Source organism: Sturnira hondurensis, unplaced genomic scaffold (assembly GCF_014824575.4).
Source record: "Sturnira hondurensis isolate 20B ecotype Veracruz unplaced genomic scaffold, ASM1482457v3 Scaffold0005329, whole genome shotgun sequence".
NCBI classification, from domain to species: Eukaryota; Metazoa; Chordata; class Mammalia; order Chiroptera; family Phyllostomidae; genus Sturnira; species Sturnira hondurensis.
Genome location: NW_028077960.1, coordinates 2,248,512 through 2,309,459, shown reverse-complemented (window position 1 = coordinate 2,309,459; position 60,948 = coordinate 2,248,512). Strand labels below are relative to the sequence as shown.

Below are 60,948 nucleotides of genomic sequence, written 5' to 3'. Positions count from 1 at the left end.
GCCCCTCCTTGGCTCACTCCTTTCTTATAACATCTCTCGGGAGCCAAAGCAGAGCACCTCCTAGGTTTGCTCCATTACTTCTTCTACCCTATCCTAAGGTCTTCCTTTTTTCATTCTTCCCAGCTTTAATGAACGTACTCTCAAAATCACCTGGACTCATGTTGTAAAATCTTTCTTACATGAATTCAAGAACCCACACCCTACAGGCTGGCCTGAGGCAGACCCTCTCTGGGCCATTCCCTGTCAGGTAACACTGCCAGCACAAAGATTTTTTTGATCAATTACGTTGAGTGTGAAAGTGTTTTTGGTATTTCATGTGATGTGGCCCAATCAGCAAGATTTTATATTACATAGCTTTACAAAAACCTATGAACGTTTCTAACAGGTATTTATGTCATATTTATAAGAGATACCTTAACACAAGCTATATATCTAAAATATTTTTGAACTACCAGAACTAGATTATTCCTCAATATAATCAACCCATATGATATATCTTTTTCTTTACTACAATTACTAATTGTGGACCAATCATAAACAAATTAATTTCCATAAATGAGCCTTATCACAATTGTAGCTGGTGGTATTTTCAATAAAATACTTTAATAGAAGAGATCACATCAGTATTCTTGGAGATAAATGATAAATCCAACAAATTAAGTTTCCTGTGGTAGTTACTGAATCTAAAACATGAGCAATGTCTATCTATATAAAGAATCAGTCCTAAAATTAGGATGGTCAGAAAAACTTCAAAAAAAATTTTAAAGTATATTTTATTGATTATGCTATTACAGTTGTCCCAATTTTTTCTCCTTATCATCCTCTTCTGCACCCCTCATCCTCCAGCATACCTCCACTGTAGTTCATGTCCATAGGTTATACATGTAAGTTCTTTGGCTTCTGTATTTCCCATACTATTCCTAACCTAACCCTGTCTATATTATGTCTACCAATTATGCTTCTTGTTCCCTGTACCTTGCACCCCCATTTTCCCCCTCTCCCTCCCCATACCTAACCCTTCATGGGATCTTTATTTCTGTGATTCTGTTTCTGTTCTACTTATTTGTTTACTTTTTGTTTTTGTTTTTTAGGTTCAGTTGTTGATAGTTATGAGTTTGTTATCATTTTATTATTTGTAGTTTTTGACCATCTTCTATTTCTCAGATGAGTCCCTTTAACATTTCATATAGTAAGGGCTTGGTGATGATGAACTCCTTGAACTTGACCTTATCTGAGAAGCAGTTTATCTGTCCTTCCATTCTAAATGAAAGCTTTGCTGGATAGAGCAATCTTGGATGTAGGTCCTTGCCTTTCATGACTTTGAATACTTCTTTCTAACCCCTTCTTGCCTGCAAGGTTTCTTTTGAGAAATCAGCTGAGAGCCTGATGGGAACTCCTTTGTAGGTAACGGTCTTCTTTCCTCTTGCTACTTTTAAATTCTCTCCTTATCTTTAATCTTAGGTAATGTAATTATGATGTGTCCTTGGGTCCAATTTCTTTGGGACTCTTGGGGCTTCCTGGACTTCCTGCAAGTCTATTCCCTTTGCCAGATGGGGGAAGTTTCCTTCATTATTTGTTCAAATAAGTTTTCAGTATCTTGCTCTTCCTCTTCTCCTTCCAGCACTCCCATGATTCGGATGTTGGAATATTTAAAGTTGTTCCAGAGGCTTCTAAACATCTCCTCTTTTTTTTTTTAATTCTTGTTTCTTTATTCTGTTCTAGTCGGATGCTTATTTCTTCCTTTTGTTCCAAATCACTGATTTGAGTCAGTTTCCTTCCTGTCACTGTTGGTTCCCTGTATATTTTATTTTATTTCATTTTGTGTAGCCTTCATTTCTTCCTTCATTTTGTGACCGAGCTCAATCAATTGTGTGAGCATCCTGATTATCCTGAGTACCAGTGTTTTGAACTCTGTATCAGATAAGTTGTCCACTTCCTCATCACTTAGCTCTTTTTCTGGAGTGTTGATTTGTTCTTTCATTTGGGCCATATTTCTTTGTCTCGGCACACTGGTCTTGATGAATGTTTCTTTGACTCCTTGGTTGTTGCAGTTCCATGCAGTTTGCTATTCTGGAAATTCTGTTTGTTTATTGTTTTTTAATTGGTTGTTATCCTTCTTTTGGTTGTATAAGGAAATGAAGAAGCATTTCTACATACACCTCCATCTTGGCCAGAACTTGAATTCTCCAAAATTTAATGATTAAAAATAGTTAAAACAATTTAGAAGGTAAATTAGTAGCCCTATTTACAGGCATGATCTTTTTTTATTTTTCTTTTTTAGAGAGAGAGATGATGGGAGAGAGAAACTTTGATTTGTTGTTCCGCTTATTCATGTATTCATTGGTTGACTCCTGTATGTGCCCTGACTGGGGATCTAACCCACAACCTTGGAGTATCAGACAATGCTCTAATCATGATCTTGATTTTAAAAGTTTTGGGTCTGAGCTGTCTACTTCCATGAAGTCCCTGCCTCTGCACTAAAAACGTCCTGGAGAGCCTGATTTGGTCACTGGGTATAGTGTGGGTATAGTCTATGTGAGTTATTGAGTCTTTTTGAGGTTCCTTCTGGAAGACTCAGTTTGTGATCTATAACTTGCAGCAGGAACCTTTAGGCAAGTGTAAGGAAACAACAGATTACTTGAGCCTGATAAGACCAACTGGCTCTGGTTAATTTAATTTAGTAATCAACAGTACTAGACTTAGGAAAGTGGAATCCTCTGTTGAGAATAATACACACTAATCTATAAAGATTTAGTCACTCATTTATACCACAAAACGTTATAATAACTGTTCCCAATTGAAAATGGTAAAATTTTAAATTTTAAACCTTGAAACAAAAATTGTTCATCAATCTGTGTGTGGCTATTATTTTGGTAGTTGCAGGTCAACATGACAATGTCTAGTCTCAAACACAAATGTACTTAGTCCCTGAAACATACTTATATTAATAACAAAACAACTTCCCTTGATATGTCAGATGTATTTTCATCTGTGTTTGGGAAACAAAAAAAAATCTTAATAGTTTAAGTCAAATAAAATCTGGAAATAAATTATACAAATCCCTATTATTTTACCTCTCATAAGAAGCAAATTTTTCAGCCGAGATGGAGGAGTAGGTAGATATGCTTCACTTCCTCACACAACCAAAAATAGTACAACCAATTTAAAAACAAAAATTAACCAGGACAACCAGAAAAATCAAACAGAATGGAAGTCAAACAACCAAGGAGTTAAAGAAGGAACATTCTTCCAGACTGATAGGAGGGGTGGAGACAGGCAGCCGGCGTAGAGAGTACCCACGGCAAGGCAGCAGCTGGAGGACCAGGCAGACAAGGCTGTGGCTGGCAGTCTCACATTTGCATGCAGATAAACTGAGAGGAACAACCGGGGAGCAAGACAGACTACATAACGAAGGGTTACAGCATGGGGAAAGAGCCTCAAATCCTCTGGCTGTAAAAACCTGTGGGGGTTTCAGGGGCAGGGGACACTCCCATCCTCATAAGAGAGTTCTTTGGAGAGACCCACAGGGTCCTAGAATTTCTATTGAGTACATTCTCAAGCCCACCCACCCAGGAATCAACAACAAAAGGGCCCAATCACTTGTGGGAAGTGGGGACAGTGACTGAAAATCAGCCAAGAGCCTAGCAAATTGCATTGTTCCCTCTCAGATCCCTCACCCACAAACAAAGCACCACAGTGGGACATGGGTTGGCCAGCTCTGGTGAACACCTAAGGCTCTGCCCCTCATAACAGGTGAGCCAAGACAAAGCAATGTGGCCCAAATGAAAGAACAGATCAACACTCCAGAAAAACAACTAAGCCATGAAGAGATAGCCAGCCTATCAGATGAAGAGTTCAAAACACTGGTAATCAGGATGCTCACAGAAATGGTTGAGAATGGTCACAAAATAGAGGAAGACATGAAGCCTATGAAAAGTGAAATAAAGGAAAATGAACAGGGAACCAACAGTGACGGGATGGAAACTGGGACTCAGATTAGTGATTTGAAACAGAAGGAAGAAATAAGCATACAACTGGAACAGAATTAAGAAGCAAGAATTCAAAAAAAATGAGGAGGTGCTTGGAAGCCTCTGGAACAACTTTAATGTTCCAACATCCAAATCATAGAGGTGCCAGAAGAAGAGAAAGAACAAGAAATTGAAAACTTATTTGAAAACACAATGAAGGATAATTTCCCCAATCTGACAAAGGAAGTAGACTTCCAGGAGGGCCAGGAAGCTCAGAAAGTCCCAAAGAAGTTGGACCCAAGGAGGAATGCACCAAAGCACATCGTAATTACATAACCCAAGATGAACACTAAGGAGAGAATCTTTTTTTGCAGCTTTTAAAAAATTTATTATATATATATATATATTTTATTGATTATACCATTGTAGTTGTTCTATTCCCCTCTTCATTCCCCTCCACCCTGAACACCCCCTCCCCCACCATTCCCCCCTTTAGTTTATGACCATGTGTCTCAACTTCTTTAGATTCTATATTTCCCCTACTATTCTTGCCCTCTCCCCTATTTTATACCTACCGTCTATGCTATTTTCTGTACCTTCTCCCCCCTTCTCCTCCTCCCACTCCCCTGTTGCTAACACTCCATCTGTTCTTCATTTCTATGGTTCCACCCCTGATCTAGCTGTCCTCTTGGTTTACTTTTGTTTTAGGTGTGGTTGTTAATAACTGTGAGTTTGCTGTCCTTTCACTGTTCATATTTTTCATCTTCTTTTTTTATCTAAGCCTTTAACATTTCATATAATAAGGACTTGGTGATGATGAACTCCTTGAACTTGACCTTATCTGAGAAGCCCTCTATCTGTCCTTCCATTCTACATGAAAGCTTTGCTGGATAAAGCAATCTTGGCTGTAGGTCTTTGGATTTCATGACTTGGAATACTTCTTTCCATCCCCTTCTTGCCTGTAAGGTCTCTTTTGAGAAATCAGCTGACAGTCTGATGGATACTCTTTTGTAGGTGACTGTCTTCTTATCTCTTGCTGCCTGTAGGATTCTCTCCTTCATTTTCATCTTGGCTAATGTAATGATGATGTGCCTTGGTGTGTTCCTTCTTGGGTCCAACTTCTTTGGGACTCTCTGAGCTTCCTGGGTTTCTTTGAAGTCTATTTCCTTTGCCAGACTGGGGAAGTTCTCCTTTATTATTTGTTCAAATAAGTGTTCCACTCGTGGCTGTCTCTCTTCCCCTTCTGGTACCCCTATAATTCGGATGTTGGAACATTTAAAGATGTCCTGGAGGTTCCTAAGCTTCTCCTCATTTTTTTGAATTCTTGTTTCTTCATTCTTTTCTGGTTGGATGTTTCGTTCTTCCTTCTGGTCCATTGCATTGATCTGAGTCCTAGTTTCCTTTCCATCGCTATTGGTTTCCTGGACATCTCCCTTCATTTCAATGAGTTTAGCCTTCATATGGCCCTCTAATTTGTGACTATAATCAACCAGTTCTGTGAGCATCCTGATCACCAGTATTTTGAACTGTGCATCTGATAGGCTGGCTATTTCTTTTTCGCTTAGAGTTACTGGCTCTGGGGCTTTGAGTTCTTCTTGAGCCATATTTTGGACTGTTCGTGCCTGTTGCATATGAGGAACGGAGCCCTAGGTGTTCACTAGAACAGGGCAACTAAGTCGCTGGGTTGTGACGCTGTACATGGGGGCGGGGTCAAAGAGGAGCAATGGCAGTCTCATCTGCCGCCTCCCACTGCCAGTGTCACCAGGTCCCGTGTGTTCCATCCCACTGCACGTGAATGTGTGACTGTGCTCAGCCCTCTGTCGCTGGGTTCGTCCGCTGGGGCCTGCGCAGTCCGTCTCACTGCTCACTCTGCTGGTCTATCTGCGCGTGCACAAATGTGTGACAATGGTCAGTCTGCCCTGCACCCTCACTGGGTCCATGCTGCTACCCCAGCTGCCTGTGTGCCTGGGTTGGGGGATCTTTCCTTCCTGACCCTGCTCCCCTGCTGGCTCCGCCCCTCTTACCAGTCCCAGTTGAAAGGTTCGTTGTTGTCGGACTTCTGTATAGTTCAGTTTTTCTGTTCTTTGGCTGTGTCTTTGTTTACTAAACCTTTGTTGTATTCAAACTTGGTTGTGGAAGAAGGCACAGTGTTTCCACCTACGCCTCCATCTTGGCAGAAGTCCCTATAAGGAGAGAATCTTAAAAGCAGCAAGAGAAAAGGAGACAGTTACCTACAAAAGAGTTCCCATCAGGCTCTCAGCTGATTTCTCAAAAGAAACCTTGCAGGCAAGAAGGGGCTGGAAAGAAGTATTCAAAGTCATGAAAGGCAAGGACCTACATCCAAGATTACTCTATCAGCAAAGATATCATTTAGAATGGAAGGGCAGATAAAGTGCTTCCCAGATAAGGTGGTGTTCCATTTCGTGTCCCATTTCCACAAAATGTACCCATTCTCCAGACTCTTATTGTAATAATTTACTTGTTCTTTATAGATTTATCACTAAATGTGTGTTGTTCATTTTCTAAATTGTGATATATCTTTTAAGTCTGTCCTCTATGTACAGGGTTTCCCCCCCTTTATTTTTCTTACAGTTATCTGTTGAAGAACACAGGCCTTAGACTAGAGTCTCCCAAAGTCTGAATTTACTGCTTGCACACTTATGTTTCCAATCAACATGTTTCTTCATTCTCTGAATATATTGCAAATTGGCAGCTGGATCCAGAGACTTGGTTGGACTGTGGTTTAGTCCCTTGCAATACTGCAGGTAGTGCTGGATTCTTTCATCAGAAACCACGTCTGGCTCTCTCTGTTTTTATGTTAGCAGTTGGGTGCAGTGCCCAGATCCATTAATTCATTGGTGGCTGCAAAATAGGGGCATTCTAAATCTATTGTTTGTTTTTAATTTATTAATTGTAATACTTTTACTAAGAGATACTTTTTGCCCACTATTAATTTTCTATAGTTCTTGTAGAAAAGGTAGAACAAATGCTTGATTTTAATTTTGTTTTTTTTTTTTTGCTTTTCAAGATAGTTCCTTTGACAGTAACCTTTGATAGTTCCTTTGACAGTTAATTTTTTAATATCTTTATGAACTCATGGATTCAGACATATTGGATGGATTTCAATCAATGGAAATATTATTACAATGCTCAAATTGTTCTATTTTTGACCATTTGGAGCCTTTTTAGTAGACTCCCAAATAGCTTAATCTACTCCTGGTCATTGTGGCGTCTTTGCTCTGTGATATAAGTCACTGTTTCAGGCTCATCCTTTACATTTCTTCCCCAAATCTGATAACCAGTGTTTTCCCAAGGAGCCCTGTATGGCAGTTGAGGTATTAGGAGTGCTCGTTGTTATGAGTTGGTCATTGTTTCTAACTCTTAGAAATATACTTAATATATGTATATGACATATATACTTTTTAACTTTTTTTATTATATCTGTATCTCTTTTTTCCCATACCCAAAATCCTAGCTCTTAAGGATACAGGGGATTATGAATTAGAATATTCTCATTATTAATTATTCATTTGTTTTATCCCATATTATACTATAGTCTCAAAATAGAAATACTAATTATGATTACCAACGTGATTACTGAGAACACTGAAAGTGTTGTGCATGTTACCCCCATTCCTCCCTCACTTACTTTTTAAGAAAAAAGGTTGACACACTTTGTCATTTTTTGTCTTAATTAGTTTAAACTGAATAATTCAGTGGGTTTTAGTATATTAAAGAAGTTATATAGGCTGTACACCTGAAACTAAAACAAAATTATATTGAGTGTAAACTCTAATTGAAAAATAAAATTTTTAAAAAAGAAGTGACACAATCATCACATTATTTAATTCCAGAATATATTCTGTCACCCTTGTACCTTCCCCTCCCCGATCCTCTCCCCCCGGCAGCCACTACGGGGCCTTCTGTCCCTATGGATTTGCACGGTTTGGACATTTCATGTAACTGAAATCATACAATATGTGGCCTTTCATGTCTGGCTTCTTTCAGCAAGATATTATCAGGCTCATCTATGTTACAGCATATGAGACAAGTTATTATTTTTTCTTAAGATTTTATTTATTTATCTTAAGAGGGGAAGGGAAGGAGAGAGAGAGAGAGAGAGAGAAATATCAATGTATGGTTGCCTCTCGTGAGTCCCCTGCTGGGAACTGGCCTGCAACCCAGGCATGTGCCCTGACTGGGAATCGAACCGCGATCGTGTGGTTCGCAGGCCCGCGCTCAATCCACTGAGCCACACCAGCCAGGGCTGACAAGTTATTATTTTTTAATCCTCACTCAAGGATATTTTAATTGATCTTAGGAAGGGGGAGAGCGAAAGAGAGAAACGTTAATGTGAAAGAGAAACATCAATGCCGCGTCCAGTGCTAACCAGGTTGGCTGACAACTTGGAGATGACAGCTTCACAGAAACGTTTTCCAGCAGGACGGACGTGGCATTAGTGGATATATGGTGTTGCTTTTATTCTTACTGTTTCTTAGTATTCTAACCTTTGCACTTCTGGTAATTTGGAATCTCCTAGAATTAATGACCACTCTCAGAGAAAAAAACAACAGTTGGCTCAAGTCCTGAGCAATATCACCCTGGCTGAATTAAGGCATCGTACTGTACTTATTTGTTCCTGTGAAAGCCACCCAAGAAAGGACAGTTCAGGGAAAAATATGTATTCCCACAGAACTGCCTCATAGAATAGCAAAAACCCCTTTAGAAAATAGCCCCTGATTGTCAAAGAGTTGTTAGAGTAACAGCCCCTCCTTTACCTTGAATAGGAATATATATCAGTTAGAATTAGACAGGCATAAAAATAGAAGAAGCTGGTTAACTATTACAAACTAAGCACTTAGAAACAACTACCAAGGAGTTAGAGTCCTCAGTATACAAGAAACATTTTAGACAGCAAGATAGATAGCTAAGTTAGATATTACAAAGGCTTATAATGAATTTCCTAACCTCTGCTCAGTCTAAGCATACCTGTTGCCCACGACAATTTCTGAGAATTTTAATAAACAGTAAGACATTCGAATTGTGTACATAGAACTATTTCAAATGGTCCGATTAATGGTTCTCCTGGTCAAAATAACTTTTGTTTAACATAACTGAAACTATGGGAACTTTCGTACTTTTCCTGGTTACCTTTGTATTGATTTTTTCTGCTTAACTGATCATGCTGTACACCTGTAAATGTTAATCTATGCCAAAAATGAAAATATAAAAAATCAGCTTGTACTTGCAATAAAAGGAACAGTGCTTCACCTGCCTTTGAGCTGTGTAGTCGCCTGTTACCCAGCGCCGACGCCTACTCTCACCTGAGGGACCCTTAGATAAGCTGCTGCCGGACCGCAGCTCATCAACTGGTTGCCTCCCGTACACACTTGGACCAGGGATCGAACCTACAACCCAGATATGTGCCCCCCACCTAGAATCATACCCAAAAACTTTTGGTATATGGGACAATGCTCCAATCAACTGAACCACCCAGCCAGGGCAAGTTATTGTTTAAGTAAAAAAGATCGATCAGTACAAAAATGATTGGGCATCAAATTCCTTGTCCCCTACATAAAGAGGCCTGCTACAGCTGACTTCGCTTGTTTCCTGCAGGGGCCTGAATGCATTGGTGAGTGGGAGCTGTCTACCCCTGCCAGAAGGCCGCACCTGAACAACACCTGCTGGCCTCTGCACAGTTCTGGAAGACAGCTGGGCTGGGACTCACATCCAAGATACATCTCCCCTCAACCCCTCAAACCAGAACAGCTCCTGGCTACATAAATCTAGCATCTGCCCTTATTTGCCACCACTCTCTGCCATCCCAGGTGAACAGGGGCTTTCAGTGTTGAAATCTGGGCCACATGCTGCTCGAAGGCCTTCTTCTCCATCTGTGACTAGCCTTAGGTTCTAAGATGGCTGCAGAAACTGAGCCAGGCATGACTAGTGAGGAATAGACCACAACTTCTGAACTGAGACCCTCTCTCTCTCCACACTGACCAGAGCCTACCCTGTTGGACCCATGACAGACTATCTCTCTTCCTTCAAGGAAGGCTCTGCAGGGCTGTCCCCAGGACCCAGTAACCTTTCCCACCACACCCACCCGGGCTCTGGGCCTTACCCTCCGATATGCATCTGCTTTGTAGAACCCTGATTACAATGAGTGGGATGATGTGTTTGTGAGTCAGTTCCTCCAACCCCCCCCCCCCCGGGAGGCTCCCTAAGACAGGGGCCATGTTTATTCACTTTATACCCCCATTCCTCGGTGCCTGGTCCAGCGAATGCTGTTCATCGACGTGTGATCAGTTAGGGAAGAAGGCAGCGTGCCCATCCATACTGTGAGCTGCCTGAGAGCAGTGGCTTCACCTAACGGCATCCTTCTCCTCCTTCCACAGTGAAACTAGACGTAAGATTGGGTGCAGGATGGGAATGTAGACAAGTGATGGCTTCATTCAAGATTAAAAAATCTCCAGCTGTAGGATTTCTGCATAATATCTTTATTTAGCTCAGGAAGATGTTTCCTACACATTTCTGGGTACATGGGTAGGAATTTTCTCTACTGTATTTAGTAAATTGTTAAGCTTTTACATGATAAGTGCAAACATGCAAGTACAATGTAGGCTAAAATGAAAAGCTCCTTGCATACAAATATTTTTAAAAGACACATTAGTACAGGGCATAGAGAAAGGAGACCAACACAAGGTGACTGAATTATCATCCCCCCCCACCTGGTCCTGATGCCTAAATAAAGGACTCTCTCATCTCTGCACTCTTCTAAGACAGGTCCCCAGCTCCTCCTGGACAGGAACAGGGGCCTCATAAGGCCAGGAGGCGTTCCTGTTCCTGCCTGCAGAGAGGAAGGCAATGTCCCCAGGCAGAGCATCCCAGATCCATGTGGTCAGATTCCTCAGCCTTGTTCAAGTAGGGAGACCAACTCTGTGCCAGAATCTTGGGCTGCTTCTTCCTTTCACTCTTGATGGCTCCCAGTTGTCAGAGAGATTGAACAGGACTTCATGTGGCTTGTTGTAAATATTTCTCAAGCCAGTCAGACCCCACAGAGAGCCAGCTAACTGCTGGGCCCAGGCCTTCCAAAGAGCTCTTCAGAGCTTTCCAGAGGCCAGAGAACCTCCTAACCCTACCAGACCTTCTAGCTCAAGCTCTAGTTCAGAAGGCTTCATCAGTTCCTGTGTGGCCCCTATAGTGGCCACTGCCTGCATACAGTATACAGAGAGGAAAGTCCAAGGTGGGGAGCAGGCATGATCCCTCAGGCTTGCCTGCAGCCAGACAGCAAAAAAACCAGCCAGTCCAGTATCTATGGCTTTCAAGCCAAAGCTTAGACCTCCCTGGCCTGGCCCTGGCCCATCTGGGCAGGCAGGCCAGGGAGACAGATTTGGGGCCTCACTTCAGTCCATGTACCAGGTCAGGGCTGGTGGGAGGAAGATGGTATGGGAAGTAGGGGGATCTCATTGTGGCCCTGACCTTAACTGAGTTTTCTCCCTTCCCAGTACCACCAGAGACACAAGTCTGAGTGGCTTTTACAGGTACACGGCTCTGCAGGACTCTCAGCTCCCTAAGAGCGAACGTGTACCTGGAAGTGCTCACAGTGGGCATGCTTCATGGTCAGCCCGTAGATGGGGGTCATGTCCACCTTCACACCCAGTGGTGTGCTGAATTCTAACTGCTGCAATAGGGTGGCCAGGAAGAGGAAGACCTCAAGGCGGCCAATGGTTTCACCAATGCACCTCCGCTTGCCTAGGCCAAAGATAATCACCTGCTCACTCAGTGCCTTGTTGATAGTACCAGTGGGGGTGAGAAAACGTTCTGGCCGGAACTCAAATGGGTTGTCCCACAGTTTCCTGTAATCAGAGAGAGGCAGATGAACTGGCAGCCTTCAGACTCAGAAGCATCTAGTGGGTTGCATCTCAGCCCAAAAGAGCAGGGGAGAGGCAAGTGGCCAGGAACAGCAGTGTCTGAAGCTCAGAAGAGGGTAGAGTTTCCGCTGCCCCTTCTCAACTTACTGGTCATGGTTGATCTGCCACTGGTTCACAAAGACACAACGCCCCTTGGGGATGTAAAAGCCTCTCAGACTTGTATCTCTGGTGGTACTGGGGAGGGAGAAAGTTCAGTCAAGCTCAGGGCCACAGTGACATCCCCCTACCTTCCCCACCACATTTCTCCCACCAGCCCTGATCAGGTACATGGACTGAAGTAAGGCCCAGTGCCAGGCAGCAATGGATCATAGGGCCTCACCTGTGGGGGATGGTGAAGGGGATGAAGGACGAGTGTCGGAAGGTCTCCAAGATGAAGGCCTCCAAATAGGACAGCTGGGGTCTGTCAGAGAGACGGGGCCGCCTTGCCCTCCCAACCACTCTGTCTGTAGAGCACAAAGGACCAGGCAGATGAAGGGGCCTCCCAGGCCTGGGCTAGGCTTCTCCCTTAAGCACTTTGAAGGAGGCCACCACCTACCGAGCTCCTCCTGGATCTTTTTCTGCACATTGGGCCTTGTCACCAGGTACAGGAGGCTCCAAGAAATGGCAGTTGTGACTGTGTCAAACCCTGGCCAAAGAAGAACAGGGGGAGAAGTTAGGCTATTGGGGGGTCAGAGCAGTTGGCCACAGGAAAGGCAAATGGGATTGCTTATACCAGCTCCAAAGAGGTCTATGACAATAGCAACGATCTTCTCCTCGGACACCTGGATATTGGCATTCTCATCCAGCCTTTTGTCCTGACAGTGCTTGATCAGGCTGTCTGTGATATCCCGGATGTGGTCCTGGGTAGGGAAGGTCCACAGGTGAGCAAGTTCCCAAACCCAAACCTACCTCTCCACCTAGATCTGGTCCCTTACTATTCCTAGCACCTTTATTCAAGAGATGATTCCCCCCCACCCACCAAGGCTGCCACCCCAGCTTCCCTCTACCAGTCCAAGGCTCTCTCCTGTCCCGACTGAAGGGTCACGTGACACACAGAGTCTGGCATCATTTCTCATGGGTATGTGCTCTTTACCCTTTTCTCTCTCATGAGGCCAGGAGACTAACTTTTTAACACTTCCTTGTCCCTCTGAGTGGCCTAGAGTCCTCCACGGACTGGCAATTTAGTAAATATTGCTGTCTGAAAGAAGGATAAAAGGGGTGGCCATGAAAAAGTTCTATTTTCCTGCCATGGATGAAGTTCCCTCCACTACTGGCTTCAAAATCTCAGGGTGAAGGCCCCGAGAGTCCCCCATGCCAAGCTGCTCTAGTTATCTCTGACTTCCTGACTCCTGACCCTACCTACTCCTCATCAGCCAACTGCCTCTCCCCAGCCTGTACCTTCTCAAATGTTTTATAGTGTTCCTTAATCATCTTCTGCATGAAGATGTAGAACTTCTTATTCAGGTCCTTGAAGATACTCAGGGTACGGCTGGGCAGGTAACGGAGGATAGGAAGGAAGTCGGCTGGGTTTCCAGAAGCAGCTACCTCCCCGAACTCATTATTCAGGCTGACTATACTAAGGAGTTTTTGGTCTTCATGGTCATAGCGCTGACCAAAGCACATGGCACAGATGACATTGGCCACTGACACCATTATATACCTGTAGGGGTCAAAATGTCCAACCTCGGCCATCAGCTCCTGGAACTTGCTAATGAGGGCCTCAGCCTCCTTGCTCACATGTTCCTCCAGGTAGCATGAAGATAAGGAAGATGGGTCTGAGGTGACGGAGAAACTCTTCAGGGCATTCTGGGCCAGGCGTCGGCGGGCAGCCCACACTGGTCCAGAGTCTGGGCTAAAGGTCATGCTCTGGCCATCATCACTGATGAGGGTAAAGCTGTAGAGGTCAGGCCGGCCCTTGAAATCATCGCCCTGCTGCACCAGGGCCTGCCGGACGGTGTCGAGGCCACTGAGCACCAGCACAGGTGTGCAGCCCATGCGGATCTCCAGCACGTCCCCATAACGCTGGCTTAGCTGTGACAGCACCAGGTGTGGGTTCTTCCACAAGGTCAGTGTGTGTCCAAGTAGGGGCCAGCCCCAGGGCCCTGGTGGACTCTTTAGGCCTTTGGGGACCCGAGGCTTCCAGGCCCTGACCACCCAGAATACCAGGCAGAAGATAGTGGAGGTCAGGAGAAGCTCCGTGGCTGAGACGGGGATGGAGAGTCCATTCACAGAAAACATGATCAGCACAGAGATGGCAAGGTGGCTGCTGAGAGGTGGCAAGAGGAAAAGAAAAGATCAAGACATCATACAGGGGAGTGGGAGAAAGCAATGTCTTAAAGTAACAGCATGCTGGTCAAGCAAAAAGGAAACTCTATCCAGAACTGCTCACTGGGTGTGAAGGGGAGGAGGTGGCAAAAGCTGCTGAGCTCCCAACTTGCCTAAATGCAGAGCACCTTTGTTAACCGTGCACCGGTGTAAAGCAGTGCTTCCCAATGTCACTCTGTGATTTCCATACACACCTGTACTACTGCTTCACATTTTTCTAAAATCAACTTTAAATCCACCTACTTAGCATTCTCCCAAACATATCTGCCTGAAAGTACAAGTTTGCTTTTCCCCCTAACATGTTAAAATAAACGCATAATTGCCACGTATCACCAGAATCTCCTTGAGTACTGCCCACCACACTTAGGGAAATGCTGCTGCCAGACGAATGAGGCATTGTGCACGTCTTTAGCTTCATTTCACCTTTGGGGGAACTTGACCTTCAGAGGAAGCATCAACTTGGCCAAAGTCACTCAGCACCCAGTGTTTGAGCCAGGACTCAGACCTCTTAGGGAAAATTCCCCGGAAGGTTTCCAGCTCTTATCATAGCTACCCCCTTTTGAAGAGTGGTCTCAGAACCCTCAGAACTCTCCCGCTCAACCCCAGGGTTGAGGGTGTCCTACTTTGCCCTGGGACAGGGTGGGAAGGGGACAGGGTGTGGGAAGACCACTGTCTAAGCCACACTGCTCTCAGCTCCAGCTCTCTAAGTTCAGCTGGCCCATAGTATAAAAGCAGGCAGAGACCAGCTAGATTGAGGGTCTGAGTCATAGAAATTTAGGCTAGGGTTTTTGTTGGGCTCAATTCTCAATGAATGGATCTGGATCTCCCCCATATACTATTCCCCAGAGAACAGAGAATAAATGCAAGGCTCCCACCAGAGCCAGGGCTGCAAGAAAACTCCAGACTGCCATGAGGGAAATTAGGAATGGACCCCAACTTAACTGAGGCTAAGGCGATACTTTCTAGGCTTGGTCCAGAAAATGTGTGCAAATTCATGGACTACTGACTCCAAGGCATCAGGCTCTGACTGGGACATCTTCCTGGTGCCCTGTACAGGAGACTCAGTGTTTCAGGCTCAATGGCATGGCCTTGGACTGGTCATTTTACCTTTCTGGGCTCCAATTATATCACCTGAGGGAGGGAGTGGGATGTGATCTCTGATTCAGGGTGCCTAGCTGGATCTCAGAGCAGAGAACTCACCTCTGGCCTGGGGAACCTCACAATCTGACTATCGAGGTTTCCCTGCAGGAGAGCCACCCAAGATGGGGAGGTTGGGTGTGTGGTTCCTACCTCAAGTACTGTGGCCATCCATCTAGGGAGACTTCCTGGAGGAGCTGGATCCCAAAGGTCATGTAAAAAGCCCTGGCTCCCTAAGCAAACTGGAATGCTGCTAGGCCTTGGCGTACCATGGTGTCCCCTTGCATATACTGGGTGCCCCAAGGACCTCTAGCCTTAGTAAGACAGTGGGAGGCCAAGAGAAATGTGACTAGTGGTCCAGCTTCCTTGAAGCTGAGATCCTCTCATACTAACTGCTTCCCAGCAGAGGCCGGAGTAGATGGTCAATGGGATAGGGAAGGCCTCCGGGCAGTGCCCGGGACTCCTGCTCATATCAGCTCCTCTGGTCCCAGTCAGCACATCATGCTTTTGACAAGCCATGCCTTGGGCGGGGGGCTGCAGGGTGGGGGTGGAGGTAGAGGCAGCCAGGGGTAGCTTTTAGATAAGACAGGTACAACTGGTAGGAACACAACCTGCCCCCTCCACTCACCCAACCCAACTCTGGACAACTGAGTCCTTACTCCAGCCCGCCAGGTGACTGGGATGGGGAAGGTCCTCGGCATTCAGAGGGTCAGTGGGGATGAAGCAGCAGCCTTGGTCCTGGAGCTGCAGGAGGGACATCTGCATCTAGATTTCTGCTACCAGCCGTGGGACACCGGGCAGGGTCTGCCCTTCCTCGGGCTCCTCCTTCACTAAGGCCACTCCCAGCCTTCTTTTTTGAGGTGCTAGACCAGTGACTACCTAGGAAGACCTAGAAGCATCAAAATTTTCCTTTTATTGGAAGAAGTCCCCAGAACTCACCTGTGGCTGTGAGGAGGTGCTGAACTGAGCTGGGAAGAGTGGTCTGTGGAGCCAGGACCCCAAAGAAGATCAGGGAATGCTCCAAGAAACTGTCACCTTCAGAGTGAGGGTGAAGGCACAACCAGCTTTATAGGCGGCTTGTGTGTGTGGCCACGCCTCCTGGCCCTGGGATGGGAAGGGGGCGGGGGGCCGGGGAGGTAGCTCTAGGGTGGATGAGAATTGGACAAGTGGGATGCGCGCGGGCAGTTGAGAGCCCACTATGGGGACGCCTCATCCAAGCGCCAGCATGTAAAAGAATGAGGGCTGGGGACACCAGGGACGCTCAGGTCCAAGGTACCCTGTGGACAGCGCAGCGCCCAAACGAGGCGGGGGGGGGGGGGGCGGGGGGGGGGTTTGGGGAGAAGTTCTAGGACAGCCCGAAGAGAGGCTATGGGGAGACTCCTGCCCCGGGCACGGGGTCCTCTTGCCCTCATTTTTGCAGTCACTGGACGTGCAAGTGCTTCCCCCCCACTACTATCGGACGGAGGCCAGGCAGGCAAGGGCGGGGCTGCGGGGTAGTGACCTTCCTTCCCCGGGTTACTGAGTCCTGGCTTGCGTGACAAGCGCTGCGACCCCTGCCCTGAGGTCGCTGGGACGGAAAGCCGGGCCGGACTGGGGAAGGGGCCAAGGGAGTAAGGAGGGGGCACCCGGCACAGACACCTCCCATGCTAAGGTGCCCGTGTCTGGAACCTCCTTCCAGGGGGCAGAGGTCATGTGGCCTGTTGCCGCCCCACTTGGCCGAGGGTGCAGTGCCCCACAGTTGCGTGAGAAGCACAAGAAATCCTACACGTGTCCCAGTCTCCCAACGCCCCGGTCCTGGTCGGGTCCTGGCACAGTCACGTGAGAGGGGAGGAGACTCTGGGGGCCTCTAAATGGGCCAGTCTCTTGTGCAGCGAAGGGGTGGAAGGAGAGGAGTGACCGAGCCTGGCGGATGTGCTATTGGATGGGGGTGGGGGCGGTGCAAAGGGCCCAGGTTCGCGTGCGGAGCTGGGCTTTTGCCTGCGAGCGAGCGCCTGCGTGTGTCCGTATTTTTGGTCCACGCCCGTGGCAGGTCACGCAGCCCCAGAGCCGCCGGCTTTCCTGGCTGGCTGCCTTTGAAGCTGTCCCCACCCATGCCAAATCCTCTCGATGTAGGATGTTCAGGCAGAAAAAGCCGTATTTGCGTGTCTAGCTCAACCTGTCCCCACTAGCCACATCACACGCGCTGCTCCCCAACCCAGCTAATGGTGCGGTCATCCATCTGCTGACCCAGGCCAGAAAATAGCCTCATCCTGACCCCTTACCTCCACTCTAGGCAGACGTCACCTCATGCATTACACAAACATTTACAAATGCCATGTGCCACCACTGTTCTGGATGCTGGCAATTAACATGAACAAACTCAACCTCCGGCTCACATGGAACTTACATATTATTTTGGTTGATGGTGGTTGGGAGACAGAGCATGTCAGAGGGTGACAAGTGCTACAGAGAAAAACAAAGCAGAGAAAGGAAGGGGTAAGCAATCATGTGGGGGCAGATTATATTTCAAAATAGGGTGGTCAGAGAAGTCTTCATTGAGAAAATGACACTGAGCACAGAGTGTGGAATCCTGGTTCCAGGCACACAGATTCCTGGAAGAAGAGAGCACCTGGCAGAGGCAACAGCAAGTTCAAAGACCCTGCACAGTGGTTCTTGAAGGAGGGAGCAGTACCAGGGGCAGTGGTCTTGTGACTGGGGAGTTCTGCTGGAATTTTGTGACCCAGGGGGTGCGATGCCCATGCTGAGAATAGACAGAGACACGTTTCTCTACCCTCACATCTGTCCAGCCCCACTGCTGCGTTCTCGTCTCAGTCCTCATCATTGCTCAGCATATGAGCGATGATGTACTAACAGCCTCCAAACCTAGCTCCCATTCACCTTTTACTCCCTCCAATTCTTTCTGCACCCTGTCACATCTGAAGTGGTCTTTTCAAAAACGCAAACTATCCATCACCACCTTGCTCCTCCAGTAGCTCCCATCTGAATACAAAGTAGAATCTTTAACAGAAGTTACCAGGCTCCACCTCTACTTCTAACCTCCTCTACTTGAAGTCTCAGCGAAAACATTACTTCCTCTGGGATGCCCCTTGAAGCCTCTCCACAGCAAGTTAGGTATCTCCTGGTCTGCTTCCAACACTTCTCCATGGTACTTCTCAAAACACTTGACCCTTGCCATGACCCCAGCCCAGCCTGTCACTCCTTCCTCCATGCCCAAACACAGAAAACCAGCCTGTGGGTAATTGACCTGACAAGCCGAGTCCTTGTAAGGTATTACTAACCGGTCAATCCAGCTGTTTTATGGATGGGGCACGGGAACAGGGTGATGTTGAGTCCAAAGTACTGATGCCATAATGGTGGAATTTAGGCAACAGAACAGGCAGGAGGCAAGGCAGTTATTGCTGGTCTTTCAGCTCACCCAGCATTGTTCCATTCATTCTGTCCTCTCCATCTCTGGCTCAGCCTGCGGAACTTCATCTTACCCAGGAGGGGGTCTGTCCATCAATCCCAGTTTGAACTAGAGCCACAGAAATAGAAAGAATCTGTGTGGAAGCCGTGGCAAGAAAGTGGGGAGCAAGGCACTTCCAGGCCCCTTGTTCTGCTCTGCCACACAGTCTGTCCCTTGGCTCCCCAGAGTCCCTGCCAATGCCCAAACTCTGAAGAATCACGGCAATGCGCTCTTCTGGGCTGAGAGACCATCTGCTGAGGCTCCTGACCAGAGACCAAAAAAAAAACCCCTTAATTTGATAGAAGGAGTATTTGTTTGCTCACATTTTCTAAGTGAGCTCACATTCTCTCACATTTGCTCACATACTCTTGACTCAAAAGAAATTCATTAGCTAATTAAGCCAATTCCTTAGGCCCAAGGATACATGGCAAGTCAAAGCAGAGCCTAGAGCTCTAACCCGTTGCTTCCAGGCCATGGTTTATTGTCCTAAACTGCCAGCGAAGCCCCAAGAAGCCCAAGGGAACAGCTGCACACCTGGGCAGGGCTCCCACCTCCCCATACTCCTGGAGAGTCTGATGCAACGAGGGCCAAGGGAGGTGGTACACTTTTCGCCAAGTCCTGTCTCCACAGAAGAGCTCTCTAGATGGAGGGGACGCTCAGGAGCACTGGGTAAAGAAAGAGGGAGACAGGAAGGAGGTTAGGGAACCTTGGCCAGAAGCTGAACAGCCAATCCTGGGTCAAAGTTTGCATGCCTTTGCGTGAGAAGCTCTTTGGCTGATTCCCTAACGATCAATACCAGGAACACAAAGGCAGGGGACAGGGGAAAGCAGAAAGGGCTCTGGACTGAAGGGACAGAGTCCATGCTGAGGGTCTTGGCCCAGCAGAGTGATCTAGCTTAGAGTCTTTGGTCAGCACTGTTGAGAAATATGCAGCAGGGAGATGGGGAGAAAGCGAGACAACAAGCCTCTACCCAATGGTGGAGGGCAGGAACCACACCCTGAACACAGCCTATGTTGAATCTGGAAATGTTACAGGAGCTGTGAGAAGCTGGGGTGAGGTGGGGGCGGGGGGCACGCAGATAAAGGGACTGTGGAGAGGGGGGACTGTAGAAGGGTCACAGAGTATGAGGAGTATAGGAAGGGCATTTCTGGCAAAAGGACAGGACGTGACAAGAACAAAGCATGGGAGTGGGAGGTTGGAGTGAGGCCATTTGAGAAGAGTACAGTGTGAGTGGATATGTACAGCTGGGACTTCACTCCACCTAGCCACGCTTCATCCCACTCAAGATCTGAAGCCCAAGTGCCTCCCCTCCCCTACCTATGTGCAGAGAGCCAAAGAGATTTAGTTTGCAGGACCCAGGGTTCAGATGAGGCAGTCCCCTACTCCAACACCGCTCCCTGCCTCTTGGCTGCTGTAGTTAGAGTGACAGTATTTCCCAAAGATAGACTTGGTCTAAGCCCATTGTCCCGGTGTAAATATTAAAAGTGCCCCTTTTCACTTTCTGAAGAGTCCTGTCTTGGACAATAAATTATACGGTCATGCCAGTGACAGTGAGCATCTGAGTTTTGCGTGCCCCGCACCCATTCTCTCTTCTTCTGGCATTACCACTCGTGTTTCTTATCCCACCCTACTCTCAGCCAACAGGTTTGACAGAGCTGCCCGCACCCCAGGCTACCGGGCTGGCTCACGACGCAGACCAGGCCAATGAGAACCCGACAAGAGTTTCTCTGAAGTCTTTGGAAAAGAGAGGTTCTCTTCTCACCAAGGTAGTTAAGCTAATTTGAAATAAGTCCGGGCCTACCTGTGGCCATTTTTAAAGAAAGTCTACTTTAGAATGATGTCCACTGAGGGGAAAGCAAAACAGGGAGGTGAGGAGAGGGAGAGAGGGAAAGAATCGGTGACACTGAGCGCCCGGACAAAGTTATTCCTGAAGCCAATGAAGTTCGCCCACAGAGCATCTCCGCTGCGTAACTCAGGGTCACCACCACCCCCCACTGTGCCTCCTTTCCCCCGTGTTTGCTCTTCTCTATCTCTTCCTCTTTTCTTGTCTTCCTCTCGCTCTTCTAGCAGGAGTTGGATTTGGGGACTTAGAACTGAAAGGATTATAACCAACACCTGCAGGCCGGAGAGGCTTAGCCTGCAGTGCTCTGCAAGTAATTAAACCTCAGCCCTTGAGAGAGCCCCATGAAGGCCTGGCAGGTTGGACAGAGGCCTAAGGAAGTTACTCTTGTCTGATGGCTTCCCACTGGTCTGCCAAAAATGCCGACATCAGCACCACTATGGGAGGCCCGTTGGCTGGTGAGTGCCTGGAGGGAACTTACAGGTGAAGCACAGATGATCAGAAGACAATGTACTGGGAGCAAAGCCCACCCCCTGCATGCTGGGGGCTCCTTGGATGGGGGATGCCCAGAAAGAAATCAGCTGTTGCCAAGGTCCTGGTGCCCCATTCGTCTCCCAGCTCCTAGCTGAAGAAGAGATGCCATCTCTTCCCCGAGTTCAGAACGGGCCAAGTTGAAGTTTCCAGAAGGAAGTTTATGAGGAATCTCAGAGGAAACAGGCCTCACAATAGCCGGCAAGTCCCTTCCATATGTGGCCCCCATGACCTCTCTGACCTCCTTGCCTGTTATGTTACTCTGTCTTCCCTGGGCACAAATATCTCCCTGATGTTCCTGAGACACTCCAGGCAAATCCCTGCCTGTCTCTGTCAGGGTCAGTCCCTCAGATTGGGTTATTAAGGAGAGCTTAATAGAGGGACCATTTACAAAGGTATAGGAAAGGTTTAGGGAAGCCGCTAAGGGACAATGCAGCCTCACAGGGTTAGCAACAGCAGAGTTAGGAGCAGCAAGAGAAAGGAGTGGAAAGCAGAACCTAGAGAAGGCGGCCATGGAGAGGCTGTAGAGAAGAGCCGTGGCCTTCAGTAGAGAGTGGCAGCTAGCCCACAAGGACCCTCGGGTGGGGGGGGAACAGAGCCTACTCTGACCTCAGGCCATTCCTGTCCCACTGGTGCCTTCCCCGGGCTGAACCCAACTAGGAGTCAGAGCCCAAGGAGCCCATTACCATAATGTAAAAAGTCAGCCCTCCGTGACTGAGAGTAGACAGGGGTAGAGAGTGAGTCTGGAGAGGCGAGGGGAAGCCGTCTAGCCCTCCGCCTGAGGACCTTTGCACTTGCTGTTTCCTCCACCTGGAAATTCTCTATTCCCACATCCTCACGTCTTACTTCCTCAAATATCTTCTTTTTAGTATGCCTTCCTTGGACATCCTACGTAAAATGGTTACTCCCACTTATACTCTCTATAAGAGAGTCTTCGCTACTTGATTTTTATTTGTAGCACTTATGAACTTCAAACATACTATGTGTTTTACTTATTTTTTATATTATGTATGATCTATAACCCTCAAACAGAATGTAAGCTCCAGCAGAGCAGGGATTTGTGTGTTTTGATCAATTCTTCATTAATAACAAACTGGTACATTGTGGGTGCTAAATGAATATTTGTTAAATAAATGAACAGAAACATGTCAAACTCCCAAATAGGAAAATACACCAGGTTTGAAATGGCAGAGGCTTGGTGAGATTCTGGGTCTTGGCACGCAGGGCACCAGGCCCAAACTGCTCAGCTGAATGGATCCCTAGCTAAGTGAGTGTTAGTCATTATGTTGTCGGAGGACAGGCAATCAGTCACGGTCCTACCTTAAGAAGCTCATCTCAGCCTGGCCCAGCTCAGGCTTCCTACCTTATGCCACCATCTCTTCTGTCCAGGGCCAGCCTCTCAGCTAGGCCTCACTGCCCACCACGTGGCCTTGACCAATAGAAGTCCCCAACCTCTTTCAATTTTAAAGCCACCTGGTTCCTCTCAACAGGCCACAGCTCCTTTTCCCCAATCTGGCCCCCGCCCCGCTCCGCAACAATCGGCCGACAGCAGGTTTTGTGACCACTCCCGGAGGAGAGGCTCTGCAGCATTGGGATAGAAGACCTCCGTGGGTTGGTGGGTGGGGAGGCCTGTAAAGACACAGACCTTGGAACACTGCTGGGAGGAGTGCGGGGGAGTGGCCAGAGGTTCTGGGCAGGCTCTGGATAAAGGGCAGTGGACGTGAAGGCAGGCCTTCTTTTTTCTCTTCTTTCTTCTATAGTATCAGATGTGACTAATTTAGACCTATATTATATATCAGAACTTGGCTAAGTCTGCTCAGGCTGGTGGTGCCGTTATTGCTGGGGAAATGCTTGATAGGCCGGTGCATTGTGAAAGCAGGCCTGCAGGGAAATGTTGACCTTCTGAAGGGCATGCTCAGGGCCATGCTGACGTTCCCATTTATAGATGCCCTTTTGTATGTTGAACACAGAAGTTTGCTAATAGGAAAGGTTCTTGTCCTCTCATCAAAGCTGGGCCCCGGAGGAACGGAACGTACTTGGTCAGCCAAATGCCCTTGCCAGAGAGGTGGTGCCATTGAAGCCTATCAGGGCATAGCCTGATCGCCCCACCAAGCAGTGACAGACCACTCAGGCAACTGAGGGACTCTCCCAAAGGCTCCACCTAATACCCATCCCCACACCTTGATTTCTCCTTCCTCCCAACACTCTCCCCCTCCTCCTCAATTTTGACCAGCTGTCCTCCATATTCATTGCCAGAGCTATGGGCTTTGTGGATGTGGGTCCCTAACCTCAGGGAATGGATTCTGGCTGGTCCGAACCAGTCACTGTGGCCCCCGTTGCCTTGTTGGCAATTGGATTGAACTTGGCTCTGTGGCATGATTCTGGCCAATGATATGTAGGAGCTATCTGGTGGGACGGCTTTTAGGAAAGGTTTCCTCACTCATAAAGGGGATACATGGCATGAGATGCACTCTTGTCCCTCTGGTCCTCGTCATGTCTGGATGTGTTGGCCAAAACTGCAGCAGCCATAGGGAACCAGTCTAAGAGAAAGGCTGACCTTCCAAAAATGGTGGAGCAGAAACTTTCAAAGAGCCAGTTTATTATTTAGGGTCCTCACAAGAAATAGGACCCATTCAAACTGGTCATTGAGGAGAGTTTAATAAGGGGACTATTTACAAAGGTATGGGCAGCATATAGAGAAACCAAGACAGGATAGTGTGGTACCATGTGACTAGTAACAGAGAGGAGCCCTCACTGTCTTGGGCTTCAAGGGGCAAGTGAAAGAAACTGTTTCTGGGACCCTGAGAGAGAGATTATAAGGCAAGGAGAGCTGCCTGGCAGGAGCTGTGGCCTACCATGGTGTCTTTGAGGGTGGATCTGGGGGAAAAAAGTATCTCATACTTACTCTCCTCCCCCATTTCCATCTCATGCTAATAATAATGCCTTCCATCCACTGCACCCAATAAGAAGTCAGAGCAGAGGTCAGCCTTCCAATGCACAGAGCAGGGCGGAGAAGCAGGGGCAATAGATCTGAAAGACAAAAGGATTTGCAGCGTAACCTCGGTCTGCAATGACGTCATCCACCTGTCTGCCTGCTGGCTGTAAGTCTTCCCCGTGAAAACAGGACCTCTCTTACTCACTGCTGTGAGGTTCCTCCTAGAACCGTGGCTGGCAGCATGATTAATGCTCAAAGACAATGGTCGAATACCCACTACGTGGCAGGCACTTTACTAAAAGTTGAGTGAAATGGAAACATAGTTTACCTCAAGTTGTTCATAGTCTAGAAGACAGAATGAAGCCAAAGCAGTACAGCACCGTGGTGTTAGCGTCATGAGAGAGCTACGACCAAAGGAGGAAGATCTGATCCAGAGTAGGAGTCAGGACACTCCGGAGGGGACCGGCCTGGAACTGAGTTTTGGAGTATCTGCTTTAGTGAAGAGATGAGAATGTTTTGTCATTAATGCACTGTTGTACTGCACTATGAGTTAGCATTTCTAACCTGGAAGCAATGCCTTTCCTTCAGGGTGTTTATTGGATGGGGAAGAAGTGGTTGGGAAGAGAGTAGGGTATTCCAGGCAGAGGGAACAGCATGTCTGAGTGCACAAAGATAGAAAACTACAAGAATTATAAGATGTCCCCTGTGATAGGTGGGAAAGATGCATGAAAGGGAGGTAGGAGTGGGATGGGAAATGAGGTGAGCGGAGCAGGAACTAGCTCACATGCTGAGCTAAGGAGTTTGAACTTGGTTTTGAACGCAGTTTCAGAAAGTTCACTTGGGTGGCAGTGTAGAGCACGGACTGGACGAAGGAGGTGCAAAAGGTGACTAGAGCTGTGCTGACCAACACAGTAGCCAGTAGCCACGAGAAGCTACTTACATTTAAAATGAAATAGAATTAAAAATTCAGTATCTCGCTCTGGCTGGTGTAGCTCAGTGGATTAAGCACGGGCCTGCGAACCAAAGGATCATGGTTTGATTCTCAGTCAGGGCACATGCCTGGGTTGTGGGACGGTTCCCAGCAGGGGACACATGAAAGGCAATCATACATTGATATTTCTCTCCCTCTCTCCTTCCCTTCCCCTATAAAGATAAATAAATTTTAAAATCTAAAAAAAAAAATTCAGTATCTCAGTTGCACTTGCCACATTTCAAATATTCAACAACCACGGACATAGAACATTTCCACCATTACAGGAAGTTATATTGGACAACACTGGCCTGGAGGCAATGAAACCAGGTGGGAGCTTCCTGCAAAAGCCCAGGTGGGCAATGAGAATCTGAGAAGCTGAGTCTTTTCTAGGCAGTGCCACAGTAATGGAGAGAAGGAGTAGGACTCAAGAAGTATGTAGGAGGTAGGATCTTGAGAGTTTGGTGGGAGGTGACTGAGAGAAGCAATCTTGGAGGATTCCCAGGTTTCTGGCTGGGGTGATGACCCAGGGGAAGGTATTTGAGCAAGGAAGCAGCCTGAACCATTTGGTCATATGGAGTATGCAGTGGTAGGAGGCCTCTGGGTGGACAGGTGCAATGGTGATTGGAAGTCCAGGACTGACGCTCCAGATTCTTATCTAGTGGATTGTGAGACTCCCAGCTCTAATTATTCACCTGTGCTTCCCATAGCACCTGTGTCCACAAACGTCCTTCCTCTCTGCCAGGTCTGAGCCCAGGTATGACTGGGTCTCTGCCTCTGCCCTCAAGGGGCCCTCAGACTGGTTAGAGTTTGGGCAGCCCAGAACTGGGGCTGTTTTTGGCCAGAGCTGTGGCAGAGGCGAGAACGGAATGGTGAGGAGCACAGAGGAGGACTCACCCCACAAGGAGCAGGAAAGGGCTGCCGGCTGCTGCGTTCTGACCACCTCGGACTCCCTTCGCTTGGATCTCCTGGGACTCCTTTCACTTGGCTTTGTGAGGTGGGGAGTTCCTCCTTTCTTCCCCGGGGGGGAGAGAACTGCTGTGGGACTCCTTACCAAGCAACGGCCCTTCGCCTTAAAGCTCCCTTTCATACGATGTGCACCCACGCACACCGTCATGGAGGTTCACAGAGAGCTGGCATTTGTCATGCCTGCTCTCTCTCTCTTCTTTATGCAGATATACAGATAGATGTACGTTTTAAACAGAACTCTTTAAAACTATGTTGCAGAAATTATGGCACTTTGTCATCAAATACCACAGCATTAATCTCCTAACCAGATCTCCTAAAATATTCTCCCACAGAACAATACTAGGTTCTCACTGAAGAGCATTGATTCCAGAATATATCATCTCCAGTCCTTGTTCATGTGTCTTCAGTAGTCCCCAAAATGTCTTTTTAGTTTTTTATTTATTTTTAGAGAGAGAGGAAGGGAAGAAGAAAGAGAGGGAGGGAAATGTCACACGCTCCCAACAAGGACCTGACCCACAACCCAGGCACGTGCCCTGACTGGGAACCAAACCAGTGACCTCTTGGTTCACAAGCCAGTGCTCTATTCACTGAGCCACACCAGCCATGGCAATTAAAAAATATTTTTAAATTCAGGGTCCAGCCCTGGCTGGTGTAGCTCAGTAGACTGAGTGCGGGCCTGCGAACTAAACAACCACGGTTCGATTCCCAGTCAGGCCACATACCTGGTTTACAGGCCAGTTCCCAGCAGGGGACATACAAGAGGCAACTGTAAATTGATATTTCTCTCCCTCTCTCCTCCCCTTCCTCTCTAAAGATAAATAAATAAAATCTTTAAAAGATAAAATAAAATAAACAAATAAATTCAGGGTCCAACTGAGGTTCACATATTGCATTTGATTATGGCTCTTTAGTCTCTTTGCTCAGAAAGTGTCCTTGTCTTTTTTTTAAATGACATTGGCCATGTTGAAGAGTGTGAGCCAGTTACCATGAGAAACAGCCCACAGCATGGATTCTCTTCATTCACTTTTACCATCTCTTACCAACGAGGAGGAGGGGGAGGGTATCTCTTTAGAATGCGGGATCCTCATCGTCATCATCATCATTAGGGACTTGAGCTGGAATTCACAGGTGGCTGGAACACTCCTGACCTGTGTCTGAGGGATGTTGAAAGGGTACTGCAGAGCACCCTTCTGGGTAGGAGCAGGGAGCCTCTTGACCAGCCTGGACTGAGTGCCCAGGCAGGGTCCTTCACCATGGGCACAGCGGTGAGAAGGCTGGGCTAGCTAGTCCAGAGGCCTCTCACTCCCAGTACCCTGCCCTGCCCTTGAGAGAAATAATCTCTCCACACCCTGAAAGGAGCTGGATATTCCTCCCCACGAACACAGCACCTGTCCCTGAAGAGCTGCCCCTGGGCCTGGGTAGTACATGGAGGAATCGGCCCCTCGGCCCTTCCGTGTTGCTGGGTAGGAGCAGCTCTGTACTCCCTGGAAAGAGGTGGTATCGGCAGGAAGCCAGCACTGGTGGGACCTCTTTGACACAATGCTCAGCATACACCCTGCACTGGGCGCTCACAAGGGGGTGCTTCCCCATTTTGAAGTAGTCACTTGCCTGCACTCCAGCCTCAGAATTGGAAACTGAGGTGAGGTGGGGAGAGGGGAAGACCACAGCTGGGAGTTCAGACACTAAAGTTGGGAATCACACGGCTCCTTTGCAGCCCTCAGACTCTGTGATGCACCAAGGCTAAGCTCCTGGCCCACAGGACCCATGCTTCATGTAACTTAGTCTTTCTGGGATCCAGCTGGGAGCCAAGCACAGAAGTTATTGACTGAGTAAGTGAGTGAATGAAGGAATGAATGGCTCCATCTTAATCCTATTTGGTTCTTTTTTCTTCTTCCCCTGCAGTTGACACAGATGTCATTGTCCTGGCCCAGTTTCTTCTTTGTAACCAAGGTTCTCCTGGCCTCTTTCATCTTCTGCCTATTATTCTGGGTGGCCAGGACCTGGCAGCCTCAGGTCCCCAAAGGCCTAAAGAGTCCACCAGGGCCCTGGGGCTGGCCCCTACTTGGACACACACTGACCTTATGGAAGAGCCCACACCTAGTGCTGTCACAGCTAAGCCAGCGTTATGGGGACGTGCTGGAGATCCGCATGGGCTGCACACCTGTGCTGGTGCTCAGTGGCCTCGACACCGTCCGGCAGGCCCTGGTGCAGCAGGGCGATGATTTCAAGGGCCGGCCTGACCTCTATAGCTTCACCCTCATCAGTGATGGCTAGAGCATGACCTTTATCCCAGACTCTGGACCAGTGTGGGCTGCCCACCGATGCAGAATGCCCTGAAGTTTCTCCACCACCTCAGACCCATCTTCCTTATCTTCATGCTACCTGGAGGAACATGTGAGCAAAGAGGCTGAGGCCCTCATTAGCAAGTTCCAGGAGCTGATGGCAGGGTCCGGATGCTTCGATTCCTATAACCAGGTGGTGGTGTCAGCGGCCAAAGTCAGTGGTGCCATGTGCTTTGGTCGGCACGTCCCCCACAGCAGTGAGGAGATGCTCAGCCTTGACTTCGTAGAGACCGCGGCCTCTGGGAACCCCATGGACTTCTTCCCCATCCTAAATACTTGCCCAACCCCACCTTGCAGAGGTTCAAGGCCTTCAAGCAGAGGTTCGTGCAGTTTCTGAAGAAAATGATCCATGAGCACCATCAGAATTTTGACAAGGTGAGCCCAGCATGCAGGGAGTGAGGTGGCACCCTGCTGAGCCTAGGTCTGGCCCCTCTTGCCCAGCTCCAAGGTACAGCTGACACGCCTCCAAGGCTGAGGAAGGCTCTGGGACACCTGAGACCAGCTGTGTGTGACCCGAAATCAATCCTTCTACCCCCTGGGCTCAGTTTCCTCATCCCTATCGCCTCCTTCTCAAAGGAGCTGCTCAAAGCCACAGAGAATCCTGTAATGCAGGGTACTATTACTATGAATGAGAAAGATTTTGTTCCCAGGAACCTGACCCCTGACAGAGACTAATTCTCAGCTCAGGTGTCACTTTGCTTCCCTATACTGGCACTAACCTTCACCTTTGAAATTGGGCCCCTGGGGTTATTGGGAGAAAGAATTAATGGGGCATGAAATGACACTTTAAGCCCTACCTAGAGCAGATGGCAGCTCCTGCTATGAGCCTCACCCCTGCTGAGTGGAGGCCTGGGTGGGAGTGCCAAACGATGGGGCAAGGTCCAGCCTTTGGCCTTGGAAGTGCCAGAGTGCCTCTAAACTTGTCATCCCTCAGAACAGTGTCCAGGATATCACAGGTGCCCTGTTCAAGCACTGTGAGAAGGACTCCAGAGCCAGGGGTGGCTTCATCCCCCAGGAGAAGATTGTCAATCTTATCCACGACATTTTGGGGGCCGGTAGGAGCCAAGTCCCTGCCCCTCCATCCATCAGTAGCTGCTGTTCAGACACAGCACCACCCAGCCCCCAAGTCTTTCCAATAACTCTGGAACCACATGCCAGATGGTGCAGGTCACAGAGCCCTGGCCAAGCTCAGTGTTTGAGCCCAGGTTGTGCCACCAACTACTAGGGAAACTCAGCCAAGTCCTTCTCCTCCTCTGGCCTTCAGTTTCTCCATTGAATAGTAAAGGCTTCTCTGGCTTATAAGTCTCAGCCCCTGTAATTCTAGCAGCTAATTATGAAACCAGTGACTCAAGGTTAGGGACGGGGAGTCAGGGAAGGGAGACAGAGAAAGACAATTCTTGGTACATACATGGTGGGTGCTTGGTAAATGTTGGTTTCTTGTTCCTGTCTTACTTTCTTCCTCACTTTTCCCCATGCTGCCCGGGATTTGACACAGTCACAACAGCTATCTCCTGGAGCCTCATGTACCTTGTGACAAATCCTAAGATACAGATGAAGATGCAGAGAGAAGCTTTGAGGCCTCAGGTCATTTGTTCAATCTACGTAGCTGTTACGTACCTACTATGTGCAAGCTCTGGGCATACAATAATGTCCACCCTTGTCTAGAAGATGCTGGTGAGGGTGGGTGGGTCTCAGACATGTAAATAGACATAGAGTGATACTACATAAACTGACACTTGGTATCACAAGAGACGCAGATACCAGGGAACAGTCAAGGCAGCCCCTCAGCCCTGTCTGTCCCCTGTGGCCTTCAGACACAGTGATTGGGAGGGCGAGGCATCCCTGGCTCTCCAACAGACCCCAATTGCCCTATATGGAGGCCTTCATCCTGGAGACCCTCCTACACTCGTCCTTCATCCCCTTCGCCATCCCCCACAGGTGAAGCCTGCCTATCTGGCCCTCCCATCTCTCATCCTCATCATGGTTCCTTCTCCCAGTTTCTCAGCTCTGGGCCCTGGCTGAGACCTCAGCACCTCCTTCCTGATCCTGCCACCAGGTCCCTCACAGACCCTCGGCCTCTAGTCTGCCCCTATTCAGTCCACACATGATCAAACTACCCAGCTCTCAGGAGAAAATCACACTCTTGACCTTAGCTCTCGTTCATCTCTGCTCACGTTCTATCCCTGCGAGTATCTCAGCATACCCAGACTGGCCTCCCTGTCCCTCACAGGCCTATTCCAGCTGGCCTCCAATTTTGCTTATGCTGGGCCACCTACCTGCAGCGTCTTCTAATCTCTTCTGTGGTCATCAGAGTCCTATCTCTGACCAAGGTCAATGCTGACGCAAACTTACCTTCTCCAAGAAGACTTCTTGACTCATCAAGCTGGCACAGCTTCATTTCTGATATCTTGTGGATTGTAGAACCTGCAGCCATTTATCCTTGATTATGTCCTGGGATTTTAACAACATTGAGAGATGGTGGTCCTGGCCAGTGTGGCTCAGTTAGTTGGAGTATTGTACCATAACCAAAGAGTTGCAAGTTTGATTCATGGTCAGGGCACATGCCTAGATTGTGGGTTCTAGTCTCGGTCCGGGTGCTTTCAGGAGTTAATCAATCAATGTTTCTCTCTCACATTGATGTTTCTCTCCCTTCCTCTCTCTAAAATCAATGAAAAAAATGTCCTCAGGTAAGGAAACGGAAAAGAGAGATGAACACTTCCTCTGCCTGTTTGTCGGTCTAGTTATTCCCAGGTGAGAGTCCTGACTCTCAGCCAGGCTGGAAGCTCCCAGGGTTCCAGAGAGTAGCTGAGCGCACCTCTGGGAACAAAGAGAAGAGCAGGAGACACATGTTGAAGTGGAAAAATAGGAGCCAAGGAAGAGGCAGGACAATTTCCCCACTTTCATTCTCCGACATTTCCTCCCAGTGTAGAGTAGGAAGCCTGTGGTGGGCAGGCTGTTGAGGTGTTGTGGAGGTAGGAGCAAGAAACACCCAGAGACGTACCCCAGTTTTCCAGTCCTTGAGCCTGACAGGGTCCTCGTCCCTTCTCAACACAACAAGGGACACAACACTGAATGGCTTCTACAGCCCCAAGGAACGCTGTGTCTTCAGAAACCAATGGCACGTCAGTCATAACCAGTGAGTACGTATCCCCCACTAAAAACAGTGTATGATGTTCAGCAGTTGGGAAGGCTGTTCCTCCCTCTAGGTACTGGTTCTATAATAAAGGAATGTGCCTCGGTTGCTATGTAACTTTCTCTAGGTAACACAATTCAGGTCTGTGTTTCTCAAACTTTAGTGCAATAAGAATTAACCAAGAAGAAGAAGAAAGAATTAACCAGGAAGTTGGTTCCAGATTATAGCACCTCATCCCCCAAGATTCCACTTTGGCAGCTAAGGTGGAGTACTCGGGCGATTTCGCTGTGAATGGTTTAGGGACTTCTCTTCGGAAACTTGCACTTCATAAGTAGGAGGACCACATAACTCACCACCCAAACAGGGGTGCTTCTGAGTGTGGGATGCTATCAATAATTACTTCAAAACAATAAGTATAAACTGAGATATACCGTGGATTCCCCTTATTTTACTGATTAGAATGAAGACAATTTTATATGAAAAAGCACTGTTTTCAAGGTTGATCTCTATCTACTCTTAGACTGGCAGCACCAACGGAAGTCTGCTCAGAAGCCTTCCCCCAGGACCGCCCTACTGGGGCCTCCGGGCCCAAAGACCTCAGCTCCTCTACTCCTCTTGGAGGGGAGGCCCATGTGAGTTCCGGCCAGAGCGATTCCTCCCTGCCGATGGCACTGCCATCAACAAAACCTCAGGTCAGAAGGTGATGTCCTTCGGCATGGGAAAACGCCCGTGCACAGGGGAGGTCCTGGCCAAGGGAGCGGCCTTCCCTTTTCTGGCCATCTTGCTTCAGCGGCTGGAGTTCACTGTGCCACCAGGTGTGAAAGTGGACCTAACTCCTCTCTACGGGCTGGCCACGAAGCACGCCCACTGCGAGCATGTCCGGGCCTGGCTACGCTTCACCATCAAGAGAAGAAGACCTCAGAGGATCGCGGTTCGATTCCCAGTCAGGGCACATGCCTGGGTTGCAGGCCGGTTCCCTGCAGGCCAACTCCCAGCAGGGGACGTACGAAAGGCAACCATACATTGATGTTTCTCTCCCTCTCTCCTTCCCCTCTAAAGATAAATAAATAAATAAAATCTTTAAAAAAAGAGAGAGAGAAGAAGACCTCAGCGTGCTGAGGGAGGAGGAAGGAGGGAGGTCAGCCATGGGCCTCAGCCTTTTTTCTTTCCTTCTCTTTTTAAATAACAGCTTTATTGAGATATAATTCATGCAGGAGAAGAAAATGTTTTCCCTTTTCTCTTCTAGGTTCTTTGGCTGGTCTACAATTAAATTGACATAAGACGTTAAGAGGAGAAAAATGAATTTAATTTTGTGCATACAGGAGCCCATTGAAATACAAGACCCAAAGAAGTGACTAACACAAGCAGCTTTTTTTAAAAAAAGATTTTATTTATTTATCTTTAGAGGGGAAGGGAAGGAGAGAAGGAGAGAAATATCAATGTGTGGTTGCCTCTTGCGGGTCCCCTGCTGGGAACTGGCCTGCAACCCAGGCATGTGCCCTGACTGGGAATTGAACTGTGATCCTCTGGTTCGCAGGCCCACGCTCAATCCACTGAGCTACAGCAGCCAGGGCACAAGCAGCTTTTATACCTTTTATACAGAGAAAGAATTACTTGTAAACATTTGACAATACAAAGGAGTTTGGGCTTTGGGTAGCAAGTTAATAAAGAAGTAAGAAAGTTTGCTTATACAGCCTCTGAGCCTTGAATTCCCCATCTCTGGTGATAAGGATGCCTCCTACCCTCCTGATACAGACAGGGACGGTATCTTCACGTGGGAGATTTATTTCCTGCTTTCAGGGAGAAGAAGGAGGGGCAGAGACTGCTTTTTATATTGGCTGTTTATTAAGTAACTGTAATTCAAAATAATCAATATGTCAAAATGGAATATTTTAGGGTGATTTATTTTGCTCCCCATCATTCACATACCATATAATTCACCCTTTTAAAATGTACAATCCATGACTTTCAGTATAGTCAGAGTTGTGCAACCACACCAGAATCAATTTTAGGGACTTTTAATAATCCAGAAAAAAAATACCATGCTGCCTTGGCCAGGTGGCCCAGTTGGTTGGAGTGTCATCCTTATACAACACAAAACGGTGCGTGTTTGATCCCCACGCAGGGCACACGTAACTAGGTTGCAGGTTCGATCCCTGGTCAGGGCGTGTATAGGAGACAACCAATATTTCTCTCACATCTCTCTCTGTCTCCCTCTTTCTCTCTCTTTAATCAGTAAACATATTCTTGGGTAAGGACTTTTTAAAAGATTTTATTTATTTATCTTTAGAGGGAAAGGGAAGAGAAGGAGAGAGTGAGACAAATATAAATGTATGGTTGCCTCTCGTGCGTCCCCTGCTGGGAACTGGCCTGCAACCCAGGCATGTGCCCTGACTGGGAATTGAACCTCGGTTGTTTGGTTTGCAGGCCCGCGCTCAATCCACTGAGCTACACCAGCCAGAATGGATTTTTAAAAAATATCCATTAACAGTCACTTTCCTTCCCCCTTAACTCACCTTTCCTGCCCTACCAGCCCCAGGAAATTACTAGGTTGTTTTTTTTTTTTCTGTCTCTACAGATTTGGCTACTGTGAACATTTCATATAGATGTCATTACACAGTAAGTGGTCTTTTGTGACTGGCTTCTTCACTTAGTGTAGTTTCAAGGTTCATCCATGATGTAGCACATGTGGTTTCTTGAGTCCTGAGACTGGGCCTGTGTTTGTTTCCTTGGTCGTGACGAGTATATCTTTCCTGCTCTCTCTTCTCTCTTTTATTTATTTATTTTTTGTATGATTCTAGTCTTTGAAGGCAGTAGGGAGGTAGGGACCCAGTCTTGTGGGCCAAACCTAGATGGGTGAGTGGGGACCCCTGGTGTCCTTTCATCAAGAGGTAGAACATCTGACTTCTCTCAAGGCCTTGATTTGTTCATTCACAGCTGGGAGAGGATAAACTTCCCAGAAATGCTTCGGTTACCTGCAAAAGTCCCAGATCTCATCAAAGGATACTATCCAAAGAATGAAAAGATAAGTCACAGAATGGGAGAAAATACTTGCAATTAAAATGTCTAATAAGAGAACTTCCGGCCAAGATGGAGGCATAGGTAGACACACCATGCCTCCTCGCACAACCAAAAGAAGGACAACAAGAATTTTAAAGCAAAAAACAGCCGGAACTAACAGAAAATTGAACTGTATGGAAGTCTGACAACCAAGGAGTTAAAGAAGACACATTCATCCAGACTGGTAGGAGGGGTGGAGACAGGCAGCTGGGGCAGAGAGGGCTTGTGGCAAGGCAGTGGCTAGTGGACTGGGTGGTCCCACATTCCAGTGCATATAACGAGGAGAAACAACTGGGGAGCCCAGCTTGGGGAAATAAAGCCTCAAACCACTGATTGAAAACACCTGTGGGGGTTGAGGTGCCAGGAGAAACTCCCAGCCTCACAGGAGAGTTCGTTGGAGAGACCCACAGGGTCCTAGAACATACACAAGCCCACCCACCCAGGAATCAGCACCAGAAAGGCCCACTTTGCTTGTGGGAAGTGGGGGAAGTGACTGAAATCAGAGAGAGTGGAGCAAGTGCCATTGTTCCCTCTGGGACCCCTTCCTTACATACAGCATCACAAGGCAACACAGCAACGTGGGTAACCCTGCCCAGGTGAACACCTAAGGCTCCACTTCTCACTATGTAACAGGCATGTCAAGGCAAAAAAAAAATGGCCCAAACAGAAGAACAGATCAAAGCTCCAGAGCAAACACAACTAAGCAATGAAGAGATAGCCAACCTATCAGATGAACAGTTCAAAGCACTGGTGATCAGGATGCTCACAGAACTGGTTGAATTTGGTTGCAAATTAGATGAAAAAATGAAAGCTATGCTAAGTGAAGTAAAGGAAATGTACAGGGAACCAACAGTGATGGGAAAGAAACTGGGACTCAAATCAACAGTGTGGACCAGAAACATCCAACCAGAAAAGAATGAGGAAACAAGAATTCAAAAAAATGAGGAGAAGCTTAGGAACCTCCAGGACATCTTTAAACACTCCAACATCTGCATTATAGGGGTACCAGAAGGAGAAGAAAAAGAACAACAAGTGGAAAAGTTATTTGAGCAAATAATAAAGAAGAACTTCCCCAATCTGGCAAAGGAAATAGACTTCCAGGAAGTCCAGGAAGCTCAGAGAGTCCCAAAGAAGTTGGACCCAAGGAGGAACACACCAAGGCACATCATCATTACATTAGCCAAGATGAAAATGAAGGAGAGAATCCTAGAAGCAGTAAGAGATAAGGGGACAGTCACCTACAAAGGAGTACCCATCAGACTGTCAGCTGATTTCTCAAAAGAGACCTTACAGGCAAGAAGAGGCTGGAAAGAAGTATTCCAAGTCATGAAATCCAAAGATCTACATCCAAGATTTCTCTATCCAGCAAAGCTTTCATTTAGAATGGAAGGACAGATAAAGTGCTTCTCAGATAAGGTCAAGTTCAAGGAGTTCATCATCACCAAGCCCTTATTATATGAAATGTTAAAGGGACTTATCTAAGGAAAAGAAGATCAAAAACATGAACAGTAAAATGACAGCAAACTCACAATCATTAACAACCACACCTAAAACAAAACTAAGCAAACAACTAGAACAGAAACAGAAACACAGAAATGGAGATCACATGGAGGGTTAGCAACAAGGGAGTGAGAGGAGGAGAGAGGGTGAAAAGGTACAGAGAATAAGTAGCATATATGGTAGGTAGAAATTAGACGGGGAGGGTAAGAATAGTATAGGAAATGTAGAAGCCAAAGAACTTATATGTACGACCTGTGGACATGAACTAAAGAGGGAGAATGTGGGTAGAAGGGGGTGTGCAGGACAGAGGGGAGTGAAGCGAGGAAAATGGGACAAGTGGAATAGCATAATCAGTAAAATATGTGTTAAAAATATCTAAAAAAGATATATATTCAGAATATAATTAGGAACAACCAAAAACAAACAAACAAACCGAATTTAAAAATGAGCAAAACACTGAATAAACAGTTCTGTAAAGACAATATGCAAATAGACAAGTACCTGAAAATTTTAACATCATTTGTTATTAGGGAAATTCAAAAGGCAATCACAATGAGCCCTGGCCTGGTGACTCAGTTGATTGGAGCATTGTCCCACACACCAAAAGGTTGTGGGTTCAATTCCCAGTCAGGGTGCACATGGGAGGCAACTGATCAATGTTTCTCTCTCATGTCAATCTCTCTCTTTATCTCTGTTTCTCCCTCTCTCTCTCTCTCTTCCTTCCTCTCTCTAAAATCAATAAACATATCCTCAGATAAAACACAATGAGATACTGTTTCACACCTACTGGAATAGCAATTTTAAAAAGCTAGATGGGGCCCTGGCTGGTGTGGCCCAGTGGATTAGAACAGGTCTGCAAACCAAGGGGTCGCAGTTCAATTCCCAGTCAGGGGTACAAGTCTGGGTCGCAGGCCAGGTCCCCAGTGGGGGGCGTTTGAGAGGCAACCACACATTGATATTTCTTTCCCTCTCTCCTTCCCTTCCCCTCTCTCTAAAAATAAATAAATCCTTTTTAAAAATCTGTTTAATTATTGTTCAAGTACAGTTTTCTGTCTTTAACTCCCATCCCAGGCCACGCCCCCAGTGCTCCCACCTCCCTCCCATTTCCATCCCTGTTAGTTTTTGTCCATGTGTCCTTTATACTAAATAAACTCTTTAAAAAAATAAATCCACAAATGGCAAGTGCTGATGAGGATGTGGAGAAAAGGGAACCTCATACACTGTTGGCGGGAATGCAGACGGGTGCAGTCACTCTGAAAAACAGTGTGAAGTTTCCCCCAAAATTAACAATGGGACTGCCTTATGACCTACTGATTCCAGCTGTGGGTATATATCTGAGTAAACCTGAAACACTAATTTGAAAAACATATACGCACCCTTATGTTCACTGCAGCATTATTTACAACAGCCAAGATTTGGACACAACCCAAGTGCCCATCAGTAGAAGAGTGGATTTTAAAAGTTGTGGTACATTTACACGACGGAATAGTACTCAGCCACAAAAAAGAATGAAGTCTTACTATTTGCCACAGCATGGATGTGGCAAATACAAGGCATTATGCTAAGTGAAATAAACCAAACAGAGAAAGACAAATATCACATGATTTTACTTACGTGTGTAATCTAAAGAGCAACATAAATGAACAAACCATTGAAACAGACTGGTGATTACCAGAGGGGAGGGGAGGTAGTACTGGGTGAAGAGATTAAGAAATACAGATTGGCAGTCACAAAATAGTCTCAGGAATGTAAAGTACGGCATAAGGAATATAGTAAATAATAATGCAATAACTATGGTTTTCACAATTATGGTGCTGGGTGAATACTGGAAATATTGGGGAGAACAGTTGTAAGGTATATGATTGTCTGACCACTATGCTGTACACTGAAGCCAATGCAAAATAATGTTGAAAGTAAGCCATAACTGAAAAAAGTGCAAGTGTAGGTCAGTAAAAAAGCTACACTGAGGCAGATAGGAGGGTCAAAGATTTAGTCTAGTGCAGACCCGCCCAACCCCCAGCCCCCATGCAGTGACCTCTGACTACAACAGAGGTCCCCCTGAAGAGCAAGGGGTCTGAGTCCCAGCTTGGGGACCTGCACCAGAAAGAGGAGACCCCATAACCTCTAGCTTTGAGAACCAGAGGAGCTTACATCTGGGAGAGCCAAAGGGCTGTGGGAAACCCGGGTTGTACTCTCTGAGTCCCAGAGCACAGGGTGCAGTTTGAAAAGCACCTGGGTAATATGTGAAGGTGGTCCACTGACTAATTTAGGGCACGTGCTGGAGAAACATGTCTCTGTTGGAACTTTCTTTGGGCATAGAAGTGCTGGTGGGCACCATATTCCCCTTTTCTTTATTCTCCTTCTACCTAGCTGGGCTGACCCTGACAGATGCCATTTCTGACACTCTTTATTAACCCTACTAACACTGCTCACCTCAAAGGACTCAACCAGGCTGGCACTCTTCCAAAGCTTTTCCTGCCCTGCCACATTCCGTGGGTGGCCTCAGCCAGCACCAGCACACAGCAGCATGTCTGCAAAAGCCAAGGCTGGACCTCTCAGCCAGCCACTCTGAAGGCCTTGCCTGCCCACCAGCACACCTGCAACAGTTATGGCCAGGCCTCACAGCCAGCCAGGGAAGGGACCAGCCTCACCTGCCAGTGTGTCCTTAGCTGCTGTGGCCCACCCACAACAGGAGGCCACACAAGGAACACCTCTGGAGCACCTGGCTCTGATGACAAGTGGGGGGCATGCCACCCCTGGGCTCCACAGGACACCTTCTAAATAAGGCCACTTTTCCAAGAGCAGGAGATGTAGCTACTATACCCAATATGTAGAAACAAACAGGAAAAACAAAGAAAGAAAGGAATATGTTCCAAACAAACCAAAAGCAAAATCCCAGAGAAAGAACTGAACAAACCAAGGTAAGCTATCTACTAGAAAAAGAGTTCAAAGTAATAGCCATAAAGATGCTCATCTAACTCTGCCCACAAGTGGATAAAAATATATATCACATCTTCATTTATTCATCTATGATGGACACCTAAGTGCATGTAGAAGGAACATAGCTCAACATGACAAAAGCCATATATGGCAAGCCCACAGCTAACATCCTACTCAATGATGAGAAAAATTGAAGAAGGCACAAAAAAATTTAAAAATTGCATACTCATAGATTGGAAGAATTTATATTGTTAAATGTTCATACTAACTACCCAAAGCAATCTATAGATCTGATGCAATTCTTATAAAAATTCCAATGAAATTTTTCACAGAAATAGAACAATTCTAAATTTGTATGGAACCAAAAAGCTAAAACAAAAAACAAAAAACACAAAAAACCCTGAATGGCCATAGTAACCTCGAGAAAGAATTACAAAGCTGGAGACATCATGCTTCATTATTTCAAACTATATTATAAAGCTATAGTAAGCAAAACAATATGGTACTGGCCTAAAAACAGATCCACAGATGGAACAGAAATAAACTCACACATAAATGGTCAATTAACTGTTGACAAAGGAGCCAAGACTATACACTGGGGAAAAGCCAATCTCTTTAATAAATAATGTTGGAAAAACTACACAGCCATAATTCAAAAGGATGAAATTGGACCACTGTCTTTCACCATAAGAAAAGTTAACTCAAAATAGATTAAAGACTTGAACATGAGACCTGAAACCATAAAACTCCTACAAGAAAACATGGCAGTAACCACCTAGACATCAGTCTTAGCAATGATTTTTCGGATTTGATATTTCAAGCAAAGGCAACAGAAGCAAAAGTAAACAAGTGGGACTGCATCAAACTAAAACGCTTCTGCACAACAAAGAAAACTATTGGCAAGGCCTGGTTAGTGTGGCTCAGTGATTGGAGCATTTTTTGGGAGCAACTGAAAAGTTGCGGGTTGGATTTCCAGCCAGGGCACATGCCTAGGTTGCAGGTTTCAGTCCCCAGTGCAGGGTGCATACGGAAGGTGACTGATCGATGTTTTTCTCTCTCTCTCTCTCTCTTCCACTCCCCTCTCTCTCTCTCTCTCAAACCAATCAATATATCCTCTGGTAAGAATTTAAGTAAATGAGTAAGTAAATAAATAAATAATGTAGCCACTAGCCGCATGTAGCTCCTATATTACAAAAAGCACACATACACAAAAAAAATTATCAACAAAATGAAGAACAACTTACTAAATGGAAGAAAATATTTGCAAATCATATACCTGGTAAAGGGTTACTACCCCAAATACATAAAGAATTCATACAACTCAGAAAAAAATCCAATTTTAAAATGGACAGTTCTAAATAGGATTTTTGCAGAAAGGACACACAGATGACCAATGTGAACATGAAAAGTACTCAACATCACTAACCATCAATAAAATGTAAACCAAAATCACAATAGCTATCGCCTCACACCTGTTAGAATGGCTACTACCAAAACAAGTCATAAGTGTTGGTGAGGATGGAGAGAATGGGGAATTGTCATGTGCAGTTTGTGAGGGTGCAAATTGGTGCAGCCACTATGGAAAACAGTATGAAAGCTCATCAAAAAATTAAAAATAGAACTACTGTGATCCAGGAATTCCGCTTCTGGATATTTATCAAAAGAAAATGAAAACAGCCCTGACTGGTGTAGCTCAGTAGGTTGGGTGTCATCCTGCAAACCAGAAGATCTCCAGTTCCAATTAGGGCACATACCTGGGGTGCAGGCCCGTCCCCAGTTGGGGGTGTGCAAGAGGCAACTGATCAATGTTTTTCTCTCACATCAATGTTTCTCTCCCTCTCTTTCTCCTTTCCTCCCCGCTTTCTAAAAATAAATAAACAAAATCTTTTTCAAAAAAGAAAATGAGGCCCTGGCGGGTGTGGCCCAGTGGATTGAGTCCCGGCCTGAAAACCTAAGGGTCACTGGTACAATTCTCAGTCAGGGCACACGCCTGGGTTGTGGTCCCCAATTGGAAGCGTGCAATAAGCAACCAGTCAATGTTTCTCTCTCACACACCGATGTTTCTCTCCCTCTCTTTCTCCATCCCTTTCCCTCTCTCTAAAAATAAGTAAATAAATAAATCTTGAAAAAATCTTAAAAACGATAAAGCACTTGCTGAATGGGAGATGATACTAGCAAATACTACCTCCAATGAGGGGTTAATATCCAAACCATCAGGAACTCACACAACTTAACACCAAGGGGGAGGGGGTTGGGGGTGGGAATTTAAAAATGAAGGCTATCAGTTACGAAAACAAAAAAGCTAGTAACACAATAAAATATTGCCTGAATAGACATTTCTCCAAAAAAGACATACGGATGGCCATTAGACATACGAAATGATGCTCAACATCATATATCATCAGAGAAATCCAAATTAAAACCAGAGTGAGATATCACTTCGCACCCGTCAGAACGGCTGTCATTAATACATCCACAAGCAACAAGTGCTGGCGAAGATGTGGAGAGAAGGGCACCCTCGTGCACTGTTGGTGGGAGTGCCGACCGGTGCAGCCCCTGTGGAAAGGAGTATGAAGTGTCCTCAAGAATTTAAAATAGAGCTGCCATATGACCCAACACCACTTCTGCGTATATATCCAAAGAAAACAAAAATGCTCATCAAAAAGATATAGGCACCCCTGTGTTCATTGCAGCATGACTAGCAACAGCCAAGATACAGAAGCAACCTAGACATTGATCAACAGTATTGTATTTAACAATAAAAAAGAATGTGACTTCCGCCAAGATGGAAGCCTAGGTGGAAACACTGCCTTCTCCCACAACCAAGTTTGAATACAACAAAGGTTTGGAGAACAAAGACGCAGCCAAAGAACAGAAAACTGAACTATACGGAAGTCCAACAACAACAACCAACTGTTCAACCAGACCGGTAAGAGGGGCAGAGCCAGCAGCGGAGCAGGGACAGGAAAGAGATGCCCCAACCCCAGGCACCCAGGCAGCCCCGCGTCGGGCGGACCCAGTGAGGGCGCAGGGCAGTGGGCTGGCTGCGGTCACACATTCACGTGCAGATAAACCAGCAGAGTCAGCAGTGGGACGGACCTCGAAGGCCCCAGCGGCGAACTCAGCAGCAGCGGGCTGACCACACTCCAAGTTCGCGCACTGTGGGATGGACCGTGCAGGCCCCATCCACCGCCATTGCTTTCCTCTGACCCCGCCCCCACATACTGCGTCACAACCCAGCGACTGGGTTGCCCCGCCCTGGTGAACACCTAGGGCTCTGCTCCTCATATGTAACAGGCACGAACAGTCCAACATATGGCTCAAGAAGAACTCAAAGCCCCAGAGCCGATAACTCTAAGCGACCAGGAAATAGCGAACCTCTCAGATGCACAATTCAAAACACTGGTGATCAGGATGCTCACAGAACTGGTTGATTTTAGCCACAAATTAGAGGAACAAATGAAGGCTAAACTAATTGAAATGAAGGGAAATACACAGGAAACCAATAGTGATGGAAAGGAAACTGGGACTCAAATCAAGGGGGTGGACTAGAAGGAAGGAAGAAATGACCAAACAGAAAAAAGTGAATTACAAGAATTCAAAAAAATGAGGAGAGGCTTAGGAACCTCCAGGACATCTTTAAACACTCCAACATCTGCATTATAGGGGTACCAGAAGGAGAAGAGAAAGAGCAACAAGTGTAAAACTTATTTGAACAAATAATAAAGGAGAACTTCCCCAATCTGGCAAAGGAAATAGACTTCAAAGAAATCCAGGAAGCTCAGAGAGTCCCAAAGAAGTTGGACCCGAGAAGGAACACACCAAGGCACATCATCATTACATTAGCCAAGATGAAAATGAAGGAGAGAATCCTAGAAGCAGTAAGAGATAAGGGGACACTCACCTACAAAGGAGTACCCATCAGACTGTCAGCAGATTTCTCAAAAGAGACCTTACAGGTAAGAAGGGGCTGGAAAGAAGTATTCCAAGTCATGAAATCCAAAGATCTACATCCAAGATTGCTTTATCCAGCAAATCTTTCATTTAGAATGGAAGGGCAGATAAAGTGCTTCCTAGATAAGATCGAATTCAAGGAGTTCATCATCACCAAGCCCTTATTATATGAAATGTTAAAGGGACTTATCTAAGAAAAAGAAGATGAAAAATATGAACAGTGAGAGGACAGCAAACTCACAGTTATTAACAACCACACCTAAAACAAAAGAAAACCAAGAGGACAGCTAGATCAGGAGCAGAATCATAGAAATGAAGAACACATGGAGGGTTAGCAACAGGGGAGTGGGAGGAGGAGAAGAAGGGAGAAGATACAGAAAATAAGTAGCATAGATGGTAGGTAAAAAATAGATAGGGGAGAGGGCAAGAATAGTAGGGGAAATATAGAATCTAAAGAAGTTGAGACATGTGGTCATAAACTAAAGGGGGGAATGGTGGGGGAGGGGGTGTGCAGGGTGGAGGGAAATGAAGGGGCGGAATAGAACAACTGTAATGATATAATCAATAAAATATATTTTAAAAAATAAAAATTAAAAATAAACGTTAAAAAAGCAATAAAAAAGAATGTAATCTTGTAACAAAGAAGGTGATTCTCTGAGCAACATGGATGGACCAAGAGGGCATTATAATACGTGAAATAGGTCAGATAGAGAAAGACAAATACTGGATCATTTCACTTATATGGGGAGTATAAAAAGAAAACAACCCAAATGAATAAATAAAACAGAAGCAGGTCCAAAGATACACAGAAATAGGTGATGGCTGCCAAAGGGGAGGGGCAGGGGGATGGGAAGTTTAAAATAAAGTCTATAAATTACAAAAACAAAAAGGCTAGTAACATAATAAAATATTGCCAAAGTATTATTTTTATTTTTCAATTCTATTTTATTTTATTTATTTATTTTTTTAAAATATTTTATTTATTTATCTTTAGAGGGGAAGGGAAAGAGAGAGGGAGAGGAATATCAATGTATGGTTGCCTCTACCAAGGACACACAATGTATCGTGTGTCCCCTGCCGGGAACTGGCCTGCAACCCAGGCATGTGCCCTGACTGGGAATCGAACTGCGATCGTGTGGTTCGCAGGCCCGTGCTCAATCCACTGAGCCACACCAGCCAGGGCTCAATTCTATTTTATTGATTATACTATTACCATTGTCCTGATTCTTCCCCCTTTACCCCTCCCACTCAGCACCCCCCACTCCGTATGGCAATCCCCACACTGTTGTTGGTGTCCATGGGTCATGTGCGTAGAAGTTCTTGGGCTTCTCCATTTCCTATCCTGTGCTTTCCATCCCCATGGCTATTCTGTGACTACCTCTTTGTACTTCTTCCCCTCACCTCCAAAATGTTATCTTCAAAACAGGCCCAGGCCTTCCCCTCTCTCCACATAGTGCTGGGGGCGGGGGAGCACTCACTCTGCTCACTTACTTCCACAGGGGCAGAGCCCCCCCTTCCACTCTGAGCTCCCTAATTTCACCTGCAGTGTTTCCACCTACAAGACGGAGGCAGAGAGATGGATTAGTTGATCTCACCAAAGCCCCAAGTTCTAAGTTTATAATACGTTTGCTCTATTCTTTACAAAATCGGAGAGCTGTTCATTAAGTTTTATCTTCTGTGCATGAGCAAAGCTCCTCCCCATGACAAAATAGAGACAGAAAGACAGAGCTTGAGGGTGTGAGACTGGGCACACACCTAAACTGACCACCAGCCTACTTCAGGCCCCTCCAGCCCAAGGCTCCTTTCAAGACACATGTTTATCCTTGGAGGTGCCCACTGATACAGTGTGACTTTAGAGTGCCCACCCAGGTGTGGAGGATGAAGGAAGGAGAACCATGGAGGAATACTCTGGGTAGGTCTTGGAAGGAGGTAGGAGAGAATGACACAGAAAAAATGGCCGTGCCCACCCATCTCTCATGACCTCCTGCCTTCTGGAACAGATTCATTCAATCCCATAGACTCACAGACTCATCGCCTGTGGGCAGTAGGGTGGATCTCCACAAAGTTAGTTCTGTTTCCCTATTAACTTTTACTATTGTATTAAAGATACGTTTGTGGGGGAAAAAATAGCCACTAATAGTTCAAACTGAAAACTTCGTAAGAAGGTAGTCCAAATGGTGACTAACCCCTAGGTGTTGAAGTCTAGGAGTGAGTCACCAATTTTTGACCCTGCCAGAACCCCTTTCCAAGCAGCCCCCAGATAGAATGGCTGGACCTCACTTCTTACCTACCACTTCTCTTGAGCGGAAACCACAGAGACTAACAGGGGTGCGCTGCAATGCCACCTTTGACCAGCAGTAGGTGCTCTCCACTATATACCATCCGCACTCTTGCTGAAGCTTTCCTTCGGTTTATTTTTGCTCTATTATCAATACTAACCAAGACTCCACTTTATCCATCTCACAATATGATTCTCTGAAGGCCCTGGCTGGTGTAGCTCAGTGGATTGAGTGCGGGCCTGGGAACCAAAGGATGGTGGTTCGATTCCCAGTCAGGGCACATGCCTGGGTCGCAGACCAGTTCCCAGCAGGGGATGCACTAGAGGCAACCATACATTGATATTTCTCTCCCTCTCTCCTTCCCTTCCCCTTTAAAAATAAATAAATACGATCTTTTTAAAAAAAATAGGATTCTCTGAGATTAAATGAAAATGAGACATACCTTCATTTCCAAGCTGTTCATCCAGTGGTATAATTACCTCCACATTCTGGGAGGAATCACAACTGTCTGTGGCTACAATGAAAAGAATAAATTTAGGAAGTAAAATCAGTTGGATTCTGTGCTGAAATCTCAGAGGGAGGAAGCACCTCACCTGTGTCCATGGCTGGGCTCAAACCAAAGCCAACTCTTCAGCCAACTCTGCATCAGAAAGAAGACTCAGTTTACCTGTCAGTCAGAGGAGGAACGGCTCTGCCCTAGGGAACTCCAGTCTGAGGGAACCCAGGGCTGAGCAGGGCATGACCCCGTCCTGGACATCACAGACTGAGGGGAGATGCAGCCCTACCCAGGCTCCAGTCTGAGTGGGAAACGAGCCTGCAGGGGGGCTGCAGCCCAGGCCGGGGAACCTCAGGAAACATGGACTTGTCTGAAGAAGGAGACAGAGCCTTGCTCTGGGAGCTCCAGTCTGAAAGGACGTGGTCCTATCCTTCACAGTCCCTAACTCGTGGAAAACTCCAGCGATGCACCCTAGTGGCACTCACATAGGAAGACCCCAATGAACAACAAACAGACATTGCCAGATTTCGTCAAGCTGAGACTCAGCCAAGGCCCAGTGGTCACTAAACAGTCACTGCTCCCTCTAGCTCCCGGTCGTCAGGAGCTGACCTTAGCTTCTCACGCACACCTGGCCAATATTTAACTCACTCAGGCTGACCTAGGGTTCCCCTCCGGCCAGAGCCAAAGTAGGAGGAATTGGACATGGAGACTTTGCTCTCCTTCCTTGCTCACCTATCCTGCCTGCCCAGCAGGCTGCAGGTGAGCTGGAACAGCCTGTCCTGCCCCTTCCTAGGCAGGTCCTGGACACCCATCACCCCAGGCTATTCTCACGACAACCCTAGGAGGTAGACGTCATTATACTCCCCTTTGAGATAAGGGACACAAGGCTCAGAAAGCATGATCTGGGAATTGGAGAGGGGTTCAGGGTGGTGTTCCCTACACCTTGTGCAGAGCGTCTCCTCACGCCTGGCCTCCCTCCCTCAGCCAGGACTGCCTGCATAGAAGAGGGGAGCTCAGACAAGCAGCATGACTGACGAAACATATGGGCAGTTGGAGAGAGCGCTTGGCTGGAGGGTGAGGAGCCCTGAGCTCCAGTTCTAGGTGTGGGTGACCTTGGCCAAGCCCCTCTCCGTCTCTGGGCCTCAGACCCCCGTGTCCAGCCACCTCCGAGGTCTTCTCCAGCACCGTAAACCTTCAGACTGGGCCGTGAACAACGGCCCTGCTCTGCCGGCCTCGCCTAAGGCTACAGTCAAAATCTCACAAAGGTCTGGCAAACCTTGAGGTTTGCCACTGGAGTGGGGGTAAATTTGGTGCAAATGAAAAATTAAGTGACTTCTCTAAGCATCCTAGCATGTCCAATTTAGATCCTTTAATTAACATTAACTCTCAAGCTTCTACTATCACCCTTTATATAACTTAGTTTAGGTTGTTGAGAAAGGTGTCGATTGGCTCAGGCCATCTTTCTGAGCCAGGCTGCAGGTCAGTCAGTGACTGAGTCCTTTCAGAGCCGCACCCACCACTGGTCCCAACAGTCACAGCTGGTGACTTTGGCAGGTGGGCCCTGCACACCGGCCCAGGAGAGACAGGGCGCAAGGGCGAACCAGCAGAGCCACACAAGAACCTTTATTTGTCATTTTCCAGTCCTACCCAGCCCTCCTCACACCCTCCGTGCAGGGCAACCTTGCCCTTGCCCTCAGCTCTCCCTGACCCTCTAGGACTGGGTTTCCTGACAAACCAGGGAGAGGGCCACTGCTATTCTTAGTCCAGACCAGCCCACCCCTTCACGGAAAGGGGCTGTAACACTGGGCCCGGTGGTCCTACCTGGCTCCTTTTCCCTCAGGATGGCCTCTCTCCTAGGGTCCCGAGTCCCTACACAAATATGCCCAGTCCCTGAGGACCCTCAGATACGCCCAGACAAGTTTCATTCTGAAGGCAGCTTGCTCCCTGAGGAAGGATTTCCAACTGATAAAGAAACCTGAGGAGGGAGCAGACTTCTGAAAGAAGGGTGGTGGGCGCACCATGGGGCGGGGGAAGTGTCCAGCAGGAGCTGGATTTTCCTAGTCCACAGCTTATGTGGTTAAAAAAAGTCAGTTCGTGCCTGTCCCTCCACTTTACCCTTGTTGGTGGCTCCTGTTCCTGAGGCAGCACACCCTGAGCAAACCTCCCCATCCCTCAGTGACCGCCCCCCCCTTCAAAATTAGCTTCCCAAGACCCTGCACTCTGGTTGCCCCTCCACCATGACGGGACGCCAGGCTCGCAGGATCCCTCCGGAGTTCGGGCTCGGGTTCTAAGGCTGTGCAAGGGCGGGGCGCTCTGGGGTGCGTGCCCACAGCCTACTCCGACGAAGGAGGCAGCCTCTGGTCTCCGCCGAGGCCCCCGCACTCTCCCTGAGGACCCTGAGCGCTGGAGGGTTTTTCTGGTTTTCGAAGGACAGCGTGATGACAAGTGACAGGCTTCCCAAGGCCAGCCCTTCACCTCTGCACCCACTACTTCATCCTGAGCCAGTAGTTAATGACTCCAGTCCCCAGTGGGACCTGGGAAAGGGAAAGAGGCTAAGGCAGGAGGCTGGCTCACAGGAAGGTTTACATCCCAGCTTCACTAAACAGAGCAGGGCCAGGTGCACAGCCTTTCCGGGTCCAGGTTTTCTCATCTCACCACTGCACAAAGCTGGTGGGAAGCTTGATGAGATAAAGTGTGTAAAAGGCCAATGCTACACATACACTCACACACACACACACACACACACACACACACCAGGAAGACTGGGAAGGGTAGTCTCAGGTAAGGACCAAACTGACGACATGTGTGGCATGTGCCTCTGTGCTTACACTAGGCACACAAGTGTAAGTAAGCCAGCCTTTCCAGGCATTCCCAGGACCCTGCACCCGCTTACCACTGGGGTCTTGCCAGGGCCTGGACTCAGCCCACTTCCTTCCACTGCTCCCCCCACCCAGAAGCTGGGGTGTTGGCGTGCCAGGGAACAATAGGCCCCGAACCCCTTCCGGCCCATTGCGTGAGAAGGAGCTGCCAGGAGGAAACATAACTCCCAGTGGAACAGGCCACACCCCCCACCCCCCACCCCTGCCCACACCTGCTCCAGGGAAGCGTGGAGATACCCAGCTTCTCAAGAGCAGAGCCTCTCTCTTTTAGTACATTCTGTTCCTTCCACCTGGTCTGGCTTCCCCTACCCCCTTTTTCAGAGGCATAACTGACCCCCTCCCCAGGGGCTGGGCCCTCCTGCAAGAGTCCAGAGCCCTGTCCTCCATGTGTGGCCTGACTAGAGCAGCTTTCATGAGTGAGTGCTAGAGGCCAGAGGCGTCAGGGGCTTGGGGCTGAGCGGGAAAGGTGAGTGAGAAGGATCCATCTTTGGGGCTCAGCCCAAACCCCTACATTGCAGATAAGGTTGAGGTCAGGGCCCTGAAATCCCTCCAGAGAGCACAGGGCTCACTGCGGGGAGGGGGCAGGGAGCATGCTATCCCCCAAAAGTCCTTCCAGCACTCAGGGCTTCATTGGGTAGCAGCTCCTTCACCTAACCCCCCCACTTTCTCCTTGCTCTCACACACATTGCCCTCACTCTAGGGGTCCAGTGCCTCCAACATAAAAGTAGGGCCCTGGAGGGTGCGGGGTAGGTGACAATGGGAGCCAGCTCTCCCATGATGCTTGTCCACTCCCAACTCGAAGCTTTCACTCCAGGTGGGCTGCTGTCCAGAGGCTCTGGACAAGGCACTGGTCTGGGTAAGCACTTCCCCACCTAGAATCTGTGTGTGGGCAATGGACTGAAATGAGACCTTGGCTGCACTTGGACCCTCCAGGCCTGGGTGTGCGGTGGGCCTCCAGGCCCGAGTACTGCCTCGTTTGCTGTGCTGGTGGAAGTTAAGGTCTGCCTTGGTCTTGCCCAGCTACTCATTTTCCACACCATGGCTCCTCCACAGTCTGGGGCAGGGACTCTGCTCCCCCATCCAGGGAGAGAGCCTCACCAGATCCAGGGTTCAAGGTTCCCGAGTGCGACATTGCCAGCGAGCTGGAGTAGCAACGTGTTCTGCAAACCAGCCTGATTACCCTGCCTGGTGCCTCTCCGTATCCACCCCCTCCTGCCACCTGGGGACTGAGCCTCCTTGCTTCTGGACTGTCGGGGCAAAAACTCTCAGGCATCTAGTGAGTGGCTCCCCAGCCCTAAGGGCACAGGATGTGGCGGGCACACCTGCAAATACCCACCTGGCTACAAGCACACACATACCGGGCTGGCATGCTGATCTACCTGAATGTAATATCTGGCAAACTCACACACACATACACTCAACCACTCCAGGTCCACGCCTGCCCACATGCATGCACCCAGAGTGTGGGTGCCCCCAGCTATGCAGCCTTACACACACACACACACACACGCACCCCAGACTAGCATCTGACATGCAAGCCCACTCCTACCCGCACTCCCCACCAGCTGACGGATGCCACTCCAGGAACCCCACACCACCCCCACTTTGGAGATTCAAAGGACACTACAGGTATGGAAGGGCTGTGGGGATGAGCCCCAGGCAGGGCCCAGGGGCAACAGCGAGGCCTGGTGTTGAGCGGCAGATGGCAGAGCAGTGAGTTTCTGTTCCCAGCGATCCATGCACACAAGCTTTTATTGACAAGTAACGTTTCTTATCATCAGGGGAAGAATATATTACTGAATAAACACTGTTGAAAAAAATTGCACACCTACCTCCCTAACACCAAAATAAGTTCAAAAGGATCTAAAAGTTTAATGTTAGTAATAAAACCATAAAAGGCCCAAAGTAAACATGGAATTTATTTTTTTAATAATCTGAGAATGAAAAAAGACTTTCTAAATTTGACTCAAGTCCTAAAGCTATAAAAGATTGTTTTACCAAATAAAAATAATAAAGCCCTGGCTGGTGTAGCTCAGTGGATTGAGCGCAGGCCTGCAAACCAGAAGATCGCGGTTCGATTCCCCATCAAGGCACATGCCTGGGTTGCAGGCCAGTTCCCGGCAGGGGCCAGTTCCCGGCAGGGGCCAGTTCCCAGCAGGGGATGCACCAGAAGCAACCATACATTGATATTTCTCTCCTTCTCTCTTTACCTTCCCTTCTAAAGATAAATAAATAAATTTTTTAAAAAAATAAAATAAACCTTTATTATTATTAAAAATAAAATAAATTCTGTGTTTATTATTTTTAGTATTTTATTTATTTTTTTTTAGAGAGAGAGAAAGGGAGGAAGAGAGAGAGAAAGAAACCTCAATATGTGGTTGCCTCTCATGTGGCCCCCACTGGAGACCTGGCCTGCAACCCGAACTGGTGACCCTTTGGTTCGAAGCCCGAGCTTAATCCACTGAGCTACACCAGCCAGGGCTCAATTCTGCATTTAAAAGAGGCATAAACAAACCCCAAAGACACGCAGTGACTGTGCACTGAATACCTGCCAGTCTGCCCTCCGGGTCCCTCTCCACCCTGTGCTCTGCATCCACAGGTCCCTCTGCCCTCTGGTTTCTGACTGCGTTCATGAAATGGAAGCTCCAACAATGGGGGATGGAAGACGTCAAGCCCCAGGCAGCTCTTGCTCCCTGAGTCTCCCTGGAGGCTCCCGGAGTCCTTGCCTACAGACGTGTAAATACCCCTGTATTAAACCTGCCTCAAATTAAACTGATTTGAGCATGCCACCTGTTTCTTGCAGGGACCCTGCATGACATACAGGTAAAAGGTTAATTTCCTTAATATGCAAAGAGCTCTTTCAAAAAAAATCCAATAAAAAGGAAGAAAGAAAATGAACTGTTAACAAAAGAGAAAAATACAAATAAATTTTATTTTATTTATTTTTTTAAATATTTTATTCATTTATTTTTGGAGAGAGGGGAAGGGAAGGAGAAATAGTAGGAAAGAAACATCAATGTGTGGATGCCTCTCACGTGTCCCCTACTGGGGACCTGGCCCTCAACCCAGGCATGTGCCCTGACCGAGAATCAAACCAGCGACCTCTAAGTTCTCAGTTCGCAGGCCCCGACCCTCCTGCCTGGAGCTGGATCTGGAGCCGTGAGAGAGCAGTCTGGGCTGCCCCCTTGTGGCCACTTCCAGAAGCACATGCTTCCAAACGCTGCGGATCGTCACCTCAGCCCTGGGGACCCCATTCCAAAGACAATCTAGGGAAAAGTGAATTTACTTTGCAAATGCAGCTTCAAGACAAGTCTCTAGTCCTTCCTACTCAGAAATTCTGGAGAATTCACAAAGAATAACCAGAGGACTCCTCCCACCCTCTTTCATCAATCCCTGGCCTGATCATTATAGACACATCTGAATAAAAACTCCTGATCCAATTACCTGCCAAGAGTTCAACTTCTTATCTGTTACTTGCAGGGACAGGGGGTCCACTACCTCCAACGCCGACCCACCATCTCTTCTGTGCCAGGGTCTCGGAAAGCACTGACCACCGGGAGCACTCACACTGCTCTCCTACCAGGAGCAACAGGGGAGCCGGCAGGTTGCAAGTTCACTGACAGGCACAGGGATGGAGTAGCCAGCTCTACAAGCACACACAGCCCAACCTACCTCTTCTCAGGGCTCTCATATTCAGAGGACTTAAATTCCAGAATCTTGGAAATATCTGGAGTCCAGCTGGCCCCTTGATTCCGCTTAAGAATCGCCATTGTTCCCTGAGCACCTGCTCACAACCAGGCCTCTCCTGGTGTTTGTCTGTTAGTTCTCACAACACTCGGTGAGAGCAGTGTGCGCACACTCACCAGGCAGATGGGGGCAGGGGTGCAGAGGGGAGGTCACTCTCCTAAGATGACACTGCTAGGAATCTGCACAGCTGAGCTTCACCACAGGCTTGCTGACGGCCCCCTGCAGCTCAGAATCCCTGTGCTCACACAAGTCACCTGGGCCGGAGCCAGCCTGCCAAGAAGGTTCAGAACAGACTGTGAAGCCAGAAGTTTGTCCCCAGCCTGCCCTTCGTGCCCCTTCATCTCAGTCCTGCCTCCCACCTTGGGGTCCAGGACCATTCCACCCAGACCCTCCTGCTCTGCACCAGCAGCTCCTCTGAGCCTAGATGCAAACACCTCCCCCAGCTCGCAGCCCCTTTGCCACCAAACAGACTCAGGTCCTGGGGCCAGGGCCTCTGGAACTGCTGTCTAAAGCCCCCTCAGGGGCAGAAGAGAGATCTCAGGCTGTGGGCTGGTGCTTCGAATCACCCTCTGTGGGCCTCCTTGCCATACAGATAAGGTCTACACGCTCCTGTGCTCCTTGAAGGATAATGACTAAATGAGATCAAATGTACAAACACCCAGCACACAGTTCAAAAGACTGTGCCTTCCTCTCATCCTCACCTTGCTCTTGGTATTCAGGAAAATCCCAGGAGAGTCAGCAATGCTGAGGCCAGGCCAGATGCCGGGGGCTCAGCGTAGTGATGGCCTTGGAATCACAGAGCAGCTCAAGATGGGGGATGCTGGGGAATTCTGGCCGCCAGGTGCTGATCTGACTGTCCCTTCCTGGCACATCTGGAAAAGCCCTTGCAGTGCTGGACAGGGGCCACTGAGGGTTCTAGAAAGGCTGGTTACTGCCTCTTTGTGAGGGAGTCACCAATCTGCCGTGCTTTCTAGAAGTGGCTTTATCCTCTCCCCTTCCAGCTGCACTTTGTCTCCCTGTCTTCATCTACCTGGGCCAGCCCTGGGACGCTTCCAGTTGGGGAGGGTCAACTCTGCCTCTGGCCCTGGTCAAGCCAGTGAGTGGCAGAGTTCTTCCCAGGCTCCAAGCAGCCAGAGCCTAAGGACTGCTCTGCCTCCAGCCCCATCATTTTCCCTTCCTCTTGGAATGGATCTGCTCTCTGGCCACCAGGGGGCAGTGTTCCCCCCTCAGCACAGACGGGACTACTGGCTAGCACCATCTCTATTGCAAAAAGGCAGACGGCTGGGGTAGGGGGCAGTGGTGGGGGAAAACGCAGACAGCTGTGCTTGAACAACAATAAAATAAAATAAATTATTTAAAAAGAGGGCAGAAGGCAAGTCATCACAGGGAGTGCAAAGGGAAGACAATGGCCTTTGTCTAAACACTGCTATGAATCTAGAATTTCCCACGCAGGACCACACCTCCTCATCCTCCCACCCCCACGATGGGAGTGGGGTCAGGAGTCACCCAGCAGGATTCTAAGTCACAAACAACAGAAACCAACCTCCGTAACATAAGGAAAAATATAAATGTACCGCCACAGAAAAGATGGGACTCGAAGATGCTGGCAATGAGGAAACAGCTAAGACTGGGCCTCTGGTGCGGTTTGAACAGGTGCTGCCCTCGGCCTCTTGGCCCTCAGCCACCACCGAAAAGAATCTCTGTGTCCTTAGTGTCTGTGGCAACCTCACCCTGACTGACTCGAAACTTCACTCCCTTCTGCACCACAAGCTCAGGCAAGTGACCGGCTTCTCCCAAGCTTTGGACCTGCCACCTCACCTCGATCCAGGGCTAGGCCCAGGTGGACATGAAGCACCTGGGACTGGCTTCCCGACTTGGCACATCTGCCTTCCCTCTAAGACTGTGGAATGTAAGGTGCATGGCCAGGGGTGGGGGGAGTCTCCAGGGATAAGAGGGCCACCTCTCCAACTGGAACTGGCCCTGGCTGGAGGAAGAGGTGACATAGACCTCTTGGAGGCCACCCCTGGGTCAGCAGAGTGCCCCTGGAGACCCAGAGGTGAAGAAGAGCTGGGTTTGGAAGACGGGTTGAGGGGAGGGACAACGGGGTGTGAGGCAACAGCCCTCTCTTTGGTGTGAAAGCCCTGAGGTCTGTTACAGGAATGACGGCCCAGATGTCAAGGAGAATCCAGCCACTCACTTCTCGTTCAACACCAATTCACTGCTGCAAGCTCAGTGCTGCCCTGTGAACAGGCAGAGGAAAAGGAGCCATTTCCTGTCCTCACAGAGCTGCCCCCACCCAGACACCACTGTTTAAAACTAAACTCTGAGGGGCTATACAACCAAAGGGAAGAAATACATCCCACGTGGTCCCTGGAGACCACTGAAGAAGGGCCCTCCAGGCCCCATCCCTGACTCATAGGCAGCTTCTGGAACTTCCTCTGGCTCAGAGGGTCCCCTTCCTATCCCAGTCCACCCCACTTCCAACCTAGGGAGTGGACTTCTGAAAGCCGCCCTGATCTCTGACAGGGACAAATGTTAATACCAGGCTAAATTCACAGGTACACCTGGCAAGGAGGATTTGCATGTGATTTGAAAAGGCTTGGCCTGAGGCCCAAGCCAGGCAAACCTCCTGCCCCTGCTCCTCATTCCCCCCACCCTGGGCCAAGTTTCCCACCTGTGTATGGCAGAGAACCTCAGAACCATTTTCTTACTTTCTCCAAATGGCTCCCATAAAGAAGTCAGAACAGCATCGACTGTGTTTTCCGATCCACAAGGCAGAGGCTGGGGACTTCTGGGTGGCCAGGTCCAGCTCAGAGAGACCACCTGGTAGGCGGAGGTGTCTGAGCAGCTCTGAGGGGGAAGCCTCAATGTGTGAGAGGTTTTGTTAGCCCAGGACTCCAGGTAAGAAACGAGGAAGCTTCTGGACCTGCCCACTCCCAGCCACCCAAGTGCCCAGAAAATGGTACACACGCCTCCACTATTTGGTGACTGGATGACGGAGGGCTTCATCTCATCAGACACCAGTGAAACAGAGGCTCAAGGAGCTGGACTTGAATGAAGGCTTAGAGGACAGCAGACAGGAGCTGGGACTACAGAGCCTGTTTTCAGGAGCCAGAGAAAAAAAATACGTAGTCACTTAACTGCCCGTGAGCGAAAGTGAGCCTTGTGCCAAAACACTGTGCCAGCGATTCACGGGCTCACCTCCACTTCGCATGAGAAGCGCCCTGTGAGTTGGGCCTCTCACTCCCATTTTAGAGATGAGGACACTGAGGTCACAGAGGTGGGCAGGGGTGAGGCCAGGACTCCAACCGAGACACTATTAAGATAAATTGAGTGAGAATGATGCCTCCGCGCACGGCAGGCGAAGCTTCCTGACTTGATGCGGCTCCTGGAGGCCTGCTCTCCTGCAGGTCTGGAGGGGAAGGGGCTGCCGGGGAGGCCAGGCCTGGCCCCCGTTGGTTTCTGGAGCTTTTAGCAGCTGTGGATATCAACTTGGTCATCCAGCCAAGCAGCCTCTGGCGTTTGGATGGCAGGGGCTACCATGACCACTTGCTGTCTCCTGGTTTCTGGCCTTCCCTAGGGATGCTCAGCCTGGGCATTGGTCGACTCTCCCCAGCCACCTTCGTCAAGCGCCCCCCTCCCCAGCTTTGTGCTGCTCCTGCCCCTTGACCCACCTTGTGACAGGTGGGACCCTGTCAGTGGAACCCTGCAGCAGGGAAGTGGCATTCACACCAGGCCTAGTGACCTCAAAGCCCATGCCCTTTCTGCTTGGTCTCCTTGCCCCCAGGTGTCCCCAGAGCTGTTTCCTGTGGGTGCCATCCCTGGGCCTCTTTCCCAGCGACTGCCACCTCCACCTTCCATGGTCTTTTTCTGCAGGAGGTTCCCGATGGGCATGGTGATGACAGGGTCAAAGAGCAGCTCTCAAACCAGGAGGGCCAGTCCTGCAGGGCGCCCCAGGTGCTGGCAGGGAGGGCAGGGAGGGCGGCTGCTCACCGTCAGCTCAGCCTGGGCACCTGCTCTGCAGGAAGTCGAGGGGACTTTGCTGGAAATCTGCCTTTAATCTTGGCTTCCTGTTTTCTGCCCAGGCGGGACTGAGTTTCAAACTATTTCACACCAGCTTCTCTAAACTGTCATCTCAGAGCAAAGAGGCTGGGGGAGGGGACGAGGGAGGCTGAGGGAGGAGAGGCCCTTTCCTTCCCAGGAGACCCTAGGAGCAAAGCGCTTGCCCACCCATAAAGGTGCTTAAGCTCTGGACCTCTAGCAATCAGCGACCGTCCCAACTTTGCATTGAGCTGGTAGCACGGGTGGGTTATTCCGTCAAAATGCAGCCCGAAGTCCTGAGCACAGTTCCCCACATACAGGGCCATCCGGGGCCCTCCAGCCTCGCTTTTCTCCTTTCCCTCAGGCCAGACAGGTAGCCTAGCCTGGGAAACCTAGTGCTTGAGCCTACCTGGCTGGGAGGGGCCTCTCAAATTTCCCCCCAAATCCTAAAACCCAAGGCCCCTAACTCTAATGATCTCCCTTCCTAAAGTCCACTGTGTGGGGCAGCTGGTGCTATAGGCTTTGGAGGTCCTCAGATCTAAACCCTAGTCCTGGGAGTGGACTCTGGGAAAGCTCTTTCTACTCCGAGCCTCCGTGCTCTGGTCTGCGGAGGGTGGCCCCAAACACTGGCCTGACACTTCCACATCTCTCACAGGCATCTTCACCTCAGTTTGTCTAGCATTCAGCTCCTGAGCCGTCCTCCCAGCTTGAGCCTCTCCCAGGCCCTCCCAGTTCAGCAAAGAGCACCACCCTTACCTCCAGAGCTCCAGCCGCACCTGACCACCAGCCCTGCTTTCTCCTGTGGCCGCACTCCCCCCAAACAGCCCCTCGCCAGGAACTGTCACATGGCTCACCTTTGCCCCCCCGAGCCCACTCCCATTCCCACTGGTGGGGTTATGCAAAGCATCCTCACTGGTCTCTTGACCTTCGCTCAGTCATATCACTTTCCCCACTTAAAACCCTTCAATGTCTCCCATGGCTCATATAATAAAACCCAAACTCGTGTAACAGCATCCATGATCCATAGCGCCCTACAGAATCTGGCCTCTTCCTCTCACACCACCCTCCTCCACTTGCTGCTCGTCATCCCAGCCTTCTGCCCCTCAAGCTGCTCTCTGCCTATTTCTCCAGGCCACTCTCCTCTGTCAAGCACTCAGAAACTTCACACCAGTGTCTAATTGTTCTGTTTATTGATTTATTCTCTTATGCAAGGCCCATGCTCACTCCTCACTCACTTTTCCATTTCCAGCATCGAGAACAGTACCTAGCACTTATGAGGTGCCCGGTACCTGTTGAATGAGTGAGTGAATGAATGAATGAATGGGGAGATTGCCAGTTAATTGGCTCTTCCACTACAAGGTAGTTCTGTGGGGCAGGGCCCTATATTGATTTATCCCCTGTGCCTGGGGTTCAGAGAAAAGAATTTATTTCACTCTGCTGTGAAGAGGTGGAGCCAGCCTTCAAATGCAAGTCTGTTTGACTCCAAAGTTCACACTCTGGGCTACATAAACCCAGGGGGAAAAGTCAAATGCATTTGAGGTTAAGGGAAGATGGGTTGGTAACGAAACTGGGGCAGGGGTTAGAGCATCTTCTCCAAATCAACTGCAGTACCTTCCCATTTTGCTAGCTGACTCCGCCAGGGCAGAAGCGATACCAACTTCTCCATTCCAGAAGGCTTTGGAGAGCTGCTGAAATGCATTCCTTTAGGCTGAGCGGAGGCCCCACTAGCCCCATTTATCATTCCATCTTGACCTCAGAGAAAAGAAAGGGAAATCAAATGAGCTGAGCACCCTCTCCACCCCCTCACCTTCAGGCTGTTATCTTGTTAAATCTGCACCATCTCTTATAGAGAGGTGTATTTTGAGCAGGATCTTACAGAAAGAGGAAACTAAGCTCAGAGAACTTAAGTAACTAACCCAAGGTCACACAGATAGTAAATAGCCCAGCTGAAATTTAACTTTAAGATTTGAAGCCCAAATTCATGCTTTTCTCCACTACACCTGCCATAGTTATCTCTGAGATTTACTAGATCTCTTCCCAAAGGGCAGGGGTGTGACTATTACTTCCCTCCTTGCAGGCTGGCCTCTTACTGGGAAGCTGGGCAGGGGTGCATTGGGTCAAAGGACCAACTGGTGGTTGTCTAAGGAGGCAACACCCTACCCCTGCTCCTGGCATGTAAGACTCTTTACTCTCTGCAGCCACACTGAGCCCCCAGCTCACACTCCCACAGGGCCCCTTACTGTTCACCTCGCTCCCTCAGCCCCTCACTAATTTTGGATTTCAAGACTTTGTCAGCACAACTCATCTCCCACCCTGGACAGTGCCCCTCCTCTCTGCCCACCCAACCCTGATTCTTTAGGGCCCAGTCCCTAGGAAGTGACTTGACACCTCCAACCTACACTGGAGTCTCTGGTCTTTCCCCCATCACTGCTCACACACACACACACACACACACACACACACACACACACTCCTGTAGCTCAGAGCAGGTCACCTCCCCGTTCCTTGTTAACAATGATATATACTAACAGGCAATATTGAGGGCTGACCATGTGCCAGCCACAGCACACTGAGTATTTTCAATGTATTTACTCATTTCCTGCCCCACATAATTTTAAGAAGTTGACGCTATTATGGTCCCCCCCCCACCATTTTACCAAATGAGGATCTAATGCACAGAGAGGTTAAGTAACTTTTCCAAAGTCACACAGCTATTGACAACTTCTTCATTGCCTCCAGGCTGAAAACAAAGTCTGAGCAAGTCCCACAAGGTTTTTTGAATCTCTCTACTCCTTGTGGCTCCCAGGACCCCAGCTCCCACCACTCTCCTGTACCCATACTGCAAAGTGCCTCCACACTGAGCTACTTACAGTTCCCAAAGCCACCAAGCTCCCTCGTAGCTCCCTTCCTTTGTCCATGCCGTTCCCTCTGCCTGGAGTCCCAGCTCTATGAAGTCTCCCCCTAGCCTTCCCCTCTTTCCTGCTTCCTGTGGTACACCACCTCTCCACTTCTGGTAATTATTTCTTTGAGCTTCTCTGTTGGCCAGTTTTACTATTAAGAACTTTTTGCCCTGGCTGGTGTAACTCAGTGGATTGGGCGCGGGCCTGCGAACCGCACGATCGCAGTTTGATTCCCAGTCAGGGCATATGCCTGGGTTACAGGCCAGTTCCCAGCAGGGGACTCACGAGAGGCAACTATACATTGATATTTCTCTCCTCTTCCCCTCTAAAGATAAATAATTTTTTTAAAAAAAGAACTTTTTGACAGTCGTGAAGTGGTCCCACTAGCAAATAAATGCTTACTGCTATGACTGAGGCCCACTCTCCATAACCAGATCAGAGAAAGGGAGCCCAGGTCCGGCCTAAATCGCTTCTACATAAGGGGAGCTGCGCCCAGAGATGGCTGGAAGGTGCTCCACGGCGGGCTCATCCGCCCTCTGCTAGGGACCTTCGAGAGCCCTCATGCAGGCTCGCAGGTGGGGGGAAGGCGTGGGCGCAGACACACCCCCACACACACACTGCCCCCGGCGCCCAGTAGGGGGCGCCTCCAGGCCGGCTCACGCCCCGCCGGCCCACGCCCCGCCGCACGCCCGGCAGGCCCCCTCGCGCAGGCGCGCTGCTGCGGGCGGAGGATCCGGGCCGCGCTTCCTCTAGTCAGGCCTGCGAGCTTCCTCCCAGCGGAGCCCGGGGCGAGCCGAGCTTGGCCGCTGCCGCCGAGCCCCCCGCCGCCTTCCCGCTCCCGTCCCACCCCGTACCCTGCCCGAGGGTCCTGCTGGGGTGGGGTTCCGGCGGGGCGCCCGCCCGGCCGCGCCGCTGTCGTGGCCGTCCCGCGGCCAGTAGTTCCTCCGCCCCAGCCAGCCTGTGGCCGCCGGAGCCTTCGCGGCGTGGAGCGCGGGGAGCCCCCGCAGCTCCCGATCCAGCGTCCGGGGAGGCCCCCGGTAGCCGGCGCGACGGTCCAAAATCGAACCTTGGTGGCGGCGTTCGGAAGCGGAACTCTGCCGGGGCCGTGCCGGCTACATTGTTTCCTCCCCCTATCCCCTCCCGCCCCCTTTCCCCACGCCTTTCTTCCCTCCCCGACCCCCAGCCGCGCGGCTGGACCCCTGCCTCCTTTGGGCCATCCCTCCTTCCTCTCTTCGCACCTATACCTCTTTGTACCGCACGCCCCGGGGACCTCTGCTCCCCTCCCCTCTCTCCTGGCCGCACGGACCGTCCCGCAGGCCGCTGATGCTGCCCGCAGCGAGCTGGCTCGGCCCACAGTTTCCCGAGAGAGGTAAGTGCCTGGCTGGCCTGGAGGGGGCCGTCCGAGTGCTTCCCGGTGGTAGAGGGTAGAGGTTTCCAATTCCGCTTCGGTGCTTCTGTTGCAGCTGCCGTCGCTTCCATTCCCATCCCCCGCCTCCCTTTCCCCCTTATTCCTGGGTTCGAATTCTCCCGGGAGTCTGTCAGCTCGCCTGGGAGGGGAGTGCAGGAGGGAGATCCTGCCCTGTGAATCCCAGAGACTTGTCTCAGGCCACCCCGAGTCTGTCCCTCTCTTGCCTCTGTATGTGGGCT

General features: G+C 48.7%; 3 protein-coding genes across 5 annotated transcripts in view; 2 read left to right on the top strand and 1 right to left on the bottom strand.

Annotated features, from left to right (window-relative positions):
• Nucleotides 1-10,444: 10,444 nt before the first annotated feature.
• LOC118987754 (cytochrome P450 1A1-like) lies at nt 10,445-16,404 on the bottom strand. 2 transcript variants are annotated; one of them, XM_037047030.1, is made up of 7 exons: nt 16,280-16,404; nt 13,277-14,144; nt 12,612-12,738; nt 12,435-12,524; nt 12,219-12,342; nt 11,987-12,073; nt 10,445-11,824 (listed from the first exon to the last, which is right to left on the bottom strand). In XM_037047030.1, the coding sequence occupies exons 2-7, from the start codon at nt 14,114-14,116 to the stop codon at nt 11,539-11,541; spliced, it is 1,554 nt and encodes a 517-aa protein (XP_036902925.1). In that variant the 5' UTR covers nt 14,117-14,144; nt 16,280-16,404; the 3' UTR covers nt 10,445-11,538. The 2 variants fall into 2 exon arrangements, with proteins under 2 accessions (XP_036902925.1, XP_036902926.1); XM_037047031.1 differs by having other exon boundaries at nt 13,277-14,141.
• Nucleotides 16,405-27,930: 11,526 nt separating this feature from the next.
• On the top strand, nt 27,931-48,025 carry LOC118987676 (cytochrome P450 1A2-like). The gene is given in 8 exon segments (XM_037046902.1): nt 27,931-28,638; nt 28,641-28,747; nt 29,307-29,419; nt 29,848-29,963; nt 30,187-30,310; nt 31,395-31,508; nt 32,100-32,436; nt 47,936-48,025. Coding segments are annotated over 8 exon segments (1,698 nt in total). The 5' UTR covers nt 27,931-27,941.
• A 12,005-nt stretch (nt 48,026-60,030) lies between these two features.
• Nucleotides 60,031-60,948, top strand: part of CSK (C-terminal Src kinase) — a 17,028-nt gene continuing 16,110 nt past the window's right edge. For both annotated transcript variants that reach the window (XM_037047029.1, XM_037047028.1), the window contains exon 1: nt 60,031-60,670. The gene's annotated coding sequence lies outside the window, so the exon portion shown is untranslated. The remainder of the gene's footprint in view (nt 60,671-60,948) is intronic.

Bases quoted from the DNA above. Each gene is read 5' to 3' on its own strand.
- LOC118987754 (XM_037047030.1), bottom strand. From the start codon at position 14,116: ATGTTTTCTGTGAATGGACTCTCCATCCCCGTCTCAGCCACGGAGCTT. The intron at 12,525-12,611 runs GTATAAGCAATC...TTCTTTGGCCAG, and splicing joins CATAGACCTCTTTGGAGCTG to GGTTTGACACAGTCACAACT. The intron at 11,825-11,986 runs GTAAGTTGAGAA...CTCTGATTACAG, and splicing joins TGGCAGATCAACCATGACCA to GAAACTGTGGGACAACCCAT.